The sequence below is a fragment of the Oncorhynchus kisutch genome, linkage group LG5 (assembly GCF_002021735.2).
Source record: "Oncorhynchus kisutch isolate 150728-3 linkage group LG5, Okis_V2, whole genome shotgun sequence".
NCBI classification, from domain to species: Eukaryota; Metazoa; Chordata; class Actinopteri; order Salmoniformes; family Salmonidae; genus Oncorhynchus; species Oncorhynchus kisutch.
This window is the reverse complement of record NC_034178.2, coordinates 46,083,396-46,137,722: the sequence shown is the minus strand read 5'-3', so window position 1 is coordinate 46,137,722 and position 54,327 is coordinate 46,083,396. Positions and strand designations below refer to the sequence as shown.

The 54,327-nt window shown below is 42.5% G+C and overlaps 3 protein-coding genes across 4 annotated transcripts; 2 read left to right on the top strand and 1 right to left on the bottom strand.

The window, feature by feature from the left end:
• The first annotated feature begins 6,528 nt into the window (after positions 1-6,528).
• On the top strand, positions 6,529-17,130 carry LOC109891125 (prefoldin subunit 5). Its single transcript, XM_020483450.2, has 6 exons — positions 6,529-6,706; positions 15,078-15,180; positions 15,364-15,395; positions 15,908-15,982; positions 16,423-16,528; positions 16,659-17,130. The coding sequence occupies exons 1-6, from the start codon at positions 6,641-6,643 to the stop codon at positions 16,736-16,738; spliced, it is 462 nt and encodes a 153-aa protein (XP_020339039.1). The 5' UTR covers positions 6,529-6,640; the 3' UTR covers positions 16,739-17,130.
• Positions 17,131-19,927: 2,797 nt separating this feature from the next.
• Positions 19,928-33,234, top strand: LOC109891124 (methylosome protein 50-like). The gene is made up of 10 exons (XM_020483449.2): positions 19,928-21,977; positions 22,488-22,673; positions 22,859-22,997; positions 30,402-30,451; positions 30,570-30,640; positions 30,839-30,896; positions 31,438-31,506; positions 31,625-31,733; positions 31,816-31,884; positions 32,027-33,234. The coding sequence occupies exons 1-10, from the start codon at positions 21,869-21,871 to the stop codon at positions 32,181-32,183; spliced, it is 1,017 nt and encodes a 338-aa protein (XP_020339038.1). The 5' UTR covers positions 19,928-21,868; the 3' UTR covers positions 32,184-33,234.
• Positions 33,235-33,318: 84 nt separating this feature from the next.
• Positions 33,319-50,862, bottom strand: LOC109891123 (formin-like protein 14). Of its 2 annotated transcripts, none has more exons than XM_020483446.2 (5): positions 50,616-50,862; positions 41,199-41,287; positions 38,965-39,055; positions 35,313-36,966; positions 33,319-35,067 (listed from the first exon to the last, which is right to left on the bottom strand). In XM_020483446.2, the coding sequence occupies exons 1-5, from the start codon at positions 50,692-50,694 to the stop codon at positions 34,980-34,982; spliced, it is 2,001 nt and encodes a 666-aa protein (XP_020339035.2). In that variant the 5' UTR covers positions 50,695-50,862; the 3' UTR covers positions 33,319-34,979. The 2 variants fall into 2 exon arrangements, with proteins under 2 accessions (XP_020339035.2, XP_020339037.2); XM_020483448.2 differs by lacking the exon at positions 50,616-50,862 and adding an exon at positions 49,917-50,044.
• Positions 50,863-54,327: the final 3,465 nt, after the last annotated feature.

The window sequence follows — 54,327 nt, the reverse complement described above, 5'->3', positions numbered from 1 at the left end:
GCTAGGGAAGGCTGCAGGTACCTGGAAAGTCCTGGAAGCTGGTTTGGCGTTCGTGGCCTCCAAGTCCTCTCTGGATCTGGGGTCCTTGAGGGCCAGGTTTCTGGGGGCTAAAGCGCTGGCCTCCTGTCTGGCCTCCTCTGCGTCCTCCTCCTCCCAGTCTGCAACGGCCAGGAGAGGCAGGCCAGAAGACAGCAGCCTGGACAGGGACAGGACACAGTGAGGAGCCAGAGTGGATGAAGATCATTCAAGAGGAGATGGATGCTGTTGGACGGCCCAGACATATACTTTGAGGTCCTGAGGAGGGACCTGTGTGGTGATAGAGAGCAAAACTGTCTGTCTAAGCTGAGGAGTGGGGGGCACACAGGGAGGGTCCTGCAAGCCCAAGCCCACCTCTCACGCTCTAACACTGACCAGGTAAGGCTGACGGCAGCACCCTGCTACAGCGCTAATGCACATGGTTTTAGGGTGAATAGCAGTCCTCAGTTTAAACCGAACACTTTTCCCCTCCTGCCCCTTTCTCTGTTCTCTCCATATAGATGGTTTCTCTGTGGAGGCAGTGCAGTCTCTGCTTCACTCCGCCTGGTTGGCTCTGCAGCATTTCCCCCCACCCAACCTCTACCCCCGCCTCTGTGGTCTACTGGCCCTGTCACTGGGGCAAAGGGATCCCGTCCCCATGGCAAACCTCCATGCCTAATCCCTGGGCATAACCACCCGCCCACACATGACATGATACCTGGCCAATCGCCTCATGTAAGTGGGTGCTGAGTGGATGCTGAGAGAATTTCTCCCCGTGCTGCTGATGGTCATTTTTTTGTCCACTCATCACTGGTGGAAAAAGTACCCAATTTTCATACTTGAGTAAAAAATAAATATACCTTAATAGTAAAAGTCACCTAGTAAAATCCTACTTGAGTAAAAGTTTTAAAGTATTTGGTTTTAAATATACTTAAGTATCAAAAGTAAATGTAATTGCTACAATATACTTAAGTATCAAAAGTAAAAGTATAAATAATTTCAAATTCCTTATATTAAGCAAACCAGTCGGCAGGATTTTCTTGTTTTTATTTTATTTACGGATAGCCATGGGCACACTGCCACACTCAGACATCATTTACAAACAAAGCATTTGTGTTTTGTAAGTCCACCAGATCAGATTCAGTAGGGATGACCAGGAATTTTCTCCTTTAAGTGAGTAAAGTAGACAATTTTCAGGTCCTGCTAAGTATTCAGAACGTAGTGAGTACTTTTGGGTGTCAGGGAAAATGTATGGAGTAGAAAGTACATTATTTTCTTTAGGAGTAAAAGTAGTCAAAATATAAATAGTTAAGGACAGATCCTCCAAAAAACTACTTAAGTAGTACTTTAAAGTATTTTTACTTGTACTTTACACCACTGCCCTTCATACAGGAGTAATAAATCCTAGTGTACTACTTTTGTGAGAGAAAAAATATATATATTCTATTCTGATTTATCAGGGGATGCTGCAGCGCCCTCAGCACCCCTACTTCCTGTGGCTATGTGGGGGACACCATCCTGCTGTTCCGGCTGGAAAGAGGCTCAGTGTAAAGATTTCCGTCCTCCTCTTCTGAGGAGGAGTAGGAAGGATCGGAGGACCAAAATGCAGCGTGGCAAGTTTTCGTCGTGTTTTAATTGAACAAACTGAACACTACACAAAATAATAATGACGAGAAAATGAAACAGTTCTGCCAGGTGAACAGACACTAAACAGAAATTAAACACCCACAACCAAAATGGGGAAAACAGGCTACCTAAGTATGATTCTCAATCAGAGACAACCAACGACACCTGCCTCTGATTGAGAACCATACTAGGCCAAATAGATAGAAATATAACAACCTAGAAAAAAGAACATAGACTACCCACCCCAACTCACACCCTGACCAACCTAACACAAAGACATAAAAAAGGAACTAAGGTCAGAACGTGACACTCAGCTCCCATCATTCCTTCGACATCCCTATGGCCCAACGTGAGGTAGGGGATTCTCCCCAGAGGTACACGCCAGAGGTGGGACCAAGTCACTATTATTTGAGTCACAAGCAAGTCTCAAGTCGCAAGGTCAGAGTCTGAAGTCGAAAAAATAAAAAATAATTGTGAAAAAATCTGCATAAACCCACTTGACTTGAGCCTACATGTCGCCTGCATTAACTTTACAAAAGATATTGTGATCAAAGGTCATGAAGTTTTGGCTACAGTCAACTCCAAGTTTCTGCAGATGCTCTTCACCAACTTCATCCTGCAGCCATCGCCTGCTTGTGGGAGTCTCTATTGTCAATTAGGGTGTTTTTGTTTGAAACAGGAACCAACTTAGACGCAATTCATGTATACAGTTGCTATGTACGAATTAATGTGATATTTGAGGCTTTCTCTCCCACCAATTGATTGTACAATGTATACACGTATATTTGCAGTTTGTGAGTGTGTGATATGGGAGTTGGAGACATGTTTATTTCAACATTACAAAGAACAACTTTTATAAACAATGGCAACACTGCCATGTTCCACTGAGCATTGCTGTTGGAAAACCACATCAGTGTCTGAGTTGTGGCTGTCACAGATATACCACCCCCGACTTCACCCCTCAGCTTTTGTCTAGTCAGTTGCTTTTGCCTTACCACTCAAACGAGCACCTTCTCACCACGCTAACTCACTCAACCTGTGTTGATTGACAGTTTGCTGGTCCAATCAGAGGGAGGAGTGTACGTTTTACTTGCAAAACATTTTCCCAACTTCTGTTTGTAGCGTTCGGACCGTTTGGGTTACAAACTAATATGACCCCACTATGGAAAGGGGAGAATCTCACAAAAATGATGGTGTTCTCCGTCTTGCTCTACAATCCCCACAACTATTACGGGGCTTGTCTGAAGGTACATTAAAAAAATGAATGGACATGTGGAAGTAGTTTTTTGTGCCAACAAAAAAGGGGGTTCAATGTGTCCAAAAACATAAATATTTTCAGAGCTTTCTTATATCGCCTAGACATAGGACAGACATTTCAAAACCTTATTCCTTATGGGGACTGTTTTTCCATTTATGAATGTGTTATTCAATGCGTTTCTTTGGGCTATAGTATTAAAGGCCAAATTCAATATTTTATCAAATATTTGTTTATGTACCTACAGGGGTCCTAGAATTCTAAATCAAATAGCTAAATCATCCATGGTATGATCATCTTAAAACAATTCCATATGTTAGCTTAGTAGAGCCCACCCCCCAAAGGCTTAGACTTTGAGATTAATTATCTCTCTTCTCTGTCTCTCTCTCTAAACCTTTAATAGTTTTCTCAGCCTTGGATGCTACTTGTGAGTGACCTCTGTCTTTCCTTTGTATCAGCAGTATCAGCTGGCTGGTGCAGGAGATGGCTAATATTCAGAAGGAGCAGAAGGCTGTGAGCTGTGTGTCAGAGAAGGCCAAGTGGTGGGACAGGAGGAGGGCCCTGAACACACAGATGGAGGTAAGACTCACTCAGACTGGTGTGAAGGGAAGTACATCTGGGGTTGGTTGAAAAGGGATAAAGTAAAATGAGAGGGGTTATGTTGCTGATAAAGTAAAATGAGAGGGGTTCTGTTCAAAAACGCATGTTGAAGGAATGCTTATACTCTCGGTAAGATTGGTGGGTGGGTGGGTAAGAGAAATAATGTACAGTAGACGCAAAAAGGTGTGGCATAGATTACTACATATCTCTTTGTGGTTTATGGTGATGATGAGATAATTTTGGTATGTCCCTAAATATCCTTTTAGACTCTCTCACTCTCCTCAGAGGCTGCTGGAGGAGATGGAGGGGTTGCTGGGCTGCTGGCGGGGGCACCTCCTACCCCTGACCTGTGACCCTGAGCTGTCTGTCCAGGTCAAACGCCTTCAGAAGACCCTCACTGCCTGGGGGGCACTGGCCTCAATGTTCAAGGTGCTTCTACATGCCTTATAGTGTACTGTATATCATAGATATCACATTTATCTCTAAACACCGTTTTTACATATGCGGTTGTTACAAAGTGCTTTCACAGTAATCAAGACAAGACAAGCAAAACCAGAGGCACATTGGCTAGGAAAAACTTAAATAACTGTTATTTCAATCCTGTGTGTTCCAGGCTGTGCTGTCTGCCTCTCCCCTGCCCTCCCAGTCCCAGCTGCAGTGGTTAGCCCAGGGAGTATTTGGACCTTCTGCAGACAACTGCGGCTGTACTGGCAGAGAGGCCCGACCCTACAATGACACGTGGTGCTCATCTAGGACAGGATGGGAGTCTCTCACACTTGCACCCTACACTCAAATCGACTCTAATGTGCAAGATCAACGTACATTGCGGAACAATGCACTTTCTTTGTGTAGAGGAGAGTTGAGGAAAGTCTACCGTGACATGAACACATTGCCTATGAGTGTGACTGCTGTGATAACGCCCAGTGAAATGTTTGTCTTGTCCTATATTGCAGTACCTCCAGAAGCTGCCATGGGAGAGCATCTCCTGCCTCATGAAACTGGAAACACTTATCTCCCTCACTAGCTTTAAGCACCAACTGTCAGAGCAGCTCACAGATTACTGCACCTGTACATAGCCCACCTATAATTTAGCCCAAACAACTACCTCTTTCCCAACTGTATTTAATTTTAATTTATTTATTTATTTTGCTCCTTTGCACCCCATTATTTTTTATTTCTACTTTGCACATTCTTCCATTGCAAAACTACCATTCCAGTATTTTACTTGCTATATTGTATTTACTTTGCCATCATGGCCTTTTTTGCCTTTACCTCCCTTCTCACCTCACATTGTATATAGACTTGTTTATACTGCATTATTGACTGTATGTTTGTTTTTACTCCATGTGTAACTCTGTGTCGTTTTATCTGTCGAACTGCTTTGCTTTATCTTGGCCAGGTCGCAATTGTAAATGAGAACTTGTTCTCAACTTGCCTACCTGGTTAAATAAAGGTAAAATAAAAATAAATACAAAAAATGCCTCGCTCTGTCACCCACATGCCCTCTCTACACTCACTGCTTGGCCACAGTGCTCTAAGAGAGGTCAAACCACACACACACACACATTTGCCAATTAAAACGTTAATACAGAAAACGCTATTTTATTTCATAAAGATGAGTTGTTGACTACTTATGCATGCACGTCTCTCTCTTTCTCTTCTGGCCCTCAGTCAGACCGGGAATCTCCTGAATGGAGGTGTGGACCCCAAGCAGGTGTTCTACGTGCTCAACCTTGATGACAACTTGTGGTTCACCAGGTGAGTACAGTACCAACAGCACTGTATCAGGGGGCTTTATTTGTCTGCCTTATCTCTGTGTCCTTTAGAATTTGATGAATCTCTCTCTCTCTCTCGCTCTCTCTGTGGGTGTGGGGTGGCTCCTGACCCAGATCTACTGCAGGAGGCTGTGACTGCCAAAGACCTCTACATGCTAAGGAGAAGTGTATGACAGCAGAGATGTCAATAGTTTGCCTTACTACACACACACACTGTCAAATGTTTTTTAACATGAAGCTTGACTTTCTCTCATGACATGTATCATGCTAGATGTTAGATGCTTTGAATTGGTGTCAGAATTCAACCGTTCTTACTTAAAGCTGGAATCCTTAATGGTGAAACTGCTATAAAACAACAACAAAGAAGTTACTGCAAACAACAAACACAGTTTTTTCCCCCTCGGACATCATTGCACACACGATAGAAGAGCAGAATATGTAGTGATTAAGGCAGCCCCCCGCACCTCTCTGATTCAGAGGTGTTTGGTTAAATGTGAAAGACACATTTCAGTTGAATACATTCAGTTGGACAACTGACTAGGTTCCCTTTTTTATTTCTCATAGATTAACTTGCCTGTTTGTGTGTGATTTTGCCTGTCTGTGTGTGATTTTGACATGTAGCCCATTGGTTCTGGGGAGCCTGTGGGATGTGATGGACTGAGACATTTAGAGCTTCAACAAGGCTCTGCTGGAGTCCTGGCTGTCTGCAGGTCCCAGGGCTCCACTCCTGGACCACATTTGGTGGCAAGTAGCCTAGTGGTTAGAGTGTTGGACCAGTGACCGAAAGATTGCTAGATCGAATCCCTGACCTGACAAGGTAAAAATCTGTTGTTCTGCCCCGAACAAGGCAGTTAACCCACTGTTCCTAGGCCATCATTGTAAATAAGAATTTGTTCTTCACTGATTTGCCTAGTTAAATAAAAACATGGCCCTGTCCCGCCAGGCCTCAAGCACCCATGGTCTACGGACTCCCCATCTACCTGTGAAAGGACATCCCCAAACACACAAACTTGAATGAATTTAGTAACACCACTGATCCGAAGACACTGATCCCCAAAACACGAATTGGAGGATGTGATTTTAGACTTGCTTGTGTGTATTATCTGCTAAGGCTGCCTTCTTAAATATAAACAATGTTTTATCCTTTGATTTTCCTTTTTGAATGCTAGTGAAATGTATAAATAAATGCTTGACAATAAAAATGCAGTATATTTGCCAAACATTCCTTGCACTTTGGTCTAGAAAGGAATATCCCTCAGTAGGGGTCAGTATATCACTACTTCTGCACCTTCGCAATGAAAAGGGCGTTTTCTCAAACTGGAAATACGTTAATCAGAAGGGTCAATCTGATTAGTCTCACATTTTCAACATGGCGGTAAATCTGACAGAGCTTTCCCTTCCTCAATTGGAGGGACTAAAGACTAAATTTGAGCAGGTAACAGAGGGATCTTGAATCTCGGTTGAAGTCATTCTGGGGCCATTATTTTCTACTGTTTGCTTGTGCCAGCCCAGCTGATTAGCTAGTCATGCCGTCTGAGTAACTAACGTTAGCTAATTACATTACCGGTTGGCAGAAGATTCAGATCCTACCACTGTGTTTGTTTACACCGAGCTGTTTTGGGTTTGGAATGTAATTATGGTTGCGAGGCAGTGTCTACACTTGGCAGTTTATGCAGCTTTTGTATTCTGATAATGGAGTTCTAAACATGGAATTCCGAACAGGTCATGCGTCTACAGAACACCTACATTTTAAATGTTTACTCTGTCCGGATTCCCTTTTTCACGCGCTAGCTTATATTCAAATACCTGTATGCATTCTGCAAACGGGAACAGGCTATCTGATAAAACAACAACTTGGCAGTAGCCAACCACTGTAGTTAACAAACCAACTAACCTCTAAATTGCTAGTTCACGTTACCCTCCGCTTGTACTGTAAAATAAATTGAACGTCCATAAATAACTAATGACCCTGTGTTTATAAACGTGGATATAGACTTTGACACTTAAGCATGATATTGCGGCTCATTCGATGCTACGCAGGGCGAATATTGTTGCTTTAAATCAGTGCGCACGGGAGCACTCTGCCATAGTCTTTCTCTCCCCATGAATTCCATTAACATTGCATCCAAAATAGATAATCCTGTTCAAAATGTAGATATACACTACCTGTCAAGTTTTAGAACTCCTACTCAATCAAGTGTTTTTCTTTATTTGGACTATTTTCTACATTGTAGAATAATAGTGATAGACATCAACACTATGAAATAACACATGGAATCATGTGGTAACCAAAAAAGTGTTAACCAAATCAAAATATATTTTATATTTCAGATTCTTCAAATAGCCACCCTTTGGTTTGATGACATATTTGCACACGCTTGACATTCTCTCAACCAAAAGTCTTAAAGGAGTACTCACATATGCTGAGCACTTGTTTGGCTGCTTTTCCTCCACTCTGTGGTCCAACTCATCTCAATCTAAGATTGATGCCCTCAAATTATCAATGAACCTACCAGGTACAACCCCAAATCCGTAAACACGGGCACCCTCATAGATATCATCCTAACTAACTCGCCCTACAAATACACCTCTGCTGTTTTCAGCCAAGATCTCAGCGGTCACTGCCTCATTGCCTGCATCCGTAATGGTCTGCGGTAAAACGACCACCCCTCATCAGTGTCAAACGCTCCCTAAAACACTTCAGTGAACCAGCCTTTCTAATCAACCTGGCCAGGGTATCCTGGAATGACATTGACCTCATCCCGTCAGTAGAGGATGCCTGGTTATTATTTAAAAGTGCCTTCCTCACCATCTTAAATAAGCATGCTCCATTAAAAAAAACAGGAATAGATATATCCCTTGGTTCACTCCAGACTTGTCTGCCCTTGACCAGCACAAAAACATCCTGTGGCGTTCTGCATTAGCATCGAATAGCCCCCGTGATATGCAACTTTTTAGGAAGTTAGGAACCAATATACACAGACCGTTAGGAAAGCTAAAGCTAGCTTTTTCAAACAGAAATTTGCATCCTGTAGTACAAACTCAAAGTTCTGGGACACTAAAGTCCATGGAGAATAAGAGCACCTCCTCCCAGCTTCCCACTGCACTGAGGCTAGGAAACACTGTCACCACTGATAAATCCACTATAACTGAGAATTTCAAGAAGCATTTCTCTACGGCTGGCCATGCTTTCCACCTGGCTACCCTTACCCCGGTCAACTGCCCAGCACCCTCCACAGCAACCTGCCCAAGCCCCCACCATTTCTCGTTCACCCAAATCCAGATAGCTGATGTTCTGTCCAGCAAAATCTGGACCCCTACAAATCAGCCGGGCGAGACAATTTGGGCCCTCTCTTTCTAAAATTATCTGCCGAAATTGTTGCAACCCCTATCACTAGCCTGTTCAACCTCACTTTGGTATCGTCTGAGATTCCCAAAGATTGGAAAGCTGCCGCGGTCATCCCCCTGTTCAAAGGGGGAGACACTCTAGACCCAAACTGACCTATATCTATCCTACCCTGCCTTTCTAAAGTCTTCGAAAGCCAAGTTAACAAACAGATTACCGACCATTTAGAATCCCACCGTACCTTCTCCGATATGCAATTTGGTTTCAGAGCTGGTCATGGGTGCACCTCAGCCACTCTCAAGGTCCTAAACGTTATCATAACTGCCATTGATAAAAGACAGTAAAGTGCAGCCGTTTTCATCGACCTGGCCAAGGCTTTCGACTCTGTCAATCACCACATTCTTATCGGCAGACTAAACAGCCTTGGTTTCTCCAATGACTGCCTCACCTGGTTCACCAACTACTTCTCTGACAGAGTTCAGTGTGTCAAATCGGAGGGCCTGTTGTCCGGACCTCTGGCAGTCTCTATGGGGGTGCCACAGGCTTCTATTCTCGGGGCAACTCTCTTCTCTGTATACATCAATGATGTCGCTCTTGCTGCTGGTGATTCCTTGATCCACCTCTACGTAGACGACACCATTCTGTACCTAGGTGTCTGGTTAGACTGTAAACTCTCCTTCCAGACTCATATTAAGCATCTCCAATCCAAAATTAAATCTAGAATCGGCTTCCTATTTCGCAACAAAGCATCCTTCACTCATGCTGCCATACATACTCTGGTAAAACTGACCATCCTACCGATCCTCGACTTTGGCGATGTCATTTACAAAATAGCCCCCAACACTCTACTCAACAAATTTGATGCAGTCTATCACAGTGCCATCCGCTTTGTCACCAAAGCCCCATATACTACCCACCACTGCGACCTGTACGCGCTCGTTGGCTGGCCCTCGCTTCATATTCGTCGCCAAACCCACTGGCTTCAGGTCATCTACAAGTCTCTGATAGGTAAGGCCCTGCCTTATCTCAGCTCACTGGTCACCATAGCAGCACCCACCCGTAGCACGTGCTCCAGCAGGTATATCTCTCTAGTCACCCCCAAAGCCAATTCCTCCTTTGGCTGCCTTTCCTTCCAGTTCTCTGCTGCCAATCACTGGAATGAATTGCAAAAATCACTGAAGCTGGAGACTTATATCTCCCTTACTAGCTTTAAGCACCAGCTGTCTGAGCAGCTCACAGATCACTGCACCTGTACATAGCCCATCTGTAAATTGCCCAACCAACTACCTCATCCCCATACTGTATTTATTTATTTATCTTGCTCCTTTGCACCCCTGTATCTCTACTTGCACATTCATCTTCTGCACATCAATCATTCTAGTGTCTAATTGGTATATCGTAATTACTTTGCCACCATGGACTATTTATTGCCTTACCTCCCTTTTCTTACCTCATTTGCACACACTGTATATAGATGTATTATTGACTATATGTTTTGTTTATTCCATGTGTAACTCTGTTGTAGTATGTGTCGTACTGCTTTGCTTTATTCTTGGCCAGGTCGCAGTTGTAAATGAGAACTTGTTCTCAACATCCCTACCTGGCTAAATAGAGGTGAAATAAATAACATTTTTTTAAAAATTGGTTGCGGTCGGGGGATTGTGGGGGCCAGGTCATCTGATGCAGCACTCCATCACTCTCCTCCTTGGTCAAATAGCCCTTACACAGCCTGGAGGTGTTTTTGGTCATTGTCCTGTTGAAAAACAAATGATAGTCCCACTAAGCCCAAACCAGATGGGATGGCGTTTCACTGCAAAATGTTGTGGTAGCCATGCTGGTTAAGTGTGCCTTGAATTCTAAATAAATCACAGACAGTGTCACCAGCAGAGCACCCCCACACCATAACACTTCCTCCATTCTTTACGATGGGAAATACACATGCAGAGATCATCCATTCACCAACATGGCGTCTCACAAAGACAGGTCGCAACCAAAAATCTCAAATTTGGACGATTGACCAAAGGACAGATTTCCACTGGTCTAATGTCCATTGCTTGTGTTTCTTGGCCCAAACAAGTCTCTTCTTCTTATTGGTGTCCTTCAGTAGTGGTTCTTTGCAGCAATTTGACCACGAAGGCCTAATTCACAGTCTCCTCTGGACAGTTGATGTTGAGATGTATCTGTTCCTTGAACTCTGTGAAGCATTTATTTGGGCTGCAATTTGTGAGGCTGGTTACTCTAATGAACTTATCCTCTGCAGCAGACGTAACTCTGGGACTTCCTTTCATGAGAGCCAGTTTCTTCATAGCGCTTGATAGTTTTTGCAACTGCACTTTCAAAGTTCTTGAAATGTTCCTTATTAACCTCCATGTCTTAAAGTAATGATGGACTGTTGCTTACTCTTTGCTTACGTTCTTGCCAAGATATGGACTTGGTCTTTGACCAAATAGGGCTGTCTTCTGTATACCCCCCTACCTTGTCACAACACAACTGATTGGCTCAAACACATTAAGGAAAGAAATTCCACAAATTAACTTTTAACAAGGCACACATGTTAATTGAAATACATTCCAAATGACTCATGATGCTGGTGGAGAGAATGCCAAGTGTGTGCAAAGCTGTCATCAAGGCAAAGGGTGGCTACTTTGAAGTATGTAACCTTTATTTTTGGTTACTACATGATTCCATGTTTTTTCATAGTTTTGATGTCTTCACTATTATTCTACAATGTAGAAAATACTAAAAATAAATAAATAACCCTTGAATGAGTTGGTGTCCAAACTTTTGACTAGTACTCATATATACACTGCTCAAAAAAATAAAGGGAACACTAAAATAACACATCCTAGATCTGAATGAATGAAATATTTTTATTAAATACTTTTTTCTTTACACAGTTGAATGTGCTGACAACAAAATCACACAAAAATGATCAATGGAAATCAAATTGATCAACCCATGGAGGTCTGGATTTGGAGTCACACTCAAAATTAAAGTGGAAAACCACACTACAGGCTGATCCAACTTTGATGTAATGTCCTTAAAACAAGTCAAAACGAGGCTCAGTAGTGTTTGTGGCCTCCACGTGCCTGTGTGGCCTCCACGTGCCTGTATGACCTTGCGGATGGTCTCCTGAGGGATCTCCTCCCAGACCTGGACTAAAGCATCCGCCAATTCCTGGACAGTCTGTGGTGCAACGTGACGTTGGTGGATGGAGCGAGACATGATGTCCCAGATGTGCTCAATTGGATTCAGGTCTGGGGAACGGGCGGGCCAGTCCATAGCATCAATGCCTTCCTCTTGCAGGAACTGCTGACACACTCCAGCCACATGAGGTCTAGCATTGTCTTGCATTAGGAGGAACCCAGGGCCAACCGCACCAGCATATGGTCTCACAAGGGGTCTGAGGATCTCATCTCGGTACCTAATGCCAGTCAGGCTACCTCTGGCGAGCACATGGAGGGCTGTGCGGCCCCCCAAAGAAATGCCACCCCACACCATGACTGACCCACCGCCACACCGGTCATGCTGGAGGATGTTGCAGGCAGCAGAACGTTCTCCACGGTGTCTCCAGACTGTCACGTCTGTCACATGTGCTCAGTGTGAACCTGCTTTCATCTGTGAAGAGGACAGGGCGCCAGTGGCGAATTTGCCAATCTTGGTGTTCTCTGGCAAATGCCAAAAGTCCTGCACGGTGTTGGGCTGTAAGGACAACCCCCACCTGTGGACGTCGGGCCCTCATACCACCCTCATGGAGTCTGTTTCTGACCATTTGAGCAGACACATGCACACTTGTGGCCTGCTGGAGGTCATTTTGCAGGGCTCTGGCAGTGCTCCTCCTGCTCCTCCTTGCACAAATGCGGAGGTAGCGGTCCTGCTGCTGGGTTGTTGCCCTCCTACGGCCTCCTCCACGTCTCCTGATGTACTGGCCTGTCTCCTGGTAGCGCCTCCATGCTCTGGACACTACGCTGACAGACACAGCAAACCTTCTTGCCATAGCTCGCATTGATGTGCCACCCTGGATGAGCTGCACTACCTGAGCCACTTGTGTGGGTTGTAGACTCCGTCTCATGCTACCACTTGAGTGAAAGCACCGCCAGCATTCAAAAGTGACCAAAACATCAGCCAGGAAGGATAGGAACTGAGAAGTGGTCTGTAGTCACCACCTGCAGAACCACTCCTTTATTGGGGGTGTCTTGCTAATTGCCTATAATTTCCACCTGTTGTCTATTCCATTTGCACAACAGCATGTGAAATTTATTGTCAATCAGTGTTGCTTCCGAAGTGGACAGTTTGATTTCACAGAAGTGTGATTGACTTAGAGTTACATTGTGTTGTTTAAGTGTTCCCTTTATTTTTTGGAGCAGTGTATATTATACACAGTGGGGAGAAGAAGTATTTGATACACTGCTGATTTAGCAGGTTTTCCTACTTACAAAGCATGTAGATGTCTGTAATTTGTATCATAGGTGCACTTCAACTGTGAGAGACGGAATCTAAAACAAAAATCCAGAAAATCACATTGTATGATTTTTAAGTAATTCATTTGCATTTTATTGCATGACATAAGTATTTGATACATCAGAAAAGCAGAACTTAATATTTGGTACAGAAACCTTTGTTTGCAATTACAGATATCATACATTTCCTGTAGTTCTTGACCAGGTTTGCACACACTGCAGCAGGGATTTTGGCCCACTCCTCCATACAGACCTTCTCCAGATCCTTCAGGTTTCGGGGCTGGGCAATACGTCGCTGGGCAATACGGACTTTCAGCTCCCTCCAAAGATTTTCTATTGGGTTCAGGTCTGGAGACTGGCTAGGCCACTCCAGGACCTTGAGATGCTTCTCACGGAGCCACTCCTTAGTTGCCCTGGCTGTGTGTTCCGGGTCGTTGTCATGCTGGAAGACCCAGCCACGACCCATCTTCAATGCTCTTACTGAGGGAAGGAGGTTGTTGGCCAAGATCCTTCTTCTTCTTCTTCTTCCAAACACGGCGAGTGGAGTTTAGACCAAAAAGCTCTATTTTTGTCTCATCAGACCATATGACCTTCTCCCATTCCTCCTCTGGATCATCCAGATGGTCATTGGCAAACTTCAGATGGGCCTGGACATGCGCTGGCTTGAGCAGGGGGACCTTGTGTGCGCTGCAGGATTTTAATCCATGACGGCTTAGTGTGTTACTAATGGTTTTCTTTGAGACTGTGGTCCCAGCTCTCAGAGCCCCAGACCGAGGGTGATTGACCGTCATCTTGAACTTCTTCCATTTTCTAATAACTGCGCCAACAGTTGTTGCCTTATCACCAAGCTGCTTGCCTATTGTCCTGTAGCCCATCCCAGCCTTGTGCAAGTCTACAATTTTATCTCTGATGTCCTTACACAGCTCTCTGGTCTTGGCCATTGTGGAGAGGTTGGAGTCTATTTGATTGTGTGGAAAGGTGTCTTTTATACAGGTAACGAGTTCAAACAGGTGCAGTTAATACAGGTAATGAGTGGAGAACAGGAGGGCTTCTTAAAGAAAAACTAACAGGTCTGTGAGAGCCAGAATTCCTATTGGTTGGTAGGTGATTAAATACTTATGTCATGCAATAAAATGCAAGTTAATTACTTAATCATACAATGTGATTTTCTGGATTTTTGTTTTAGATTCCATCTCCCACAGTTGAAGTGTACCTATGATACAAATTACAGACCTCTACATGCTTTGTAAGTAGTAAAATCGGCAAAATCGGCAGTGTATCAAATACTTGTTCTCCCCACTGTATATATATATATATATATATATATTAGTATTTTCCCCACTCCCCCCCCCCCCCCCCCCTTGTCTCATCGCTGCAACTACCCAACGGGAGAGGCGAAGGTCGAGTCATGTGTCCTCCAAAACATGACCCGCCAAACCGCGCTTCTTAACACCTGCCCGCTTATCCGGAAGCCAGCTGCACCAATGTGTTGGAGGAAACACTTTTCAACTGATGACCGAAGCCTGCGGGCGCCTGGCCCGCCACAAGGAGTCGCTAGAGCGCGATTAGTCAAGTAAAGCTACAATTTCGTAGCTAAATGCTAAGATATTTTTGAATGCTGTCTAGTGTCCAATCATGCTCAGTGTATTTCTTACATGATCTCATGTAGCTAGCTTCTCCATTTTCAAGTTTTATTAGTCGTATGTACGGAATACGCATGTTATACTGTACATCGTCCAACAAAATGCTTGTTATTTGTAGGTTACTTCTCGACACTGCATCAACAATAACAAAATATAATTACGAACATAAAGTAAATGTCAGTAGACTATAATAATGTTGCTCCTTTATTTCAGGCCAATATTGATATAAGCAATCAATGCAATATATTTGGGCCAGGTAAACTTAGTTCTTTACCTCATGAATGAAAATACTGCAGCTAATGTGTCTGGTATCTGTCTAAGTTACATCACCTGATTCTTTCTTTAATTTTTTTGCAGGAGGCAGAGTTTTTGACCTCCTCTATAGGTCAGCTCAAAGTTGTCCAGATGAAATATGTAGAAGCTAAGGACAGTTTGAGTGTCCTCAACAAAAACAATGCAGGTGAGCTGCTCAAACTACACTGTTAATGCATCCTATGTTTTGTTCAGTTTTTTTTGTATGGAAGCTTTTACAGATACTGAAATAAATTGATTGAAATGATAGTTTATGAAGATCTCACCCCACATTGGTGTTTGTAAGTATGACACTTCAATTGATAATTTACATTTGACCTTTTTCTTTTAGGAAAAGAATTGCTGGTGCCGCTCACAAGCTCTGTATCCTTATGTTAATGATCGGAGATGCCTATATATGTATTTTTTTTGTACTTGCCTACTGAAAGCCTCTTAGTTTTCAAACATACAAGCAAACTCATTTTTCTCACATTCAACACACTTGATTACTCTAATTTGAGATTGATTGAAGGTGCATTGTTAAATACAGTATTTAAAACATGAAAATGAGTCCACAGCACCTTCTCTGCCATTTTATATTGTAGCAACCTTAACCCAATACCTAACGACCTCGTCAAAAGGTTCAGAAGTGTGTATAAGTGAAGGACTTAGTATAGAGAATAGTGGGGACATAATCTCTCGTAAGAAAGGAGGTAGTGTAGCGACCTTAACCCAACTATAATACCTCGTCAAGCGGTTCGGACCTCTTGGCGTAACGGTTAAGGTGTTGGCTTGACAGTCACTGGACCCGAGTTCGCTACAATATCTTCAGTATGCATTTCTTAATAGTGTAGTTGGAAGTTTTCTGTTGTCCTTTTAACATCACTTGCTATTAGATGTACATCCCTGGAACACTTAATGACGTGGAACATGTCTTAGTGGATGTGGGGACAGGATACTACGTTGAAAAGGTGGGCAGAAAAGTAATTGATAACAAATTGCTAATACCCTTCATTGTACAGCTGACGCATAAGTTCACTTTAGGTAAGTAATCTGTTTTCCAGTACCAAATAGATTATTTTTATTTTAACCTTGCCTAGCTGGAGCAATAATATCTTCTAATTTCGTGTACGCTGACATGACCCAATCCTTTGCATTTATCAGGGTTGTGTTCATGAAGGCACACTGTAGCAATGGAAAAAGGAAAACAAGACCCATTCTGAAAGATCGTTCCTACAAGTTTCACTTGTTTTTTAAACTTTTTGTTTTGTTCAGAGAACCCAGGAGTCATTTGACTATATTTTGTTAAACTCTGCTGTTCCATATACATTTATTTGCTTGTTAGTACAATTATTTGGAAATCTGTCTGTATAATATGAGTTTGTAAGCCTCATTTGAAATATCTCTGCAGAATGTTGATGGCACAAAAGAGTTTTTCAAGCGCAAAATAGAGTTCCTCACCAAGCAGATAGAGAAGGTTCAACCGGCTCTGCAGGAGAAACATGGAATGAAACAAGGTAACACACACAAATACAAACGTTTGTCATATTTGTAATACAAGTATTTCACTTAAATGCAATATTAAGTATAACTTGTGTTTTATTTTGCTCATCCCTTCCTATCTGTGTTTTTTGTTCTTTCTTCTAGCTGTAATTGAGGTGATGAATATTAAGATCCAACAGCTTCAGAGTCAACAGGCTTCACAGTTGGGGACTGCTGAAGCCTAACCAGGTGAAGATGGGGCTTACACCAGTCTGCTTGGGTTCTTTATGATGGGGATTTAGAGTTACTGAAAACAAATTCTGCATGAACTGTTAGTTGGATGATCTAAGGTAAAAGTGAACGAAAGACAAGAATGTACTACAAATGTGTGCCAACAGTACATTGGTGAAGAGCAGCCAAGTTAGTGTTTTAACAAACACTCTTAGAAAATTTGAGTCTTACCTGGATTCAGTGTACGTTCAGTAGCCAGATTGCTATATCAATGTTGAATTTGACTAAATAGGCTTCTCTTATCACCCTCAGATTAGCATTTGTGATGACATGAAATCTGCAACAGATGTTTTGATTGGAGAACATGTTAGTGCCCTCATATTACACTGTTTGTCTTTCAGATTTTGCTCAATGACTGTTTTACTGAAACATGAAACATTGTATATTTTCCATTTTGTTCAAATCCACAGATCAAAAAGAATACAATTTTAAAACTACCATAAAACAGTCCCAACGTAGTGGCGTCACTAGTTACCACAGCCACAAAGTCATAATTATGGCTAAACCCGCCTATTTCTATTATTTCTTAAAATATGATTTTAAAAGGTCCAATGCAGCTGTTTTTATCTTGATATCAAATAATTTGGGAGGAACAATTAAGTACCTTACTGTGATTGTTTTTCAATTAAAATGGTCAAGCAGAAACAAAAATACCTTAGCAAATAGCAATTTCGCAAGCAAGAATTTAGCTAAGACTGTCAGGGAGTGGTCTTTGTGGGGATAGGAAAACTGAAAACTAGCTGTTATTGGCAGAGATGTTTGGAACTCTTTCTTATTGGTCTAAACTAATTTACCTCCTGGTGCCAAAACGCCATCCCACCACAACCGGCTGAAATTTCAGGCGGCCTTTTCATACAGCTCTTACGCTAAAAGGGCATTATATTGTGAAAAAGATATTACAATTTCCAACGTCCATAGTGTGGAAGTGTGTGTGTGTGTGTGTGTGTGTATACACACACAGTGAAATCATGTTTGACTGCACTGAGCCTTAAACCTAACTATAACCACACACTGCTAACCTTATGCCTAACCTTTTTAAATTAAGACCAAAAAGCTATTTGGACTTTGTGGCTGTGATAACCAAAACCTCCAGCTGTGTGGAGCCAGGAAGTGGAAGTATGCAGTTCACTATTGGGTTTCTGTTTCAAAAGTGCAGTATATGTAAACCTTGGCAACAGTCCAAACTCAAAGTAGACATCCCTCGGCCCCAAACCCTCAGCTCTTGAATTACGTTTTACATCGTCACATCCGAGTGTACCTTAAATGTCCCTTGCCCAAGCGAGGGAGAGTGATGATCGGAGATGCAACGTCCTTGGTGGAAATCTTGAAATTGAGCTTAAAAACAACCAACCTACAGCTATTAAGTCCCTAGCAAGCTAATGTAACTAGCTACCACTCCTGTCAGGTAGCTAGCTAGCTACAGTTATAACTGGCTAGTTTGGACATTTATACCAATACATTTCAAAATTCCAAAAAACATGTTTGATAGGCTCCTCGCTACGAGACTAAGCCAATTTGCCAACGGAAATCAATTTCGTCTATCTATCTATACACACACACACAGTACCAGTCAAAAGTTTGGACACACCTACTCATTCCAGAGTTTTTCTTTATTTGACTATTTTTTACATTGTAGAATAATAGTGAAGACAACACATATGGAATCATGTAGTAACCAAAAAAGTGTTAAACAAATCTAAATATATTTGAGATTCTTCAAATAGGCATTTGCCTTGACAGCTTTGCACACTCTTGACATTATCTCAACCAGCTTCATGAGGTAGTCACCTGGAATCCATTTCAATTAACAGGTGTGCCTTAAGTTAATTGGTGGAATTTCTTTCTTTAATGCGTCTGAGACAATCAGTGGCGTTGTGACAAGGTAGGGGTGGTATACAGAAGATAGCCCTATTTGGTAAAAGACCAAGTCCATATTATAGCAAGAACAGCTCAAATAAGCAAAGAGAAATGACAGTCCATCATCATGAAGGTCAGTCAATCCAGAAAATTCTCAAGAACTTTGAAAGTTTCTTCAAGCGGTATGATGAAACTGGCTCTCATGAGGACCGCCACAGGAAGGGAAGACCCAGAGTTTCCTCTGCTGCAGAGGATAAGTTCATTAGTTACCAGCCTAAGAAATCGTCAATGAACTGCACCTCAAATTGCAGCCCAAATAAATACTTCAGAGTTCAAGTAACAGACACATCTCAACATCAACTGTTCAGAGGAGACTGCGTGAATCAGGCCTTCATGGTCAAATTGCTGCAAAGAAATCACATCTAAAGGTCACCAATAAGAAGAAGACTTGCTTGGGCCAAGAAACACAAGCAATGGACATTAGACCCCGGTGGAAATCTGTCCTTTGGTCTGATGAGTCCAAATGTTTCATTTTTGGTTCCAACCGCCGTGTCTTTGTGAGACGCAGAGTAGGTGAATGGATGATCTTGAAATGTTTGATTCCCACCGTGAAGCATGGATGTGGGGGTGTTTTGCTGGTGACACTGTGATATATTTAGAATTCAAGGCACACATAACCAGCATTAACCCAAATGAGATGGTGAAGGAAAAGCAGCCAACAATTGCTCAGCATATGTGGGAACTCCTTCAAGATTGTTGGAAAAGCATTCCAGGTGACTACCTCATGAAGCTGGTTGAGAGAATGCCAAGACTGTGCAAAGCTGTCATCAAGGCAAAGGGTGGTTACTTTGAATCTCAAACATAAAATATACTTTGAAGTGTTGAACACCATTTTTGGTTACTACATGATTCCATATATGTTGTTTCATAGTTGATGTCTTCACTAGTATTCTAAAATGTAGAAAATAGTAAAACATTTATAAATAACCCTTGAATGAGTAGGTGTGTTCAATCTTTTGACTGGTACTGTATATTTTTAAGCAAGCTAGCGTCATAATTTTGACAGACATGTCGAAATGTTGATTTAAATTTGACACTTCGTGGCCTCCAGAGTAGGAGAAGGCTTCCTGAGTGGTGCAGCGGTCTAAGGCACTGAATCGCAGTGCTAGAGGTGTCACTGCAGACCCTGGTTCAATTCTGGGCTGTAACACAACTGGCTGTGATTGTGAGTACCATAGGGCAGCGAACAATTGGCCCAGTGTCGTCTGGGTTAGGGAAGCGTTTGGCCGGGGTAGGCTGTCATTGTAAATAAGAATTTAACTCAGTTGCGTAGTTAAATAAATGTCAAACATAAAATAGAATAACACACGACTACAGTTTGCATTGAATTGTAGGTCATATCAACCCCACAAGTGATCAAAGTTCTTCACTCACTCCCTCAAATGAAATCGGGGGCCAAGGGGGCAACAGTAGTGAATTGGACTGGCACTTAAGATGGCAATCAAATGGCATCTGGTTGCAACAGGGATTCCCCGAAAGTGGCTAGTGTAAGGGCTGAGGAGATTCAAATAGTGCTTGGACTGCAGCCCTTGTACCTCAGTTGTATAAACAGAGGAAGAGAAGTGAGAGGGATAACCCCACAGAATGTTCACCGGATATATAAATGTGAAGCATCCGTTTGGTGTTTCCACTCACTACCAAATATGATGATGAGAGGAAGCACAGTGGCTGGCAGTGTGAGAAGCGAGGTGGATTTTGGCCGACATTCTGCACATTTTCTCATCGATTAAACTTTTGATCGCCATAGTTTTCTGTATTCCAAAACTAGAATCTGTAAAGACTGCCAAAGTTTAGGAGTGCAAGGGCTAATTTAGTTGTTGCACACGTGCACTTCAGAAGTAAGCGTTCCCCAACGGAAATGTGCAAAAAAATTATAGAACGTGCCAATAGGATGTCATTAGCTCATCCTAGCCTCTGCCCAACTCCTTGCTTATTCTGCCCACTATGATTAATTTGCTCCCATTGGAAACGTCTATCTTGGGTTAGTTATACAAATATTGTACAACCCTGGCTAAAATATTTTAAAAAATTGTCAAAATAACCATTTTAATTTTGGGGGATTTTGGCTAATCCTAACTAATTTCCTAACCTTAACCAAAAAAAAAGCATGATCAATCCTAGCCATGACGGTGTAACTGCGCCCCAAACGCTCTTCTCCAGCAGGTGGAGTTTTGTATTTTTTTCGCTCACCGAGCGAGGAGTATAGCAGTCAATGAGTTTCGAATTTGGTTAACATTAAATGGAATATTTGATCGAATAGAAGTTTCGTAATGCTTCGGTTGTTACAAGTGTACTGATGTAAAGTAGAACACGTGACATCCCGGCAGCTTTGGAGAAAAAAAGCACTTTACAGCTGAGTTGTGCCTTTTGTCCACACACCTTCTCATTGGCTAGAATGGTCCCACTTGATCTTGCCTCCTTCCGACTGCCTTCCATTTTAAAACTTTTCTTCTCATTGCTAGAGCTGCCACTAAAGTATCTGGTAAATATAATGGATAATCTGTGGTATGCATGTAGGAGTCTACAATCTCACTATGTCAGTATTAGAAAACACCCGATTCGACTACAATCACCCCATTAAAAGGTATAAAAGGATGGGATAAGAATCCGAGCTGGAAATGAATGGGAGAGACGTATGCTCTGCCCAGCAGACTGTCGACCACTTGAGTTCATGTTGTCATGTTGCGTCACGCGGTTGCTAAACTAGCAAATTGTCACGCAATCCCTTCTTAATAAAAATCAGGGTATGAGTCGAGAAACCAGACTATTTTCTTGAAGTACGGTATGTCACGAGTTGAAAGCTATACGATACTATAGAGAACAAGTTAATTATCTCACATCTCTGAAAATAACTCTAATGTTGTACTTGATGCTAATGTTGGGTTTTTGAGCTATCGACTTCTTGAGGGAGTGTTCTTTGTCCAGAATCGCCCAGAATGCATCGCGCGGCCCATTGACGATAATTGGGGAACGTACACGATGGAGTTCTTTGGCTGTTTGAAAGTTCATTCATTTCTGGCGTGCACGATGCAGTACTAGAACGGAAACCTAAATCAAGTAGTTTCTTAGTCCGTGGTTTCTCGAATAGCTAGCTAAGTTAGTACATTTATCGTACAAATAATTATTTGTATTGCAAACACTAGCTTGAGTGAATCAGAGTTGCCTGGATGAAAAGTACAGTAAATGCCAATATGATAAAGGAAAACGGATGGAACATACCCCCAAATGCCCCCGCGTGTATGGAGAAGCATTTGGAGTCGGCGCAGTACAGGGGAGGTAAGCAAAGTCACACAGCTGGTGTTTGATGCAGCCTTGTGTGATAGTTAGCTTCCAGACACATGGCTATTAGAAAGGGCTAGCTAATTACCGGCACATCACGTTGTTGTCGCAAAATAAAGTGACCCAAGTCATAACCTATCGAACTTACATAATTAACAGCAAAAACACACAGTAAAGTAATGTTTGTTCTATGGTAAAATTTACTGTACCACACTTTAGCAAGCTACTGTAGCTAGCAAGCTACAGCTAACTTGTATTTTCGAAGAGAATGATAATTGATATTTCTATAGTGCTTTTCATAACAATCTCATAGCGCTTCAATGGTGCGTTACGAGTTCCTCTAACGTTATCATATTGCAAGCTAGCTAGTTAACGTTGGACATAATCTAACAATTATAGTTTGCTAGCTATGCTAAATAACCTGCCACCCTATCCTATGGCACTTCAGCACAGGCACAAGACACCATATGATTCAACTATTGACATTTTTCTATTTTCTTCCCATAGATGGCACCCTGTTGTTGGTGGCCTCCAGTCTGACAGGCAGGTGCTGGCAGGGATCCATCTGGGTCTACTGTGATCCCAAGCAGTCTCCCAACGAGGGCTTCTGTAAGGCTGGTGTCCAGACAGAGGCAGGAATCACAGAGGCAAAGTGGGTTTCAGAGAGGGGTGTCCTAGTTGCATCTGACTCTGGTAAGTAGGAATGACAGTAATCATTACTAAATGCATATCATATTCTGCTGTAAATAAGGCTGGTCTAAAGTGAGGGAAATATAGTTAAAAGTACAATGATTACATTTAATTCAGGCCGATGTCATCTAGATTATTTGCGAGCTATACAAAAGTGTGGATGCAATGTGGTTTGACTGGTGTTGTAGGTGCTGTTGAGCTGTGGGAGCTATCAGAGGATGAGAGTCTGCTGGAGAAACGGTTCGCCAAACTCGAGCATGATCACATCGTTACCAGCGTGAGCCCTGCTGGGTCAAGCCATGCCATCAGCGGCAGTATGGACAACCGGTCAGTAGGGGGCAGTCTCAATTTGTGTTTCTCATTCAGAGTATGTGTGCGAGGAGCAGAGTGTGACCAATTTGACTGAAGCGTTATGCGATATTCCCAAAGGCTGGAGCGTTGGCCTTCTCGCCCACTTGTAATTTCAATCCAGTAAGCGCTCACTTCACAAGCTCAGGGCTTTCCTTGCCAAGCATGCATTTGTGTGCTGCGGTACCCTCTTGCTTTAGCTACTAACATGGAGTTCACCTAATATTTTCATAAAGAAACTGGTAAAACGTGGTTGCAAAATCAAGGTGAGTTACAAAGATGAGGACCAAGCGCAAGAGGGAGTGCAGTGATAGTGTCCAACTATTAAATCAAATTTGAATGGTCACATGTATATTTAGCAGAGGTTATTGCGGGTGTAGGGAAATACTTGTTCCTAGTTCCAACAATGCAGTAATATCATAACAATACACACATCTAAAGTAAAATGTATATAAATATTAGGACAAGCAATGTCGGAGTGGCACTGACTAAACTACAGTAGAATATAATACAGTATATATATTTTGAAATTAGTAAAGCGGTTTGTAAACATTTAGTAACCTCTCTGGGATATGTGGGACGGTAAGCGCCCAACTTGGCCAAAAGCCAGAGGAAATGCAGAGCGCCAAATTCAAATCAATTCCTATAAAAATCTAACTTTCATGAAATCACACATGTAAGATACCAAATTAAAGCTACAAGTGTTGTGAATCTAGCCAACATGTCAGATTTCTTAAAGGCGAAAGCAAACAATGCTGTTATCTGAGGATAGCACCTCCATAAACAAGAGAACATTTCAACCCTGCAGGCGCGACACAAAACACAGAAATAAACCTTTGACGAGCTTCTTCTGTTGGCACTCCAATATTTCCCATAAACATCACAAATGGTCCTTTTGTCCAAATAATTCCGTCCATATATATCCAAAATGTCCATTTATTTGGCGCTTTTGATCCAGAAAAACACCGGTTCCAACTTGTGCAGAGTGACTACAAAATATCTCAAAAGTTACCTTTAAACTTTGCCAAAACATTTAAAACTAGTTTTGTAATACAACTTACGGTACTTTTAAAATCAAAATATACTAATAATATACTAATAATATGCATATCTTATCTTCTGGGGATGAGTAGCAGGCAGTTGAATTTGGGCATGCTTTTCATCCAAAATTCCAAATGCTGCCCCCTATCCTAGAGAGGTTAAAGTGACCAGTGATTCCATGTCTATGTATATAGGGCAGCAGCCTATAATATAAGGTGCAGGGTTGAGTAACTGGGTGGTAGCTGTCTAGTGATGACTAAGTCTGCTGGCCTTGCGATAGCTGTTTTTCAGTCTCTTGTCCCAGCTTTGATGCAGCTGTACTGACCTCACCTTCTAGGTGGTAGCGGGGTGAACAAGCCGAGGCTCAGTGGTTGATGTCCTTGATGATCCTTTTGGCCTTTCTATGACATCAGGTGCTGTAGGTGTACTGGCGGGCAAGCAGTGTTCCCCCTGGTGATGCGTTGTGCAGACTGCACCACCCTCTGGAGAGCCCTGCGATTGAGGCAGCCCGACAGGATGCTCTCAATTGTGCATCTGTAAGAGTTTGTGGTTCTTAGTGGCCAAGACAAATTTCTTCAGCCTCCTGAGGTTGAAGAGACTGTTGCGCCTTCACCACACTGTCTGTGTGTGGGTGGACCATTTCAGATTGTCGATGTGTACGCTGATGAACTTGAAGCTTTTCACCTTCTCCAATGTGGTCCTGACGGTGGATATGGGCGTGCTCTCTCTGCTGTTTCCTGAAGTCCACAATCAGCTCCTTTGTTTTGTTGATGTTGAGTGAGAGGTTATTTAACTGGCACTACTCTCCCAGGGCCCTCACCTCCTTCATGTAGGCTCTCATCATTGTAGCTAATAACGCCTATAACTATTGTCATCTGCGAACTTGATGATTGCATTGGAGGCATGTGTGGCCACAGTCATGGGTGAACAGGGAGTACAGGAGAGGGCTGTGCACACACCCTTGTGGGGCCCCTTTGTTGAGGATCAGCGAAGTGATGTTGTATCCTACTTTGACCACCTGGGGGTGACCCGTCAGGAAGTCCATGACCCAGTTGCACAGGGCGGTGTTCAGACCCAGGGCCCTGAGCTTAATGATGAGCTTGGAGGGTACTATGCTGTTGAAGGCTGAGCTAAAGTCAATGAACAGCATTCTTACATGGGTATTCCTCTTGTCCAGATGGGATAGGGCAGTGTTCAGTGCGACGGCGATTGCATCGTCTGGATCTATTGGGGCGGTATGCAAATTGAAGTGGGTCTAAGATGTAAGGTAGAGGTGATATGATCCTTAACTAGCCTCTCAAAGCACTTCATGATGTCAAGTGAGTGCTACGGAGCAATAGTCATTTAGTTCAGTTACCTTCGTTCCTGTACACAAGAAAGCAATGGTGGACATCTTGAAGCATGTGGGGACAGCAGACTGGGATAGGGAGATTGAAAGTGCATGCTCTGAGGAGGCGGCTAGGGATGCCGCATGGGCCTGCAGCCTTGCGAGGGTTAGCATGTTTAAATGTCTTACTCACGTCGGCCATGGAGAACCAGAGCAGTCCTTGGGAGTGGGCCGTGTCAGTTGCAATATGTCCTCAAAGCGGGCGGCGGTGTTTAGCTTGTCCTGGAGCAAGACGTTGGTGTCCGACGTAGCTGGTTTTCCCTTTGTAATCTGTGATTGTCTGTAGACCCTGCCACATATGAGCCATTTGAATTGTGACCCCACTCTCTCTACTGACATTTTGCCTATTTGATTACCTTACGGAGGGAATAACTAGGCTGTTTGTATTCAACCATATTCCCAGTCACCTTGCCATGGTTAAATGCAGTGGTTTTGTGCTTTCAGTTTTGCACAAATGCTGCTATCTATCCCATGCTTCTGATTTGGGTTTTAATAGTCAGTGGGAACAACATCCGCTATACACTTACTGATGAACTCAGTGACTTGTCGGTGTATACATCAATGTTTTTCTAAGAGGCTACCCAGAACACATCCCAGTCCGCGTGATCAAAACAATCTTGAAGCGTGGATTCCGATTGGTCAGACCAGCTTTGAGTAGTCCTTAGCACGGGTACTTCCTGTTTGAGTTTCTGCCTATAGGAAGGGAAAAGCAAAATGGAGTCGCTCTGATTTACCGAAAGGAGGGTGAATGCTAGTCCGGCGTGCGGGTGCAGGCAGCAAACGGTTGAAAAGCATGCATTTGGTTTTACTAGCGTTTAAGAGCAGTTGAATGGTATTGAAGCTCATTTGGAGGTTAGATAGCACAGTGTCCAAGGAAGGGCCAGAGGTATACAGAATGGTGTCGTCTGCGTAGAGGTGAATCAGGGAATCGCCCGCAGCAAGAGCAACATCAGTGATATTTACAGAGAAAAGTGTTGGCCCGAGAATTGAACCCTGTGGCACCCCCATAGAAACTGCAAGAGGACCGGACAACATGCCCTCCGATTTGACACACTGAACTCTGTCTGCAAAGTAGTTGGTGAACCAGGCAATGAGGTCATTAGAAAAACCGAGGCTGCTGAGTCTGCCGATAAGAATATGATGATTGACAGATTCTAAAGCCTTGGCAAGGTCGATGAAGACTGCTGCACAGTACTGTCTTTTATCGATGCCGGTTATGATATCGTTTAGTACCTTGAGCGTGGCTGAGGTGCACCCGTGACTGGCTCGGAAACAAGATTGAACAGCGGAGAAGGTACGGTGGGATTCGAGATGGTCGGTAATCTGTTTGTTGACTTGGCTTTCGAAGACCTTAGATAGGCAGGGCCGAGGCTGTTGGCCGAGGTTGGAGTAGCCAGGAGGAAGGCATGGCCAGCCGTTGAGAAATGCTTGTTGAAGTTTTCGATTATCATGGATTTATCGGTGGTAGCCTCAGTGCAGTGGGCAGCTGGGAGGAGGTGCTCTTGTTCTCTATGGACTTTAGTGTCCCAAAACTTTTTGGTGTTAGAGCTACAGGTTGTACATTTCTGTTTGAAAAAGCTAGCATTTGCTTTCATAACCTCCCTGAACAGTTGCATATCGCGGGGACTATTCGATGCGATTGCAGTCCGCCACAGGATGTTTTTGTGCTGGTCAAGGGCAGTCAGGTCTGGAGTGAACCAAGGGCTATATCTGTTCGTAGTTCTGCAATTTTTGTACGGGGCATGCTTATCTAAGATGGTGAGGAAATTACTTTTAAAGAACGACCAGGCATCCTCGATGTCCTTCCAAGATACCTGGGCCAGGTCGATTAGAAAGCCCTGCTCGCAGAAGTGTTTTAGGGAGCATTTGACCGTGATGAGGGGTGGTCGTTTGACCACGGACTCATTACGGATGCAGGCAATGAGGCAGTGATCGCTGAGCTCCTGATTGAAAACAGCAGATGTGTATTTGGAGGGCAAATTGGTCAGGATAATATCTGAGGGTGCCTGTGTTTATGGATTTAGGGTTGTACCTGGTGGTTTCCTTGATAATTTGTGAGATTGAGGGCATCTAGCTTAGATTGTAGGACTGCTGGGGTGTTAAGCATATCCCAGTTTAGGTCACCTAACAGAATGAACTCTGAAGATAGATGGGGAGCAATCAATTCACATATTGTGTCCAGAGCACAGCTGGGAGCTGAGGGGGGTCTATAACATGCGGCAACAGTGAGAGACTTATTTCTGCAGAGATTCATTTTTTAAATTAGAAGCTCGACCTGTTTGGGCATAGACCTGGAAAGTATGACAGAACTTTGCAAGCTATCTCTGCAGTAGATTGCAACTCCTCCCCCTTTGGCAAAATGTTGTAGTTGGGTATGGAAGTCCCAGAATTTTTGGTGGCCTTCTTAAATCAGGATTCAGACACGGCAAGGACATCGGGGTTGGCGGAGTGTGCTAAAGCAATGAGTAAAACAAACCTAGGGAGGAGGCAGAATACAGAAGTCGAATACAGAAGTCAACAAATGAGTGCCTGGGGACACGCAGGGCCTGGATATTTTTTTATTTTTTTTATATTTTTAAAATCTTTTTTTTTTTTTTTTTTACCTTTATTTAACCAGGCAAGTCAGTTAAGAACACATTCTTATTTTCAATGACGGCCTGGGAACAGTGGGTTAACTGCCTGTTCAGGGGCAGAACGACAGATTTGTACCTTGTCAGCTCGGGGATTTGAACTTGCAACCTTCCGGTTACTAGTCCAACGCTCTAACCACTAGGCTACCCTGCCTCCACATCACCAGAGGAACAGAGGAGGAGTCGGATGAGGGTACGGCTAAAGGCTAGCAAAACTGGTCGTCTGGTGCGTTGGTCAGAGAATAAAAGAAGCAGATTTCTGGGTGTGGTAGTATAGATTCAGTGCATAATGTGCAGACAAGTATGGTGGGGTGCGGGTACAGTGGAGGTAAGCCGAGGCACTGAGTGATGAGGTTGCATCTCTGGACATGCTGTTTATACTGGGTGAGGTTACCGCATGTGTGGGAGGTGGGACAAAGGAGGTATCTAAGGCATGTACAGTGAGACTAGGGGCACCACAGTAAACTAAAACAATGATAATTATCCTAAACAGTATACAAGGCATATTGACATTTGAGGCATAAAGCAATCACGTGTTGATTGGGAGAGCGAGCTAAGTCAACAATGGGTAAGACAACAGCTAATCAGCTAAGTCAACCACAACAGGTAAAATGGCGATGAACAAAGTGGAGTACCGTGATAAATGAACAGTCCAGCAGGCATCAGATATGTAGCCAAGTGATCATGGGCTCCAGTGTACAGTAATAGATGAAACAGGGAAGCCGCTAGGTAGTTACTACGCTAGCACGTGGGAGACAGCGTTTAAAGTTAGCAGTCTGCAAGTAAGTAGAAGCGTCTGCTCCGTCTTCCAGCAAAGGCCGGTTGAAGGCTCAGCTGATGTAATTACGTCTGCGGACCAGTCGTGGTGGTACGGCGGGGCGCTGTGTCGACTAAAAGACCGGCCAGATGGCGAAAGAGGTACTGTAGTTGTGGGAATTTCGTTATGGGAATAGCTGGCTACTTTTTGATGAAAGTTTTGGCTATAGGGTCTTAAAAAAATGCGGATTCGTGTCACAATGAGTGAGGCGGATTACCGGAAGGTATATTTAATTAAAAAATGGAAGAGATTGAATAATAAATTGGAATATATATATATATATACACACACACACACACACACACACACACAAAGTAAACAAGAGGACAACAAACCATGTCTGCACTACTACGTCATCTTGGTGTCTAGTTTGAGAAACCGATGCCTCAAGTCCTCAACTGGCAGCTTCATTAAATAGTACCTGCAAAACACCCGTCTCAATGTCAACAGTGAAGAGGCGACTCAGATGCTGGTTTTCTAGGCAGAAAAGGTAATGTATGCAAACAATAGGCTATAATTGATTTTGGCCCAATAGACCTGGCATATTCCCACTTCCAAAGACCTTTTCTGTTTTGATTGGGTAATTTTGCCTAAAAAACCTTTTAGGGCTACCTATAGAACAATGAAACTTGCCTGGCAAGAGTGGCTTAAAGGGTGTTTAGTGTCCCCAGTGGCTCTGCAAGTGTGGAGTCTTTTCTCCGGTGCTGGCCGGCTCTCCAGTCACCATCACGTGAGCCTGAAGCGCCAGACTGGCCAAACTCGTGTTTCTAAAAATGAGACATTTTTTAGTTTGACTTAAAAGGAAATGCGAATTAGTCACAGCCTATGTGCTGTTTATAGACTAATGATTTAATTCAACAAAATGTTTAAATGCTGAGAACTTTGTCCCTACCAGCCTATTGTGTTACACTCAAATGCTTCACAATTTATTCCTTTGTAGGCTATAGCCTTGAAATAATGAAAATATAGCCTAAATTAATTTTCATTCTTTGGGCTCCCTGTCTGGCTCCTGACATATTTAGTATTTTCTGTTTAATGACATGTATCCTATTTGAAATGAGTTCTTCTTACATTCACCTTTTCATGTTTATTAAAATACTTTTCATGAATCATATGGTTTGGGTTCTATACTTCAAAACCAAATGGTAGGTCCAAGTAAATTGGTGTTGGTTCAATTGTGATTTTAATGAATGGAGCGAATTTGGGGCAGCAGTTTGTTTTCCTGTGAGCGAGAGTTGGAAAGGTGGAGCGCCTGAGCGGTGTGCAAGCAACGCTCCTTGAGTGATGAGTGGGATTTCAGACCGCTCAACTCCGCTCACATACTCTGGTCTCATGCACATTTTGGATTACTGGCATGACAGACCTAGGCCCTCAGTGTAACTGGCCTGGCTGTGAGTCTCCTTTGACAGCTGCAGGTAATGGGAGTGTTGTAGCTTGGTTTGCATTCATTTTAAAGCTGTCATAGCCTTAAGTCTTGCTCAGTTCTTTCTCTTTTCTGCCTGCTGCAGAATCAAAGTCTGGGACCTTATTCAGGGTGAAGTGGTCAGCACATATAATGGTAAGGAAACTATACCTCATCTCTGTATTTTGAGCTGCACTATGGTGAACATGTCAGTGGCAGTTTCTCACGTTTCTATAGCTTGTCTATTTAACTGGATCGGTCACCTGTTCCACAGCTCACTCGAAGCCAGTCACTTGTGTGTCCTGCAATCCATCCAATGACTCCCTCTTCCTCTCATGTGGCCAGGTAAGAGCCAATACTAATTAGAGGGTTGTCTGTTTTAATCTGTTCAGTTTGGAATATGGCTTTTGTATTGTGTGCTATGAAATATGAAGCTAGAGACAGTAGGTTGTAACTTACTGAAAGGAGAACATTGTTCTTGTATGCACTTGTTAATGCACGGTCTCTTCTCATTGATGTCTCTCTCCATTCCCCTTCCCTCAGGATGGTCGTTTGTTGCTTTGGGACAGGAGGAAACCCACCAAACCAGCCTCTAGATTAGGTGAATAGAACCACTCTGAACTGCAGTCAGCTAGGCAGCAGGATTTTCACGGGGCCGAGATGCATAGTCTTCTGTTGCCAATGGATTGACAGTGACAATTTATCTTGGCTTGTCAGTGGTTTGTGGTTTTTAGGTAGCCTTGGATTCTGTTGTCGAAGTGTATATCCTTGAGTAACCCAATCTTATGAATTCTGATAAATGCAGGGTGGGTCACTGCAGTAGGAACTCAGAACAACATGTTGGAAAACAGGGTTATTTGGAAAATGTGGTTTAATTTTCCTCATGTATAAAACTTTACCAGTGACCCTAGTAATTTCAATAATTGTGTGTTGGGACAATTCTGTGTTTTGTAAATATCCACTTCAAAAGTATCTAGACATCTACAGCACACCAATTACACATTGTTGTGTTCAAAGTGCACATGCAATACATGTAAAGTGTGGAAATCCAAAACATGTACATGGTCAGGTGTGCCCAACCATGTTGTCCAGTGCATGTTGGTGATTTCCCAGCTGACTTTGGAGATTTTATATTGTCTCAGACGTAGAGCCCAGCTGTTGTCCTACATCAGTAGCCTGGCATCCCCACCACAGGACCACAATCGCCTACGGTAAGGACCAGTGCTACATTTCCCATGATGCATAGTGGTCCAAGCACATTGTTTTCAATGATTGATCTGCCAGGCTTTAATGATATGTTTGTTGAGAATGGCATTTGTGTTGATTTAGGTGACGAGCTGGGACGAGTGACACTGAAGGACTTTCAGGGAACAGAGCCTGGCCAGACACAGAGCACCCACAGCCGCAGGGTCTCCGGCCTAGCCTTCTCATCACACAGGTAAACACCAACTCGCACATCTACTGCAGTCAATGGTTTGTCAGACTAAACTAACACAATGATCTCTTACCTTCCAACACAGTGCCCCCTTGCTTGCCTCAATCAGTGATGACTGCACTGTTGCTGTGATGAACTCTGAGCTTAAGGAAACGTAAGTGTCGATGTATGGGCTGTTTACAATTGCTCCCTAGTTCATCCTTTTGGCTTGTTAACTCAAGCTATGAAATAAAATTGTGAAAATAATGTATTTGTACCCAGTCTCTTAAACATGTGGCTCTACTGCTCCACTCCAGGTTGAGAGACAAGAGGCACCAGGACTTTGTTCGGGGTGTCTGCTGGGCCCCTGGCGGTTCTGACACACTGACCACTGTGGGCTGGGACCACCAGGTCCTCCACCACGTCATGGGACAGGATGGACCCGCCACTGGATACTCCACGTCCCCACTGTAGACCCACCACCCAGCCTGGGTCAGGAGATGGGGGGGGGGGGGGAGTTGTAAAAGTATGGTTTTGTGGGGGAGAATTTGAAGGGTTGGCATGAGGGTAGAAATGGTCAACACCGGAACGTAGCAGAGCAGTATGAAGATGGTTTTCCTAGTCTAAGTACCCCTTGCCATGGTGGGTTATCTTTTCAACTGATTTGTTAAATCATGTGTGAAGGTAGCCAGTGATAAACAAAGTAAATTGGGATGTTTTTCGCAACAACAGTGATTTGAGAGGCTACACATTTCTGCTGTTTTGGTCCAGCAGTGATCAAGTTGTAGCAGTGTGAAGCGCACATGTGCCTACATTCTTGGGGAGTGCAGTCTTGCGTTGCATATTTTCTGTTCGTGGCAACGTCATATGCTGAGTCTGTTTTAAGGTGTATGTTAACAACATTTTGGACATCACCTTTGTTTTCCAGTTTGTAGGGACATGAACAGATGGCTTGGTGTCCAGTTATCATGAGGGGTACTTTAGACTTGGATTTCGGAATGCTGGCAATGGTAATCTTTAATCTAATGAACCCATCTGATCACGCTTATTCTCCAGTGAGTCCAACCCCTTTGTTTACCCACCCTGGGGGTGCTGTATTACGTGGCATGTAAGCCAGTCTGAGAAGTGGGAGCCACTGGCTCATTGGATAGCAGGATTGTGGGTTAATTGGACTCAATTAAACCATGGCTCATCCAAGCATTCTGAAATCACACTAGACTAGAATGACATGGTTCAAGTTGTAACCATAATCAATACCATGGGCAATTTGTTTTCTAAATTAATTAATCATTTCTGTAAATGTGTAAAGTCCTTAACTTCACTACATGGCTTATTTGTCCCAATGTGATTCCATATTCTTCCCCCCTTGGCACTTTCTTTTGTTTAGATGGTCTCGTCTCATGTGTGCCAGAAACAGAATGTACAGTACATGTCTGGTGTTGCTTTTTGGAAGTCCGAGCAGTGTTACTTAACTGAATCTACTTGTTTTTCCATCCTTGAATAAAGTATGTCTGAATACTGTATAGTCATGAGTTGCTGTTGGTTTTCCGAGCACTTGAATTTTACTGAACTTTAGACCTCTGTAGGAAATTATTCTCAGACAATTTGGTAGAAACTAATTAGTAACTTTACTACATTTTTATTATCACATGTAAATAATAATACAAAGGACTTGGAACATGCCAAAGTTGCCAAAAATCAGATCAGGTCATGTGAACTTACACTCCTGTCAGGAGATATCAACAGCCTTGATACATGGTTTAACTACATTAAAAACTATATTTTTGTATAAATGAGCAGCTTTAGTAATGACAGACACAATGGCCAAAGTAGCGTGCCGGGGCATACCTCTCCGTATTTATTTGAACTGTTTAAGTCACTCCTGGTGACTTAAGAACGTTCTACTCCAAAATGAATCAATTAAATTGACACCATCTGAAATATAATTTTCAGGCAATGTTTTTCCACTCAATTGTCCTGTGTTTGATCGCGTGCCCACTGGACCTGCTTTAGCTGATAGGAGTGGAACCCGGTGTGGTCGTCTGCTACTATAAGGACAGACTAGTTGTGCGTCCTGAGATGCTGTTCTTCACACCACTGTTGTACTGTGCCCGTTATTTGCGTGTTTGTGTCCTGCCTGTTAACTTGCACGATTCTTGCCACTCTCCTCCGACCTCTCAACGACCGGTCTTCGCCCACAGGACTGCTGCTGACTGGATCTGTTTTTGTTTGTCGCACTATTCTCAGTAAACCATCGACACTGCCGTGTATGAAATGCCCAGGAGGCTGGCTGTTTCTGATATAGTGGAACCGGTGCACCTGTCACCGACAATCATACCTCGCTCATAGTTGCTTAGGTCACTCATTCTGCCCATTTCTAATGTTCAGTTATATAACAAACCACAGCCGCTTGACTCTGTAGGAGCAAACTATTTTTGTGAATGGGGCTTGTGTACCTAATAAACTGACCACGGTGGGTTCTACAGACCATGAAGACCATATTACTTCTCCTGTCCTTATGTGGTAAATGGCAGCCATCTGTTTTGCTTCTATTTAGTCCTCCATTGTATGCAACATATCTTGCTCACCTGACTGAAGTAGAAGATCGAAAGATAAACAGTTTACATAGTTGTTGCACCCTTAAGTATAATATAGTGAACAATATACATTTGTTCTTAATGTATTGTAGTAGACTAGTTAAATTCCCTACATTGCTCTAAAAATATACAGAATGTACAGTTACTGTGACACAATGGAAACGTAAGCAAAAACAATCTGTAAACATCCGTATAGTAATTCTTCAAGACATTTATAAAAATATCCTTATGATGCATGACATTCAGTGTATATTAAGGCTGGCAAATTACATATCCTATTTTTAAAAACAGCCTCACAATCTGCTTTGAATCTATTAGGTAAAAAATAAGGCAATGTGTACTAGCACTGATTAAACCGTAGCAGTCAAATATACTGTTGAAAGCTGTTCCAACAGTCCACTCACTCTAGACTTTGGCACCTAGACAAGAAGCTATTTGACACCACCTCTGGGGGGGCAGGTTTATGTGCTGTGGTACAGCAAAACCTTTTCTAGACAAATGCTTAGCACCTTGTATTCTCTCCAGGGGCTTGGTGAAAACATCCTTGGCATACATGCTTAGTGTTTTATTGGATATATCCATTTTTAGCAGTATTTAAGGTGCTCTCTTTCTATTGTCCTTGCTCTTGACAGGGGCTGTATGGTACAGTATGTGGTATAATTGAGTTGGATCCTCATTTGCTGACAACAGTGATTGGTTGTTTGGTTCCGGGTTGTACCATGAAAGTCATGCCATACGCCTGCTTTGACCGTGGCCCATTGCTAAAAAGTAGAGGAATAAATAATTAACATTTAAACACATCAGGTTGATCTAGTTGCATTTAGCAATATTTTTTAATACATCTAGCTAACATTATTTACTATGAGTCAAAACATGCAATTAGGGACACTACTAGACAAACAGGAAAAAAAGTCCAACTAGTCACAACACCCTAATCTTGAACCATAATGAAGTTTTTTCCCCCACATTTTGTCAAAAAGCCAAGCGGACAGAGAGCAAGTCCTACCTTGTGGGAACTCTTGATGGCTCTGACAAACCCTGAACTTTCATGGCCATTTTTGTCTCCAGCTCCTTCATGTCAACTCCTTGTGTTGTGGCTGGCACAGTGGCACTCTTGCTCTTTGTAGTGATAACAGGGTTTTTCGGGATGACTCTGGGGACAACCGGGAACTTGGTCTCATCAGACAAGGGAGACCCCCAGTCATCAGAGTCTGTTTCCTTCATGGCCAGCATTTTGTTGTCCATTTTGCAGTCCATCTCTAGCATCTTCTTCTGCAGGATGCTCTGGAGTGTGGCCTGGCTGGCTGAGAGGGCCTGGGTAGGAGGCGGCTTGGGTTTGATCTGAACAGGCAGTTTGGGTTTGATCTCCATGACAGGAGGTGGGAATTTGGGAGGGCTTGGAGATTTAGGTTTTGGAGGGGGAGGCGAGGGAGTTTTGACAGGAAGGACAGGGTTGGCAGTAGAGGACAGGACTGGAAGGACAGGGCTGGGAGTGGGAGGGAGGACCTTCTTCAGTGGAGGGTCAGGTGGAGGTGAGCTGGGAGGAGAGTCCACGACATCATGGTCATCGAATTCGGGAGGGGGAGGGAGTAATGGCATGCATAGGTTCTCGTCATCCCTGACAAGGCTAGAGGGTGAATCAATCCTCTGCTCTCCACTTTGCTTCTCCATGGCTAGACTGCTGGAGGATGAGGATCTAGAGGTGGGCAGAATCCTTTTAACTGCTGGATTTGCAATTGGCCCCTTCACCGCTGACTCAATAATCTGGGGTTTTGCTGGAATCTGGATTACCACTGTGGCCTCCAGTGGGACCACAGACTGTGGTTTATGTTGTGAGGTTACAGAAGTGAATGAGGTGGCCCTAGGGATGACGGTGAAAGAATTGGGATTGAATTCACTGTGCTGGATGCTGGATAATGGCTCATTACTCTTTGTGCTGTTTTCAAGGGAAAGACTGGACCTGTGCCTCTCTCGCTCTTTAGCCGCCATGAGAAAAGCCAGGGGGGAAGCGGCAGGACCGTCCCCCCTCATCCCAGTGACATCACTGGCCTTCAGGTTGCGTAGTTTACTGTCCAGCATAGGACTGAACTTGTTATTCCGGCCTGGAGACGCTTCCTGCTTGACCAGCTTAGCTGTGTTCTGGGGGTTGAAGCTGGAGGGTGTTGGGGTCTGTACTGGGGAAGCTTGGGCTGGAACCTGGGAGGCTTCGTCCATGCTGTGGATGGAGGACAGCCTTGTTGGCTTTGGAGGCGGGGTCTTCAGGGCTTTCAGAGCAGCTTGTCTCATGTCTATAGGGGGCTGTGGAGGGGCAAACTTTGGGGGCTCAGTAAAATCAGGGACTGGTGTTGGTATAGAAATGGACAAAGATGAACTAGAAGCACTGGAGGAAGTTGACGGGGGCTTCGGGGGGCGCATTAGTGGAGGTTTCAGGGAGGTGAAATCCTCGTACTCTTTAGACAGAAGCACTGATGGAGGTTTTGGAGGGGGCATGGAGGGAGGCTGAAGGGAGTCCAAGTCACCCAAGAAATCTGGTGGGGGAGGGATGAACATGGGTGGGGGGGGTGGGGGTGCCATTGTAGGGGGAGGTGGAATAAATATCTCCCCATCCACCAAATCGGGCACAGATATAGCCGATCCATTGGAAAACCGATCGGCATTTACTATAAAGAGAGAACTACCATCAGACAAGTGTTTTATTGATTTAACTTGTCAAAATACATTATTTTACTTTTAGTTCTGTTGGCCTGATTTATGGTGAAACTGATAAAATTACATTTGATCTGTACCCTCCCACTCTGCAAACATGCTTGTGAATGGCTGCTTGGATATTTGTAGTGTTCTTGTGCAAGATCTTAGACAAACATTTACAGTGCTTCCAGAAAGTATTCATACCCCTTCACTTATTCCACATTTAGTTGTGTTACAGCCTGAATTCAAAATTGAAGATTTCTCTCACCATCTACACACAATACCCAATAATTAAAGTGAAAACTTTTTTTTTTTAAATAAATTAAATAACTTATGTACAATACCAGTCAAAAGTTGACACGCCTACTCATTCAAGGGGTTTTCTTTATTTTCTACATTGTAGAATAATAGACATCAACTATGAAATAACACATGGAATCATGTATTAGCCAAAACAGTGTTAAACAAATCAAAATATATTTTATATTCTTCAAAGTAGCCACCCTTTGCCTTGACAGCTTTGCACACTCTTGGCATTTTCTCAACCAGCTTCACCTGGAATGCTTTTACAACAATCTTGAAGGAGTTCCACATATGCTGAGCACTTGTTGGCTGCTTTTCCTTCACTCTGCAGTCCAACTCATCCCAAACCATCTCAATTGGGTTGAGGTTGGGTAATTGTGGAGGCCAGGTCATCTGATGCAGCACTCCATCACTCTCCTTCTTGGTCAAATAGCCATTACACAGCCTGGAGGTGTGTTTTGGGGCATTGTCCTGTTGAAAAACAAATGACAGTCCCACTAACTGCAAACCAGATGGGATGGCGTATTGCTGTGGTAGCCATGCTGGTTAAGTGTGCCTTGAATTCTAAAAAATAAATTTGTGTCACCAACAAAGCACCGTCACACCACCTCTATGCTGTACGGTAGGAACCACACATGTGGAGATCAACCTTTCACCTACTCTGCGTCTCACAAAGACATGGCGGTTGGACTCATCAGACCAAAGGACAGATTTCCACCGGTCTAATGTCCATTCCTCGTGTTTCTTGGCCCAAGCAAGTCTTCTTATTGGTTTCCTTTGGTAGTGTTTTTTTTGCAGCAGCAATTTGACCACAAAGACCTGATTCACACAGTCCCCTCTGAAAAGTTGCTGTTGAGATGTGTCTGTTACTTGAACTCTGTGAAGCATTTATTTGGGCAATCTGAGGTGCAGCTACTCATGCTCCCCCTCTCCGGCATTCGACGTCGCCATCAATACGCACACCTCATGATGAGGCACACCTGGACTCCTCACTCATTAACTTCCCTATATCTGCCACTCACTTAGGGTTATTCCCCAGGCAGTATTGATGTTGTTTAATGTCCGTACGCTCCTCTTTTATTGTTTCGTTTATTATTAAACTCACCACCTGCACTTGCTTCCCGACTCAGTGTCTACGTTGCAATGGACTTGGTCTTTTACCAAATAGGGTAATCTTCTATATACCACCCCTACCTTGTCACAACTTAACTGATTGGCTCCAATGCATTAAGGCAGACCTGGTAATTGAAATGTATTCCAGGTGACTACCTCATGAAGTTGGTTGAGAGAATGCCAAGAGTGTGCAAAGCTGTCATAAAGGCAAAGGGTGGCAACTTTGAAGAATCTTAAATAACATATTTTGATTTAACACTTTTTTGGTTACTACATGATTCCATATGTGTTATTTCATAGTTTTGATGTCTTCACTATTATTCTTCAATTTAGAAAATAGTAAAATAAAAAACAATTTAATGAATAGGTGTCAACTTGTGACTGGTAGTGTATATTTAAGCCCTTTATGAAAACAGAGTTGCTTTGAGTTTGTGCCGAAATTTGATCAATCAACTTAATCTAAAACCAGCACTACGGCTTAAGTTCATAGAAATGTAAATGATTTAGCTGCACAGCTTAACTCTGGTAAACACAGAGACTTGGGAGACCCTCACCTGCCCTGTTGATCTTTGGACTGTTGAAAGGGGGGAGGACAGGAACTTTGGGTGTTGGGACAGCAAACCCTTGCACAACATCAGAGGAGGACTGTGGGAAACAAGGGCAAACGCCATCAGACGGTTGACATTTCACCCTGGTGTCAGTTTAGAGATTCACTGATGAGATTGTAAGAGGAACTGAGTGTGAGAGGGAAGGGAATGGATTGTTTCTAGACTGCACTATGGCTTGCAGTGATCCAACCTGTTATCCAAATGACTACTTGCATCTACTTTAGAACAGGTTATCATGTTTGCTGTGTGATGACAACACTGATGCAAAAACTTTTAATTTACTAAACCTTGCACTCAGAAAACAAGTACATCAGTGTACAAGTAGTGTCAATTACCAAAGACAGAGGAAGGCCAGGCACATTAAATCGGAAAGGGCTTTTCATCCAAAATTCCTTTTAGTCTTCCCAACAGTTGGAGTCATTTTCTATAACAGCAAAGCCTCTTGGTGCAGATTGAGGCTACATAATCTCTGAGACTGAGTATCCCACTTGAAATGATTCAGCAATATATTTTCCACTGGTGTACTGTGTCTAACCCCTTGCTAGACACTAGCTGAAGCTTACAAGCACCATTTTGGGCCCTTTTCAGAACATTACTGCCTTTTATAGCCACGCTGTCATGCCTCGCCCACACCACGCCCTGCCTGTGGATAAGGCACAGGCAACACTCCCATCTCTTCTTGTAAGAAAACGTTAAGTGGGTGTGACTGCCTCAGAGAAAAGGGGATGTGCCATCATGTTGCTGCCTGCCTGTGTGACTGACCGTTCGCATCACAGCCATAAATAAACAGACTGTGTTGACACAACACATGCCCTGCAGACAGAACAGAGATATGCCCTTCCAACGCTGTTAGACTGTGGTCAGAATCACCCTACACCAGGGACTGGAAGTCACTGTTACAGACCAAAAAACACATTGACCAGTGTAACTATGGGCCGGAGGGCCTCTAATCTACCAAAACAATCCAAAGTTAGGTCCACCCCTGTAACTGTAAACTGTAATCAACTTACTGTGGTTGGCCTGATGGTCAGGCCACCATCACTTGCTTTGTTTAGAACTTGGTACACATAATTCTCAAGTTCAGGCAGCAGACACAACTTTCATGCAGCTGTGTAAATATTAAGTTATTAGTGGAAAAAGTTCAGGTGTGGTCCTTTCTCAAGAACCCCGGTTACACTGTATCTTTAAAACATCTAACGTGAACGGAACACCTCCCTTATGCCTTAAATATGTCATGGCAGACTATTCATAGAGGCAGGCAGCTCATTGCAAAGGCATGAACATTTCACAAGGGGCAAAGGGTGCGGCATTAAATGCCGTTTCTAAACCGGCTTATTCCTTATGTTTCTTTTCCATGACTCACAGGTGAAAATCAGAGCAGTCAGTCAGAGCAGTCCAACACCTGTGCTGCTGGGTGTGGCACATCTAACAAATAACAGAGGAGCTATCATATAGGACACTCCCCTTTGAGGTAGGCTTTCATACCTACAACAAAATAACAACGTAGTACAACTTGTTTTTAAAAAAATCAGATATGGCTATGCTTTTCTGGATCGCCTACAGGGACAGCATGTTGAATCGAGCAGAAATTAGCTAGGTGCCATAATTGTGGCAGACTGTACAAGACCCAAGATTGTGTGAACCAAGGTGACATTCTTATAGTTACTGTCCTGCATGAGAATGTCTAAGTCAATAGGGTGAGAATTTCTGACGACAGAAATGACTTGAGAGGACTGGGTCAACATGCAAACAAATTGACCCTTGTCACATGGATAGCCTAGCTGCAAGTAAACTTGGGTTACTCCCTCTTTATATATGTGAAAAGCCTGCGCAGGTGAAACCTGCCGGTTAGAAAAGTATGCTTTCATCAATGATTACAGGAATGCCCTTCATGAGGCAATGCAGTTTCTCTTTCAGAAACTGCAAAGGCCTTGTTGAGAAATAATTCACAATTCCGCAGACTTATGCAAAAGTGGGAAAGTTATGTGGAGCCTAATGCATTGACAAGAACTAAAGACAAGACCTATAACAAATTCCATGTGATTTTTCATATTGAAGTGTTAGAGAACACCACCTAGAAGCTGGACAGCAGTCTCAATAAATGCTGCAACACTGTCTCCAGTGTTGAAATGTACATTTGAAGTAATAGATTTTTTTCCACATCATGCAGAGGAACTTACCATGTAGTGCTTGACTGCGGGTCTGGACCTCACTTTGGCAGTGCCTGATTCAGGAATGGCTGATGAATCCAACACCAGCTCAACATTGTCTAAACGGAAAAAAAAGAACAGCACAACGCACTGCTTAAAAACCAACAAGTCTACCATTCAACCGATCAGCACAGCTCTGTAAGGAGATGCAGTCTAGTGACTGTGCAAAGTTGAGTAATTATGGATGTACATAATAAGTTATGGCATTTTGTCTGCCGTTCTCATAATTCTTGACAAACTACTATGTAATGCTATGCAGTAAACTCTTTCGGGGGGATTTCTCTTGTTGACAGCAAAATAGTAATTGGGTAAAGCAAACAACTATTCAAGCAGTTGAAGGATTAATCAAACCAATATAAAAAGTAATGTCACCCTATTGCTCAAACACTTAAGCCTAAATGTAATGGGGTGCCATAGGGTAGAAAATAGAGTTCTTCACGCATCATCAATGAACCCCTATTTACAAATGGAATTTCAGTAGGGTCATGGAAATGTGGTGCAACATTCATAATTCTGGGGGTCAACTTTCTGTTGGCCTCCCTGTCATGAGTGTTTGCAGTTCATCAATATTGATCTCAGGTTATTCCTGGGCAGAGAAGGGGGAGAGGGACACCCTGATTGTTTTCACAGTAAAATACTTTACCAGAGATGGCTATCTATAATGTTTGCAACAGGCTTTGGCGTTACTGTATAAAGAACCAACTTATCTGGAACTTCACAAAACAGCCATTCCAATGTCAGGCATGTCCCTGCCAAGTAACTAACTGATGAGAGAAATGTCATTGAGAGACAGCAGTTAGTGAGACACAGGTCATGCTCTGCATTCACGTCAAGCACAGAGACCTCAAAGAATTTCAAAGAGGACTCAGATTAACATGCATTACATTACCTGATATAACTATGAGCAAAACTTTGTTAACCGAGTATGGAAACAACAGGCAATGTTTAAAGTATTTTGGCATCTACAGATTCATTTCCCAATGGGGCATGGCAGGCATTTCCCTATTGAGTTCCTGCATAATTGAAATATGCAAATATCCCCATCCTGTGGCATGTTTGCACACAACCACTTGACGATGAGACAGCCTATAGGGAGGATGTCAGTGACCTGGCAGTGTGGTGCCAGGACAACAACCTCTCCCTCAATGTCAGCAAGACAAAGGAGCACTACATGAAACGGAAATCCGAGCACGCCCCCCATCGAAAGCTTCAAGTTCCTCTGTGTCCACAACACTAAGGAATGATCATGGTCCACACACATCACAGTCATGAAGAAGGCACGGCAATGCCTCTTCCCCCTCAGGAAGCTTAAAAGATTCAGCATTGTGCACTCAGATCCTCAAAAATGTCTACAGCTACAACATTGAGAGCATCTTGACTGGCTGCATCACTGCTTGGTATGGCCGCTGCTCGGCATCCGACCGCAAGGCGCTTCAGAGGGTAGTGCGTATGTTCCAGTACATCACTGGGGCTGAGCTCCCTGCCATACAAATCAAATCACATTTTATTGGTCGCGTACACGTTTTGTAGATGTTCTCAGGTGCAGCGAAATGCTTATGTTTCTTGCTTCAACAGTGCAGTAATACCGAACAATACAAAACAATACACACAAATCCCAAAAACTAAGAAATATCAGAACCAGCTATGTTTGAGTCCGTAATATAAATATACTCATTCAGAGCAACACATCTCCTTCGCAAAGGCCGTTGATTGTAGCCTGTGGAATTTTGAATGGCACGACGATGGGCCTCAGAATCTCGTCACGGTATCTCTGCAATCGATAAAAGGCAATTGTGTTCATTGTCCGTAGCTTATGCCTGCCCATACCATAACCCCACCGCCACCATGGTGCAGTCAACAACATTGACATCAGAAAACCGCTACTCCACATGACGACATACACATGATCTGTGGTTCTGCGGTCGGTTACACGTACTGCCAAATTCTCAAAAACAACGTTGGAGGCGGCTTATGGTAGAGAAATTAACATCCACTTCTCTGGCAACAGCTCTGATGGAAATTCCTGCAGTCAGCGTGCCAATTGCACGCTCCCTCAAAACTTGAGACATCGGTGGCATTGTCTTTTATTTTCCCCAGCACAAGGTGCACCTGGGAAATGATCATGCTGTTTAATCAGCTTCTTGATATGCCACGCCTGTCAGGTTGATGGATTATCATGACAAAGGAGAAATGTTCACTAACAGGGATGTAAACAAATTTGTGCACAATATTTGAGAGAAATAAGATTTTTGTGCGTATGGAACATTTCGGGGATATTTTATTTCAGCTCATGAAACATGGGACCAACACTTTACATGTTGAGTTTATATTTTTGTTCAGTATAATATATATATATATACACACACACAAAAGTTTATTTTTACTATTTTGCACATTGTAGAATAATAGTGAAGACGTCAAAACTATGAAATAACACATATGGAATCATGAAAGTAACCAAAAAAGTATTAAACAACTGAAAATGTATTTGAGGTTCTTCAAAGTAGCCACCCCTTGCCATGATGACAGCTTTGCACACTCTTGGCATTCTCTCAACCAGCAAATTTGTGGAGTGGTTAAAAAACAAGTTTTAATGACTCCAACATAAGTGTATGTAAACTTCCAACTTCAACTGTTTACATACACTTACGTTGTCATTAAAACTCATTTTCAACCGCTCCACAAATTTCTTATTGACAAACTATAGTTTTGGCAAGTCAGTTAGGATATCTACTTTGTGCATGACACAAGTCATTTTTCCAACAATTGTTTACAGACAGATTATTTCACTTATCATTCACTGTATCACAATTCCAGTGGGTCAGAAGTTTACATACACTAAGTTGAGTAGTAGTGTGCCTTTAAACAGTTTGGAAAATTCCAGAAAATGATGTCATGGCTTTAGAAGCTTCTGATACGCTAATTGACATAATTTGAGTCAATTGGAGGTGTACCTGTGGATGTATTTCAAGGCCTACCTTCAAACTCAGTGCCTCTTTGCTTGACATCATGGGAAAGTCAAAAGAAATGAGCCAAGACCTCAGAAAATAAATTGTAGACGTCCAGAAGTCTGGTTCATCCTTGGGAGCAATTTCCAAACGCCTGAAGGTACCACGTTCATCTGTACAAACAATAGTACGCAAGTATAAACACCATGGGATCACGCAGCCGTCATACCGCTCAGGAAGGAGACGTGTTCTGTCTCCTAGAGATGAACGTACTTTGGTGCGAAAAGTGCAAATCAATCCCAGAATAACAGCAAAGGACCTTGTGAAGATGCTGGAGGAAACAGGTACAAAAGTATCTATATCCACAGTAAAACAAGTCCTATATCGACATAACCTGAAAGGCCACTCAGCAAGGAAGAAGCCACTGCTCCAAAACCGCCATAAAGAAGCCAGACTAAGGGGACAAAGATTGTACTTTTTGGAGAAATGTCCTCTGGTCTAATGAAACAAAAATAGGACTGTTTGGCCATAATGACCATCGTTATTTTTGGAGGAAAAAGGGGGAGGCTTGCAAGCCGAAGAACACCATCCCAACCGTGAAGCACGGGGGTGGCAGCATCATGTTGTGGGGGTGCTTTGCTGCAGGAGGGACTGGTGCACTTGCACTTCACAAAATAGATGGCTTCATGAGGTAGGAAAATTAGGTGGATATATTGAAGCAAAATCTCAAGACCTCAGTCAGGAAGTTCAAGCTTGGTCGCAAATGGGTCTTCCAAATGGACAATGACCCCAAGCATACTTCCAAAGTTGTAGCAAAAAATGGCTTAAGGACAACAAAGTCAAGGTATTGCAGTGGCCATCACAAAACCCTGACCTCAATCCTATAGAAAATATGTGGTTAGAACTGAAAAAGCGTGTGCGAGCAAGGAGGCCTACAAACCTGACTCAGTTACACCAGCTCTGTCAGGAGGAATGGGCCAAAATTCACCCAACTTATTGTGGGAAGCGTTGTGGAAAGCTACCCAAAACGTTTGACCCAAGTTAAACAATTTAAAGGCAATGCTACCAAATACTAATTGAGTGTATATGTAACCTTCTGACCCACTGGGAATGTGATGAAATAAATCATTCTCTCTACTATTATTCTGACATTTCACATTCTTAAAATAAAGTGGTGATCCTAACTGAACTAAGACAGGGAATTTTTATTCTGAGTAAATGTCAGGAATTGTGAAAAACTGAGTTTAAATGTATTTGGCTAAGGTGTATGTAAACTTCCGACTTCAACTGTATATATGATGGTGTGTATGGACAGTATATGAATAGAAAAGGTGTTTACAGAAATAGTTATATAGAATGAGCCTTGACTAGAATACAGTACAGTGGCTTGCGAAAGTATTCACCCCCTTGGCATTTTTCCTATTTTGTTGCCTTTACAACCTGGAATTAAAATAGATTTGGGGGGGTTGTATGATTTGATATGCCTACCACTTTGAAGATGCAAAATATATTTTATTGTGAAACAAACAAGAAATAAGACATAAAAATGAAAACTTGAGCGTGCATTACTATTCACCCCCCCCAAAATCAATACTTTGTAGAGCCAACTTTTGTAGTAATTACAGCTGCAAGTCTTTTGGGGTATGTCTCTATAAACTTGGCACATTTAGCCACTGGGATTTTTGCCCATTCTTCAAGGCAAAACTGCTCCAGCTCCTTCAAGTTGGATGGGTTCCGCTGGTTTACAGTAATCTTTAAGTCATACCACAGATTCTCAATTGGATTCCAAGACATTGAAATGTTGGTGTCAGGGGGGCAGTATTGAGTAGCTTGGATGAATAAGGTGCCTCGAGTAAACTGCCTGCTACTCTGTCCCAGATGCTTATATATGCATAGTATTAGTAGTATTGGATATAAAACACTCTGAAGTTTCTAAAACTGTTTGAATGATGTCTGAGTATAACAGAACTCATATGGCAGGCGAAAACCTGAGAAAAATCCAACCAGGAAGTGGGAAATCTGAGGCTTGTAGTTTTTTAAAACTCAGCCCCTATTGTAGATACAGTGAGATATTGGTTATGTTGCACTTCCTAAGGCTTCCACTAGATGTCAACAGTCTTTAGAACTTTGTTTGAGGATTCTACTGTGAAGTGGGACCGAAAGAGAGAGGAATGAGCCAGGTGTCTGGCAGATTGCCACAGGCTCTGAGGCATGGTCACAAGAGAGTTAACTCTCGTTCCATTGCTTTTCTACAGACATAGGAATTCTCCGGTTGGAACATTATTGAAGATTTATGATAAAAACATCCTAAAGATTGATTCTATACTTAGTTTGACAAGTTTCTACGGGCTGTAACGGAACGTTTTTAACTTTTCGTCTGATGTTCGGCTGGACCTGAACGCACTTTTGGATTTGTTTACCAAACGCCCTAACAAAATAAGCTATTTGGACATAAATGATGGACAATATCGAACAAAACAAACATTTATTGTGGAACTGCGATTCCTGGGAGTGCATTCTGATGAAGATGATCAAAGTTAAGTGAATATTTATAATGCTATTTCTGACTAATGGCAACCACCCAATATGGCGGATATCTTTTTGGCTGCTTTGTTGTCTGAACGCTGTACTCAGATTATTACATGGTTTGCTTTTTCTGTAAAGTTTTTTTGAAATCTGACACAGCGGTTGTATTAAGGTGAAGTATATCTCTAATTCCATGTATAACACTTGTATTTTCATCAACATTCATAATGTGTATTTCTGTAAATAGATGTGGCTCTCTGCACAATCACTGCATGTTTTAGAACTACTGAACGTAATGCGTCAATGCAATTGTTTTTTTTGTTGATATAAATATGTACTTTATCGAACAAAACATACATGTATTGTATAACATGAAGTCCTATGAGTGTCATCTGATGAAGATCATCAAAGGTTAGTGATGAATTTTATCTCCATTTGTGCTTTTTGTGACTTCTCTCTTTGGCTGGAAAAATGGCTGTGTTTTTCTGTGAGTTGGTGGTGACCTAACATAATCGTTTGTGGTACTTTCGCTGTAAAGCATTTTTGAAATCAGACACTGTGGCTGGATTAACAAGAATTCTATCTTTAAAATGGTGTAAAATACTTGTATGCTTTAAGGAATTTAAATTCTGAGATTTTTGTTGTTTTGAATTTGGCGCCCTGCACTTTCACTGGCTGTTGGCGAGGTGGGACGCTACCGTCCCACATATCCCAGAGAGGTTAAACCACTCAAGTGTTGCTTTAGCAGGATGCGTAGGGTCATTGTCCTGCTGGAAAGTGAACCTCTGTCCCAGTTTAACATCTCTTGAAGACTGAAAGAGGTTTCCCTCAAACATTTCCCTGTATTTAGCAACATCCATCATTCCTTCAATTCTGACCAGTTTCCCAGTCCCTGCCGATGAAAAACATCCCCACAGCACGATGCTGCCACCAGCATGCTTCACTGTGGGGATGATGTTCTCGGGGTGATGTGAGGTGTTGGGTTTGCGCCAGACATAGCATTTTCCTTGATGGTCTCATCTGACCAGGGTACATTCTTCCATATGTTTGGGGAGTCTCCCACATGCCTTTTGGCGAACACCAAACGTTTTCTCTTTACTCTTCCGTAAAGCCCTGCTCTGTGGAGTGTGCGGCTTAAAGTGGTCATATGGACAAATACTCCAATCTCCGCTGTGGAGCTTTGCAGCTCCTTCAGGGTTATCTTTGGTCTCTTTGTTGCTTATCTGATTAATGCCCTCCTTGCCTGGTCCGTGAGTTTTGGTGGGCACTCTTGGCAGGTTTGTTGTGGTGCCATATTCTTTCCATTTTTTAATAATGGATTTAATGGTGCTCCATGGGATGTTCAACGTTTCTGATATTTTTTTATAACCCAACCCTGATCTGTACTTCTCCACAACGTTGTCCCTTGCTTTGGAGAGCTCCTTGGTCTTCATGGTGCCCCTTGCTTAGTGGTGTTGCAGACTCTAGGGCCTTTCAGAACAGGTGTATATATACTGAGATCATGTGACAGATCATGTGTTACTTAGATTGCACGCAGGTAGACTTTATTTAACTAATTATGTGACTTCTGAAGGTAATTGGTTGCACCAGATCTTATTTAGGGGCTTCATAGCAAAGGGGATGTAAACATATGCACACACCACTTTTCTGATTTTATTTTTTAGAATTTTTTGAAACAAGTACATTTTTTCATGTCACTTCACCAATTTGGACAATTTTGTGTATGTCCATTACATAAAATTTAAATTACAGGTTGTAATGCTACAAAATAGGAAAAATGCCAAGGGGGGTGAATACTTTTGTAAGGCACTGTATATACATATGAAGTGGGTAAAACAGTATGTAAACATGATTAAATTGACCAGTGTTCAATAACTATGTACATAGGGCAGCAGTCTCTAGGTGCAGGGTAGAGTACCGGATGGTAGCCGGCTAGTAACAGTGACTAAGTTCAGGGCAGGGTACTGGGCGGAGACTGGCTAGTAGTGACTTTAACAGTCTGATGGCCTGGAGATAAAAGCTGTTTATCAGTTTCTCTGTCCTAGCTTTGATGCACCTGTATTGTCTCCGCCTTCTAGATGGTAGCGGGGTGAAAAGGCCGTGGATCCAGGCCCTCTAAACCAGGCGGTGTCAGAGGAAGGCCCTAAAAATTGTCAGACTCAGCTACCCTAGTCATAGACTGTTGTCTCTGCTACCGCACGACAAGGGGTTTCCGATGCACCAAGTCTGATACCAAAAGGAACCTGAACAGCTTCTACCCCCAAGCCATAAGACTGCTAAATAGTTAGTCAGGATAGCTATTTGGTTAACTATTTAACTGTTTGCATTGACCTTTTTTTGCACTAACTTTTTTGACTCATCACATACGCTGCTGCTACTGTTTATTATCTGTCCTGTTGCCTAGGCACTTTATACCTACCTATATGTACATATCTACCACAATTACCTCATACCCCTGCACATCGACTCGGTACTGGTACCCAGTGTATATAGCCAGTGTATATATTATCATTACTCATTGTGTATTTATTCCTCATGTTATTTTTCTATTATTTCTAAATGTTTCTCTCTGCATTGTTGGAAAGGGCAGTAATTAAGCATTTCACTGTTAGTCCACACCTGTTGTTTAGGAAGCGTGACAAATACTAATTGTATTTGACCTTTCCATTGTTATAGAGGCCTCATCAAATAGAATACCCAGAAATCAGGGCAATGCAAAATATGTCAATTTGTCCCGTTTTTAGTTCTGAGAACCTTTGAACAGTTTTCAGATCTCTAGTGGGTTTATTCATATTAATTTTGAATTAGTCCCCATTTCCCAAAACCTGGACTAAAAAACCCTTTAGGTCTAATAATTATGCTACCATGTTTTCCTTTGACTATAATTATTCTATATAAAAAAAAAATCTAAAAATGTTTTAGGGCGCAGTCTGTTATAAGATCTCAATAACATACCTAGGCCTACTGGTAATAATAGGTAGGCCTACATAATGTTGTAATAAAAAAATGCAGGTTTTCACTCTCAAAGCCACCATGTTTTTGTAGAAAACCGACACAGTATTCATTCAAACTGAATCATGACTGAATTGCGCATTGCAAAGATTCAAACAAGATTTCGGAGCAATCTTTTGGTTCGCATACCCATTGTTGCTTTTTAGTTAGCATTTGCTAGTAGATATCTTACATTACATCGTCTTTCCTCAACACGACCTACCTGCTACGGATGTCGTTCTTCTGTGAGCTGCTCTCTATCCGACAACAAGTGGAGAGCTGCTCGCACTTGCTGCTCTCCACTTGTTGTCGGGCGATATTCCGCTGAAATTAGGCTGTGTGAGGTTTTACATGAATGGAACTCACGTGCTTTGCGTTTGTGTAGGCTGCTTTGAACATGATTTCTTTATTGTACTACATAAGTGATACGGTGTATACCTCCACCACACTACTTTTATTACGCATCAGCGGGCAGTATACGCAATTCTCAAGTGAAAAAATCTGATCTGTATTATTGTTTTGATTGACATGTTCTAAAATAATCGCAACGAAAATTGTTATTTTATTCAATGCTGCAGCTATCTAATACTTAGTTAAAACAGACACCTTGCATTCTACCTGCATCGTCATGAACGCAGAGTCTAGTGACTGTCTCAGGTAAATGTAGGTTTACCACTGTTGGGAGACCTAATGACCCCCCTGGTTACTTTCGATGATTACTAGCATTGTGTAAAACATTGTGTATTAATTTGACTCAACCAGCATTTTTCTTATTCTAGAATGTGAACATTTAGGCCACATTTGCCATTGATCTGTCACTGTAACAAGTGCAAAGGTCGGGACAGTAGTGAGAAAATGCTGATCGATTAAATATTCAATCACTATTATTAGTTAATTGTTAAATATGACAGTAAACACTTACCCATCTCCTTGATTTTAATATTGGTATCGAAGAGAGACTGGTTCTTTCGACCCCAAAAATGCAACGGTCCCTTTTTCATTTTTTTGTCCTATTGGTAGACCTATTGTACAGATGAATCGTTAACACGTGATATTATGCAGGAGCTTCCATAGCCAGTCGTCAAAAACGTATTAATTCATTAATTAGTCTTAACGACAGGTGTATTACTGAATCCTCACTGATTCGGTGAAATCTTCGAGGTAGAGAGAAAATGGCCACCGCCCCTGCCTCCTCCCCTTTCTCTGTGCCTCCCTCTTTTGTAAGCCCACAGAGGAAGCAGAGAAAGAACAAACCATGCTCTTCATTAGAATCAAATTCAAATGAGACTAACAGTGCCTTCAGGAAGTATTCATACCCCTTGACTTATTCCACTTTTGTTGTGCTACAGTCTGAATTCAAAATAGATTAAATTGATTACTTCTCTCACCACCAACACACAATTCCCCATAATGACAACATTAAAACATGTTTTTGGGGAAATGTTAGCAAATTTATTGAAAATGAAATACAGACGCATAGGTAAAAATCTGTTCTTCTGCCCCTGAGCAAGGCAGTTAAACTCTGTAACTGTTTTATTAAAGTCACCATTGGCCTCATGGTGAAATTCCTGAGCAGTTTCCTTCCTCTCCGGCAACTGAATTAGGAAGGATGCCTGTACCTTTGTAGGGACAGGGTGTATTGATACTCCATCCAAAGTGTAATTATTAACTTCACTATGCTCAAAGGGATATTCAGTATCTGCTTCTTTTTTTTTTTACCCATCTACCAATAGGTGCCCTTCTTTGCGATGCATTGGAAAACCTCCCTGGTCTTTGTGGTTGAATCAGTGTTTGAAATCCACTGCTCAACTGAGGGACCTTACAGATCATTGTACTGTATGTGTGGGGTACAGAGATTAGGTAGTCATTAAGAAATAATTTTAACATTATTATTACACACAGTCCATTCAACTTATTATGTGACTTGTTGAGCCTATTTGTACTCCTGAACTTATTTAGGATTGCTGTAACAAAGAGGTAGAATACTTATTGACTCAAGTCATTTCAGCTTTTAATTTGTAAGTAATTTGTAAAAATGTCTAAACACATGGTTCCACTTATGGGATATTGTGTGTAGGCCAGTGACCCAACATCTCAATTTGATCCATTTTAAATTCAGCCTGTAACACAACAAAATGTGGAAAAAGGCACTGTATGCTAGCTGATAGCAACCAAAACACAAGTATTTTACAATGTTGAGATGTGAGTGTGTGAATCGTTTTTTTGTCCATGATTCGATTTACCTCCCTTGGCAGATTGCTGAATCAGAGTAGCACATGGCCATTGGTAAGACATTGGTCATGGTTTGGTATCTTGAAAACAGTCACAACACAAATCAAATCAAATTGTATTTATTACATGCACTGAATACAACTCGTGTAGACTTTACAGTGACAAGCCTGCTCACAAACCTTTCCCAATGATTCAGAGTTTAAAAATAATAAAACAAAATAAAATAGTAACTAACACAAAGAACGGAATAAAATACACAAGAATGGAGCTATATACAGGGAGTACCAGTACCAGATCAATGAGGAGCTATATACAGGGAGTACCAGTACCAGATCAATGAGGAGCTATATACAGGGAGTACCAGTACCAGATCAATGTGCAGAGCTACTAGGTATTTAAGGTACAGTTGAAGTCGGAAGTTTACATATACTTAGGTTGGAGTCATTAAAACCCGTTTTTCTATCACTCCACAAATTTCTTGTAACAAACTATGGTTTTGGCTAGTCAGTTAGGACAGTAATTTTTCCAACAACTGTTTACAGACAGATTGTTTCATTTATAATTCACTGTATCACAATTTCAGTGGGTTAGAAGTTGACTGTGCCTTTAAACAGCTTGGAAAATTCCAGAAAATGTTGTCATGGCTTTAGAAGCTTCTGGTAGGCTAATTGACATCATTTGAGTCAATTGGAGGTGTACCTGTGGATGTATTTCAAGGCCTACCTTCAAACTCAGTGCCTCTTTGCTTGAGATCATGGGAAATACAAAAGAAATCAGCCAAGATCTCAGAAAAAAATTGTGGACCTCCACAAGTCTGGTTCATCCTTGGGAGAAATTTCCACGTTCATTTGTACAAAAAATAGTAAACAAGTATAAACACCATGGGACCACGCAGCCGTCATACCTCTCAGGAAGGAGACATGTTCTGTCTCCTAGAGATGAAGGTACTTTGGTGCGAAAAGTGTAAATCAATCCCAGAATAACAGCAAAGGACTTTGTGAAGATGAAGGAGGAAACAGGTACAAAAGTATCTATATCCACAGTAAAACGAGTCCTATATCGACATAACCTGAAAGGCCGCTCAGCAAGGAAGAAGCCACTGCTCCAAAGCCGCCATCAAAAAAAGCCAGACTACAGTTTGCAACTACACATGGGGACAAAGATCATACTTTTTGGAGAAATGTCCTCTGGTCTGATGAAACAATGATATAACTGTTTGGCCATAATGACCATCGTTATGTTTGGAGGAAAAGGGGGGATGCTTGCAAGCCGAAGAACACCATCCCAACCGTGAAGCACGGGGAGGGCAGCATCATGTTGTGGGGGTGCTTTGCTGCAGGAGGGACTGGTTGCACTTCGCAAAATAGATGGCATCATGAGGAGGGAGAATTATGTGGATATATTGAAGCAACATCTCAAGACATCAGTCAGGAAGTTCAAGTTTGGTCGCAAATGGGTCTTCCAAATGGACATTGGCCCCAAGCGTACTTGCAAGCAAAGTTGTGGCAAAATTGCTTAAGGACAACAAAGTCAAGTTATTGGAGTGGCCATCACAAAGCCCTGGCCTCAATCCTATAGAAAATTTGTGGGCAGAACTGAAAAAGCGAGCAAGGAGGCCTACAAACCTGATTCAGTTATACCAGCTCTGTCAGGAGGAATGGGCCAAAATTCACCCAACATATTGTGGGAAGCTTGTGGAAGGCTACCCAAAACGTTTGACCCAAGTTAAACAATTTAAAGGCAATGCTACCAAATACTAATTGAGTGTATGTAAACTTCTGACCCACTGGGAATGTGACGAAAGAAATAAAAGCTGAAATTAATAATTCTCTCTACTATTATTCTGACATTTCACATTCTTAAAATAAAGTTGTGATCCTAGCTGACCTAAGACAGGGAATTTTTACTTAGATTAAATGTCAGGAATTGTGAAAAACTGAGTTCAAATGTATTTAGTTAAAGTGTATGTAAACTCCCGACTTCAACTGTAGATATGTACATGAAGGCAGGGTAAAGTGACTAGGTATCAGGATAGACAATAATAAGAGTAAATAAAGAACAGAGTAGCAGCAGCAAATGATGAGTGTAAAAGTGTGTGTATGTATGTGTGTTTATGTTGTGTTGGTCTGCGTGTGTGTGTTGTGTGCGTGTGTGAATATGTAGTGTATGTGAATGTGTGAGGGTTATGTGTGGGAATGACAGTGTAGTGTGACAGTGTAATGTGTGTGTATATAAAGTCTAGTGAGTTTGTGTAATGTCAGTGCAAGATGGAGTCAGTGCAGATAGTTCAGGTACCATTAATGAACTATTTAGCAGTCTGGCTATTTAGCAGTCTTATGGCTTGGGGGTAGAAGCTGTCTCAGAGCCTGTTGGTCCGAGAGCCGATGCTCCGGTACTGTTTG

Excerpts from the sequence above, each read along its gene's own strand:
- LOC109891125 (XM_020483450.2), top strand. The coding sequence starts at position 6,641 with ATGGCGGTAAATCTGACAGAGCTTTCCCTTCCTCAATTGGAGGGACTA. Across the intron at positions 6,707-15,077 it reads TAAAGACTAAATTTGAGCAG|GAGGCAGAGTTTTTGACCTC; the intron begins GTAACAGAGGGA and ends ATTTTTTTGCAG. Across the intron at positions 15,983-16,422 it reads CAGGATACTACGTTGAAAAG|AATGTTGATGGCACAAAAGA; the intron begins GTGGGCAGAAAA and ends ATATCTCTGCAG.
- LOC109891124 (XM_020483449.2), top strand. The coding sequence starts at position 21,869 with ATGAAAAGTACAGTAAATGCCAATATGATAAAGGAAAACGGATGGAAC. Across the intron at positions 22,674-22,858 it reads CCTAGTTGCATCTGACTCTG|GTGCTGTTGAGCTGTGGGAG; the intron begins GTAAGTAGGAAT and ends CTGGTGTTGTAG. Across the intron at positions 30,897-31,437 it reads CAAACCAGCCTCTAGATTAG|ACGTAGAGCCCAGCTGTTGT; the intron begins GTGAATAGAACC and ends ATATTGTCTCAG.
- LOC109891123 (XM_020483446.2), bottom strand. The coding sequence starts at position 50,694 with ATGAAAAAGGGACCGTTGCATTTTTGGGGTCGAAAGAACCAGTCTCTC. Across the intron at positions 41,288-50,615 it reads TATTAAAATCAAGGAGATGG|ACAATGTTGAGCTGGTGTTG; the intron begins GTAAGTGTTTAC and ends TTTTCCGTTTAG. Across the intron at positions 35,068-35,312 it reads CCATCAAGAGTTCCCACAAG|CAATGGGCCACGGTCAAAGC; the intron begins GTAGGACTTGCT and ends TCTACTTTTTAG.